General features: G+C 39.6%; 2 protein-coding genes across 2 annotated transcripts; one reads left to right on the forward strand and one right to left on the reverse strand.

The window, feature by feature from the left end:
• Positions 1-1,723: 1,723 nt before the first annotated feature.
• NPY1R (neuropeptide Y receptor Y1) lies at positions 1,724-2,996 on the reverse strand. The gene is made up of 2 exons (XM_060097883.1): positions 2,298-2,996; positions 1,724-2,188 (listed from the first exon to the last, which is right to left on the reverse strand). The coding sequence occupies exons 1-2, from the start codon at positions 2,994-2,996 to the stop codon at positions 1,724-1,726; spliced, it is 1,164 nt and encodes a 387-aa protein (XP_059953866.1).
• Positions 2,997-34,965: 31,969 nt separating this feature from the next.
• On the forward strand, positions 34,966-36,339 carry NPY5R (neuropeptide Y receptor Y5). Its single transcript, XM_060093852.1, has one exon. The coding sequence runs from the start codon at positions 34,966-34,968 to the stop codon at positions 36,337-36,339; it is 1,374 nt and encodes a 457-aa protein (XP_059949835.1).
• Positions 36,340-72,089: the final 35,750 nt, after the last annotated feature.

The following is a 72,089-nucleotide window of genomic DNA, read 5'->3' on the forward strand; positions in this document are numbered from 1 at the left end:
ATCTAAAATGTCATTTTTCTTAGTTTAGAAAGGAAAGTGACATAATAGAAAACACCTCCTTGTTAAAGATGAACCTAGGAGGAGGAGTCCAAGAAAATTTCAGAATGTAAAGTCAGTACGATCAATAATGAGAGGGAAGGATTTGTGTCATTATTTATTCATTCAGTTGTTTAAAAAAATTTTTTTTAACCTTCTAGGCACATGGCACTTTGCTAAATGCACTGGGACACAGAATCATGTAAAACAGTCTCTGCCTTCATGAAGCTTCAGGAAGCCAAGGAGAGAGGCTGGACAATCAAGGGTTATACCACAGGGTAGAAAATGCTTCATCAGCAAGCAGAGGATGCTGCAGAACTTCATGGGAGGGAAGACAAGGGGCTAAAAAAGGAAAAAAAAAAAAAAGAGGCTAAAGAAAGTCACAAAAGAGACTATTCAGAAAAAGCAGAAACAATTTTAATAAAGAAAATGTCTGCCCTTCTAAAATCAAACACATTTAATACTATGTCTGTATAATACATCAAAGATATGTCTTGTTCTTTAAAACATCTTCCCTTCCAATGATTCTGAGGCTTCATCATGATTACAGGGTACATGAAATGAAGTATATTAACATGTCACAACCCCTCAGTACATAGTGCATGATTGGTAAGATTCCACATGCACGCAGTTCACACAAGTTAACATGAGCTACGTGAGGTGTCCTCAATTTTCCTGTATTTACCCCTGCTACCCAGGGTGAACATTCTTTCAACACTGTACCTTGGTGTCCTTTGAAAGATGGACATTGAAAGTTAAAAATGAGTTAGTATATAGGCACTGATGTATAGAAAATACACTTTGTGGTTATATATATCGTAAGCTGGAAATAAATGCCTTTGAATTACGTGTATATTTATGCTAGGAAGCTTGACAAACACTGAACAGTCTGTGAAGAATGGAAAGCCTCTTGATCATCAATTCAAATAAATATAATCCAACCATATGCAGCAACACTAATTTACTTGTTAAACGAACTACTCTGAAATCATTTGGTTGTCAGGTACCAAGATAGTTTTAAAGTTAGGGAACTTCTGTCCCACTTAATCCTTGTGGGTGGCCCAATTCCCCAAGATATTCACAGCTGAGAAGTATTTTTAAATGTATTTTTTATCTTACGTGATAATCAATTAGGAGCAAATGAAATCCTGTCTTAAAATTTCAAAAAAATGCAAATCACTTTTGAATGACTTCAGACTAGGCATACAGGACACAGACTCTCTTTTAGCTCACACCCTGAATGCTGCTTTTGCATGCCATCACCTCTGTAACAGGCTGAAGCTTGATGCCTAACCTTACACAGGACTGCCCAATCTACTGACGATCTCATCGAACAAGGATGGCCCAATCAAGCGAGAGCATCAGGTGTAGTGCTTCTAAAGTCAGTGAACAGTAATACTTTAAAGAAGTTTCCTTCTAATAAATACAATATAAAAGCCTTTCTATTCTATGCATAAGTTTACAAAAAAGCACTTCAAAGATGTCTGGTCAAAACTATCGCCAGAAGATTCCAAAGCCCACACGTTTTGTTCCAAATATAACAGCTACTACAAAAGCAGTAAAAAGCAAGACAAGAAAATCTTGATCTTTCTTCAATGATTTCAACCTTATTCCTTGGGAGAACAGGGAATTAAAGTCTGTTGCGGGCTGTGCTTGGTTTTAAGCAGATGTCACCTGGGACCAAATGCTACAGCAGGTTCAGATTTTTTTCATTATCATCACTGTGGATCTTTTTAAGCGTGACTGGGCTTGGTTGCTTCAGAGACGTCTTAGAAACATCCGTGTGAATGGTGGACATGGCGATGGTCTCGTAGTCGTCATCCTGAGACCGGAAATCACAAAAGTTAAAGAAGAACTGCAGGTCTCTCTGGAAGTTTTTGTTCAGGAAGCCATAAAATATGGGGTTGACACAGGTGGAGATCATGGCTGTGAGGTGGCAGAGCAGGAATAACAGATTATGGTTGCACGTAGCAATGATCTGATGATTCCAGTCGAACACGGTGTTGAAGATGGTGAGTGGCAGCCAGCAGACCGCAAACGCTACCACGATGGACAGCAGCATGATGTTGATTCTTTTGGTTTCACTGGACCTGTACTTACTGTCTCTCATCTTGTCCATCATGTTGTTTCTTCTTTTTAAGCGTATATATATCTACAGGAGGAAAAAAATAAAGAGTTCAAATAGAATCACTCATTGAATGAGGACTCTTGGAGAAAGAAGGTAAAAATGGAAATGGTGGCGGGGGGGGATGTTTTCTTACCTTGAAGTAGCAAATAAATATAAAACAGAGTGGGCCAAAATACTGCAGCACCAAGAGAAGAGTGGTGTAAGACAACCGGTGAGAGTCTGATGGAAATTTATCAAAGCAGACGTACTTGTCCTTGAACGCATCAAGGGTCACATTTTGGAACGGTTCATCCGTCAATACTTGGTAGATCAGGAAGGGCAGAGAAGAAGCCACAGCAAGGACCCAGATGACAGCAATGCCTACGTAAGCATGTCTATTACTTGGTCTCCAGCCCCGTGGATTGATGATCAGCTGATGCCGTTCCACGGCAATGAGGACCAGAGAGAAGATAGACACAGTGATGGAAACACACTGCACAAAAGGGTTCAACTTGCACATTGCCTCACCAAAAACCCAGTGGTCCATCAACGTGTAGACAAACGTGAAGGGGAGACACATGATAGCAACAAGCAAGTCTGAGAAGGAAAGGTTCACAATCAAGATGTTGGTGACATTTCTCAACTCCTTTTGTTTCAAGATGATGATGATCAAGGCCAGGTTTCCAGAGACCCCAAGAATGATCACAGCTCCATAAGCAAGAGCTAACGTGAATATCATGGCCAAGGGCAGATGACAATCGTCATTTTCGAAAGCCAAAAACTGGGAATTCTTCTCTGAAAAATTATAATAGATTGAACGATTTTCTACCTGGGAAAATAACGTTGAATTCATTTTGACTGGTTTGGCTATTACAGATGACTTTAGACAAATGGACAATATGTTTCCTCAAAGCAGGTCAAAGACTCAACTTATTTTTATTCTCCATATTGGAATCCATTTCTCAAAATTATTCTGAATTCTTCATTCCCTTGAACTGAACAACCTGTAAAGAGAAAACGACCAATTGCATTACTAATTTTATTGACGGCAGTCAAAACGAATTCTGATTCATGGTACCGTTTAAAGTGAAGATACTGAAATAAACAAAATGTATTCTATATATACATCTTTTTAAATAGTAGAAACAGTGCAAACAATTTGAAAAAAAACTTTAGTAATACTTTTAACTTGATGTGCTTTCACATTGTTTCAGCAAAATGCAGTGGTCTGTACATTAGTAAGGTGTTTTTGAATCTCATGCCCAAAGTCTTACATAAATGACCATCAGCACATTCCTAAACATTGTAGGAATATGAAGGTATAAAAAAAAAGGACAGATTAAAACATATGAAAAAGATATGACACCAACAAAGAAAAAAAATTTACCTAATTCTTCCTCTTACTATAAAAAAGAAAGAATTTATCAAGTTGTAGTAATAGTCCCACCAACACTGAACTGCTCTTTAAGGAGATGAACGATACAGTGAAACATCAAGAAACTTTGTCCTGTGAAGGACTGCTGAAGGAAAAGAAGATGTTTAATCCAGAAAAGACTCACTAGGAAGGGTACAAACATCTTCTCACATTGGAATGGGTAGCATGTGGTCCCTGGCTTGTGGCTCAGAATCTTATGTCCTCTCAAGTTAGAAGTCGGACCAAGGGAAGTGGATTACCTTAAAAATATTTCACGTCATTATGAGGAACAAAAGTTTAATCACATGGAATGAACTACCTGTAAACCAGCAAGTTCTCCACATGCAACAGTTTGTAAGTACTACTCGAAAGGCTTGGGGAAGTTCTCACATTGTGTAGGAGATTCAACTGGGTAACTCTGAAGCTCTTTCTGACTTTAAGATTCTATAATATTATTAACATGTCAGAAGCTTTCAAAGGATTTCTAAGGTTTTCTTCATGGAAATATCCTCCCTCCCCACTAGACTGTATACAGATACAATCCAGGGATCTAAATTTTAGTCGTACTTTTGATCTTTCACAGCATTTTGTGATAGGAATACTCTTTTCTTACCAACAAAACAAATCACAGACAAGAGTCCTTGTAGAGCTTAAAAGCTCCTTTAAAAAAAAAATCTCTGATTTCCCTTGTTATTAAGTAAATATATGAGATGGGGTTTCTAATGTTAATTAACAGGCCATTGTGCCTGCGTTAAGAAACAGAATTGCATTTCTTTCTTCTGTGAGAATGATAAAGGAAATTATGCAGAATTACTTCCATTGAAAAGGAGACAAGAACTTTAATGAACAAAATATGCTTTTGCCTTTTAAGTGATGCCACTATTGAACCTGTCCTTGGGTACTTTTGCTTTCTAGAATATGGGGTGTTTTTTATTATAAAACTACAACTTATAAAACTGAAGAATAAAAAGAAAGGTTGTTACCACTTAGTGAGAATGAAAGCATCGGGACTAGGAAAGGTATCAAGTGTGAACATTATAGAAACGTTCTCCCCTCTTCTTGTCAACAGCCTGGAAAGACTCCTGAACTTCCCTGGCAACACACTTTTCTCTCAAGAATACCAAAGAGAGAGAATATCTGTGTCTCTCAGTGTCTGAGAACAAACCTGGAGCAAGCAAGTGCTAATCTAAAAATTCTTTGGAAATTTCGCACTAAAGAATTCAAGAAAATTTCGCATCGTACATCCTAGTCAGGTTGCTGGCAAGATATTTAACGTCACTGCGCAGGTATCTGAGTTTTTCTTCATTAGTAGAACTAGCATGACAGGAAAATGCATCCTCTAACTCCCTACCCACGGCTCCCCGTCTTCACACAGTGTCAGGTGAGACACACAAGGTAGGGACCACTGAGCCTCCTGGACCTGACACTTGAAGACCGCTACTCTGCCTTACACTCCCGGTCTAACAACCCCACGGGGCATGTTCTGTGCCAGGCGGGCAGGTCCCTTCACAGTCACCAAGCGTCCTGGCCCGTTTTAGCTTCTGCATCTTCGCCTCTGCAACGTCTCATCACGCATCCAAATTCTACCCATCTTTCAAAGCACCATTTAGTCCCTTGGATCCTGAACTGGCTCTTCACAACTGTAATATTGCCTCTTGAAGGTAGGTACTATGTATATTTCACACTACTTTGCGAATATTAGATTTAGAATAAAAGTGTGTTGATGACACAGTAGGTGCACAGATAGAATAATAGGTTCTTGTGTGATTGATATTAACATCAATAGGTGAATTCTATTGTCGACTGAAAAAAATCCACAGTCTAAAAGTTGAGAGTTATGTTTTATTCGGCGGACTCGCTAAGGACTCAAGCCCGGGAGGCAGCCTGTCAGATGCTCTGAGGGACGGCTCGGAAGAGGTCAGGGAGCAGCCGGGATATACAGGAGTTTTTGCAAGAAAAGGCAGGTAGCTGGAATGTCAAAAGATTGCTGTACATTAAAGAAAACCAGACATCTCAAGTTAATGAATTTAGCACTTTTCTATATATGGGAAGATACAAGAGTCTGGGCTCATTGAAATATTATCTGGAGCCAGTATCCTGTTCTTTCACATCCAGAATCCCCTCAGGTGCACCGTCCAGGGTGACTGCAGGGGCTGATGGCTTGATGCCCGCAACATCCTTTGTTTACTGATACGGCAGGCGGCAGGGGACATTCTTGTCCACACTATCATAGTCCTTTGACATGCCAAATGGATGTTAATTATAAGAGCCATTTTACTAGGTCAGGTACATGGTGTGTGGGGAGGGGAATGTTCCACTTTGTGCAAAAAAAAAAAAAAAAAAGGAATTGTTTCTGAAAGAGAATTCATTCATCCAATAAATATTTATTGAACACTATTTTGTGTCAGGCAGGGTTTTAGTGGAGACAGTAGTGAGGTTCCCATTGAGTTTCTAGTCTCGTGTGCAGAAGCAGACAAGAAAAAATAAATCAGTGAAAGAGACAGGACACAAGACAGTAGTAAGTGCCATGGAGAAAAATAAAGCAAGGAAGGGGACCTGGGATTGTCGGGGGGTGGGGGGGTGGAGGGGGGAAGGCCTCTGACTGCCAGAGAAGATGGCGTGTGAGTTAAGACCCGACAGGGAGGAAGGAAGCCAGACAGATGCCTCAGGGATGCATCCCCTGTGGAAATAGCAAACATGAAATCTTTACGACTGGAGTGTGCTTGGTGTGCTGAACAGATGAGAAGTGAAATAAATGAGGGAGAGACTATAGGGAAGTAGCGGGGTGGGTAAGCAGGGGAGCAACAGACTCTGCAGGGCCTTACTCCGTGGGACAGTCTTCGACTTTTTCTCTGAGAAAGATGAGGACTCCCTGGAGAGTCTTTGGTAAAGGCATGAAGTTCTATGGCTTGTTTTAAAATTATTGCTCTAGCTGTTGTTTGCAAGGACTTAAGACAGGAGAGAGAAGTAGGGAGATTCATTTAGAGGCTAGTGGAATAATCCAGGTGAGAGATAATGGAGGCACAGACCAAGGTGTTTGCAGTAAAAAGGAAGAAAGTTTATATCTACCAACTGACTTTGACAAAATTCACTGCATATGGGACTTAACGCAAACACTTATTAAATTATTACAATTTATGGGCTACAAAGTTTTCTTGCAGATGAATTTAGGTTAAATATACTGAAACTCTACTCTGATCCCTTTGAAATTATATTTGCTGGACATATCCTGTGAGAAATAGCAGTTTTCTTACTAAGTAGAAGTTAACTTAGCTTATACAGAAAATGCAAACTTTACATTTTTTTAATGTATTTGAAATCAGACTCCTTTGCTAAGTGCATGTCATTCCAGTTGGGTAAAACAGTTCTGCATTGGATAAAATGTGTATTTCCAGCCTACTGTAGTATAATCTCAAGCATGAATAATTGTCAGAAAATAATACTGAGAAAGAATTTACACACGTCATCTTTGACAAGGAAAATGATTTGATATTTACTATTCCAATATATATTTCTAAAGTAAGGTATGCAACTACAGGCACTGCAAAAATGAAGGGTTGTTGCAACTCACTATAGCTGCCATGTGCCTTTAGAGACAAAGCAGAGACACTACATATATCCAGCTGGCAAATTAGCCCCCTTCCAAAGGGAAATTTGCTTCTCCATTCCAATTTGAATGCTGGCCTTTACTGCTTGCTGTTCTTAGAGCCGTTACTGCCTGAGAATACAGCTTTCTGGTCATAACCTGCTGCAGATAAATTTTGTCATATACTCTGAACTGGCTGCTTAACTCCCTTGTTTTTGGAAAAGAAATGTCAGCCTTGCTACATGCATCCTCCCAAAGTTACTGCTAGTTTATTCACATGAGTTACATAATTCTCTGTTCCTTTCCCTTCCAGGAGGGCTTGCTCAACTGACAGCTGCCTTGAAACAATAAGGAAAGACTAATAAAGCAGGAGTCACCCACCGAAAAGCGCTCAGTCTTTGGTCATGGGTGAGGAACCCGGCCGACAGCTTTCTGCTCTCACCGGGGAAGCAGCCTGCAGTCCAGGGACTGACAGCCGCTGTTGCTGGGACTCCCCTTCAGGCAGAGACAGGCAAGCTCCGTGCTCTCCGGCCCCCGCCTGTGTGCCACCCGACAAGTTATGCTTTCCCATAGGGTCCTGGTGGGCACGGCAAATCTGAGAACTCTTTAAAAAAAAAAAAAAAAGGAATGTCAAGACACACTTCCTCACTCTCCCCTCTCCTCCCCTAGGTTTTTCCTGAGTTACCAAACTCAGGAAATGGGATGTGTTAAATCAGAATTCCTGTCGGCACGCTTACGCGCCCACCTTTTCATATCGCGTAACTAGGTCTATTGCCCCACACTGTCCTCATTCCTAATACTCCCTCCCTCCCCGCCCCCCCCCCCCCATACACACACACTTGCCACCCATTTGTCAGACGTCTCTACCCATAATGATGAGACTGGCAAAGCAGAAAACATCCACAACAACCAGAACCAAACAAGCATAGCCCAAACTTGGTTGACGCTGGCCCAACATCAGTCCTTAGAACATTCGCCTCTCTCCAATCTACCTGGAGACCAGCGGGCCACTCTTAGGCCACTTCCCTCTCCAGTCCATCCGCAATCTCCTACCCAGCCGCGCTCCACCACCACCGGTGGAAAGGAGCTGAAGAGTTGGACGATGGAAACTCGGAAGTAGGGGACAGTACGATGTCTCCTGGGGACGCAGCGCCAGGCTGGAGGGGCCAGCACCGGGGGGCAGGGCTCGACGCAGCCCGCGCGCGGGGCGCCCACCGGGGCCCCGGGCCGCTCCCCGCGCACAAGTGCGGCACGCAGGGCGAAGGCCGACCCGCGAGCCCTCCTCCCCCGGCCGTCCCAGCAGCGCGTTCCTCCGCAAAAGCTCAGCGCGGCCGCGCCGCGGAGGCTCGGGAAAGATGCCAAAGGCGGCGAAGGAGGGAGGACGACGTCTCACCAGAGGCCGAGTAGGGGGACTCGGACCCCGCAGGGAACCCCCGTAGAGAGACGTCGGCCCCGCACCGCAGGCGGTCCCGGGTGGCCGGTGGTTTGGAGCACCTCGCAACCCGCCCGCGCGGGGACCGAACCGAAGGCTGCCTGCGCCCCCGCCGCTCCCCAGAGCTCGTTTCGGGACTCGCGTGCCCTTTCTTCCTCTCTCATCCTTCACCCCATCGGTGACAGATCCCTCTAAAGTCAGTCCTTTCCAAGGTGTACTCTTGGAACTTACCCTCTCTGCCGGATCCGTCTTTTAGCCCGATGATTATAAAGCGGGAAGGGCGATCGTGGAAGGGAGCGGAGCGGGAAGGAAAGCTCGCGGGTGTTTCTCCGGCTCAAAGCCTAAAGGTTGGTGGGGAGGGGAAGAGCCGCCCTTGCAGCGGAGCTCCACCTCGTCCTGGCCACGTGACAGCCCCCGGGCGGCGCCGCAGCCCCCCGCACCCCTCCCTGGGAATTCGGGGGACAGCGCGGGAGCCGCGCGCGCTGTCGGACCGCGCGCCCGGGGCGGGGGTGCGCGCTCGGCGCTCGGCGGGGCCGGGAAGGGAGGCCCTGCGCTGGGCTGAGGTCGCGCCCGCGCGCCGTCGCTGGCGGTCGGTGCCACCTCGCGGCGGAGGCTGAGCCGGCGGTGCGGGCAGCGGCGCGAAACCCAGCTCCGGGGAAGGGGACGCGAAGCCCACCGCGACTGCGCCGCTGGTGCGTGCCTAGCCTCTCCTGTGACGTCCGGAGGTTTCTCACGCTGGAGCAAGAAGTTTTTCCTTTTTAGCAGTGAACAAAGAGAAGACCTTAAAGAAGCAAAAGTAGTGAATCTCCGATAAGATGGAAGGGTGGGTTTTTTTTTTTTTTTTTTTTTAAGTCCTTCTTTCTCTCCGCTAGAAAAATGCGTTGAGGCAGATTTGTTCCCGGCACCGAGCTGCTCCTTTCAGGGAAGCACGAGGAGAGGAGCATTTTCTTGCGGGTCAGAAAGAGTCAGTGCCATTTCCACGGTACTTAATCTACTACCGTGCAGAACAATATGAAGGAATAAAAGAACAGAAGGTACACAGAGCACGTTGACGGTGCAAAGCCATCCTGGTGCCTGATGGTTCAAGCTAATTGCTGATACACTGACCTCAGGTGTTTTACATACTTCTACTCTACTTCGAAAAGCCAAAGTTGTGTAACCACACACACACACACACACACACACACACACAGAGTGATTACTGATGTAGATGAATACAACCTCTTCCAAATCAAACTTTCAAGTAATAAAGAGTCTTCCTAATAAAGATACAGGACACTGCCTACGAGATGCATACAAGTTTCATTACATAACAACCATGATCGCAATCTGTCTTCAAACTAAAAGCAGAACAAAATTCTGAGACAAATGGAATTACTTGAACTTCGTTGAAAAATGTTTTATTTCTCTAGTTATTAGACTGAATAAATACTATTTAAAGCTCAGTAGAAACTCTCATTCATTTATATAAATTATGATGTACACAATCTCTGTTGTCCTCCTCCCCGCCGGGAAAGGTTTCTAAAATATTTGTCATTAGGTATAGTTTTATAAAGTTGGAAAGGGATTATGACCAAGAATCGATATATCACAATCAGGTAATAAATGCACTCTAACAACATATATGAGCATATATTTTTTAAAAGCCCACGAGTGATTAAGGAATAGTAAAATGGCACATATATTTTCTTTCTTTTTCTTTTTCTTTTTTTAACCAAGGATGAAAATATAAAACATAATTTAGGAATTTCAGTTATTTAAAGAGCAATAAATCATTTAGGTTTCTATTCACTCTCTGTTTATCCCTTAAGTCACATTCTGTTCATAGAAGCAAATTTACCCGAAGGTCTTCATCATCTAATTGGCTCTTTTTAGTCTGCTGCAAGAATTACAAATGAAATAATTTAATTCTCTGAAAAGAATACATTTTTAGGTAAACGTTTTTGCTATATCAGGAAATATTTTGGATTTAAGCATATAATTTGGACTCATTAAAAGACACTTTCCTTTCTGTTTTCCAAAAATACTAATAAAAGCATGTCTGCAAGAATACCTGAATTACTATGGCCATTGTATTTTGTCATCTTATTAATTTTTATAAAGTGCTCCCCAAGTCCAATTTATAAAGCTGTATTCTTTTTTTTTTAATTTACTTATTTATTTTTGGCTGCGTTGGGTCTTCGTTGCTGTGCGTGGGCTTTCTCTAGTTGCAGCGAGCGGGGGCTACTTTTCCTTGTGGTGCGCGGGCTTCTCATTGTGGTGGCTTCTCTTGTTGCAGAGCACAGGCTCTAAACACATGGGCTTCAGTAGCTGTGGCACACAGGGTCAGTAGTTGTGGCTTGCAGACTCTAGAGTGCAGGCTCAGTAGTTGTGGTGCACGAGCTTAGTTGCTCCGCGGCATGTGGGATCTTCCCGGACCAGGGATCAAACCCCTGTCCCCTGCATTGGCAGATGGATTCTTAACCACTGTACCACCAGGGAAGTCCCTAAAGCTGTATTCTTGAGACATTAATAACAAATACCAATCTTTGAAAGATCATTGCTCTCAAAGACTTTTTTTCTATGTCAAATTTTGCGATGTAAAGGGAAGTTTTGAATGCTGAACAAAAACATCAAATTTATACAATTCTCTAGGAATATCATTTACTAAAGACTCTTTCCAATGTGTAAACTAGAAAACTTAAGCATAGTATAATAACCAAATACAACATAAGATCCTCGTATAATGTAATCTAATGGAAGATTTGAAATAAACAAAGTAACATGAGTTGCTCAGAAAATATGTGTTAAAGAATAATCTGAATTCCTCAGAAGATGTGCTTAAAAGAATATGTGTGTTAAAGATCTTTTTTTTTTTTTCTACTCTTAAGTGAACAGTCAGTTGCATACGTTCCTATTTGGGATTCAAGCTAGATAAAACCTCACCTTTGCTAGAGAGAGATAATTTTTTTGCATCTTGTGTATTTCCTTCTGAAATTTCACAGCAGCCAGAGAATTAAACTAAAGACTTATTCTCATGTTCTGATGGGCAATAGGTTTGTTCTGTCATTTAAACAAAGGAATAGGATCTACTCCTTAAATCTCTGTAGATCTTAGTTTTATCATATAAAAAAATGGAACAACTTTATGGTCTGGCCCTTTAAATTCCATGATTCAATAATTGGCTAGATAAAATCATTTATCCCTATATTTACTGCTGGAATTTATCCACTGTAGTTACTTTACTGGTCTCCTGATCAATTTCTGCTGCAAGGGTTAAAATTCCTGAAATGCTGTTAGGCCTTGATTCATGAAAATTATCATAAATTATCATTCAGAAAAACCCTGATAGTCATTAACACATGTGAAAACTAAAATGTAGCTGATATTGATTAGGAGGAAATTCCATCAAGGTAGAACTTACTATGTATGTTATTCTAGGAATTAATGAAGTGCCCATTTTTCCTTCTTTCAGTGACTTACCTACGGCATTTCTTTGAATCTATGATGCCATAGCATGTAAGTTGCAATGTTATTTTATGGACCACCAACAAAGAAAAAATCCTTCCAGTAAAGCAATGACATAGTCAATTGTAAATGAATCTTAAAGTTAGAGAATTAAAATGTTTTTAAAAGTCCTTATCTTAGGACCAATAAAATACAGTAGGTAAAGAGCTTTGACTAAATTGGTTAGTACAATCAAATAGTCAATATGATCACTTTATTCAACTGTCTTTTTGAGAGAATTAAATTAGCAGAAAAAAGTGATAATTAATTTAGTTAAAATATTATTATACAAGTATATAGACAATTCAGTTATCTTCCTTGTGTAGAAGACACCAAATACTATTTATGGATTCGCTCTTGATTTAAAATGGGAATGCACTTCAAGAAAGTTCTCATTTGGTTACATAGGCTACAAATTTAGAGCTTTTGTTATACAACTCTGCCAGAATAGATTCCATACGACCAGGATCTTAAAATTACTTAGTAAATATTCTAACATTTTCCTGCAGATTTCATCCTGTTTAACACCCTTTAGACATTCAACAAATGTGTAATGTTATGTATTTATTGCATGGTATAATGGAAAGACCTTGACTATTATTATTTTTGATTATAATTATTATTGCTCCCTTCTTAGGTGTAGGCATAGCTAGCTGGTGAGAAGGGCAAGTATGAATGCCACCACTGACCTTCCTTCATCCATAACAAACATCCTGCCCACCTCCACCCACCTCCACCCCAGCCCTGAAATTTCAGGCTTGACATTAGACCCCATCCCAACATCAGAAGATCAGACTTGGCCCCATGATGTAAAGCTATTTCCCATCCTGAGATGGGATAATATTTCCCAAAGACAGGAGAAAGATTCCTTATGTGCACCTAAATAATATGATGGATGGGCACAGAGGTGGTAAGAAGTGTTGCCGGGTATCACTTTGTTTAGGTAACTATCCCTTATTCATCCCTTTAATTAAGGTCTAGCTGTTGCTTTTCTTTCCCCAGATACATATAAATCTAGAAAGAGGTTATATAGCCAGATATGGTCTGTGGTATAACCCGATCCTTCTCATCCTAAGAGACTGCTTAGCTGCCACTCTTGGCTAGTATAGTATGTTGGTGGAAATTACTCAACTGTGAAGGTTATTGCAACTACATATTCAAAACCTCAGTTGAGCCTTCAATGTCACTCAGAAATTCTCAGGCTTGGGTGACTCCCAATTCCTTTCCTCTTAGAAGATATTTCAGATAGCCACCCCTCTCCCCAGCCTCCCATCTCATACCCTCAGCCTCAGTGGACTCCTCCTTCCTTCTGAAGGGAGTAAAAGCCATAGGGTATTTTTTTTTTACTGAAGTATAGTTGATTTACAGTGTTATGTTAGTTTCAGGTATACAGCAAAGTGATTCAGAGATATATATATACATTTTCAGAATATTTTCCCTTACAGGTTATTACAAAATATTGAGCATCATTCCCTGTGCTATATAGTCGGTCCGTGTTGATTATCTGTTTTATCTATTTTATATACAGTAGTATGCATGTGTTAACCCCAAACTCCTAATTTAACCCTAACCCCCTTTCCCCTTTGGGAAATTTGTTTTCTATGTCTGTGGGCCAATTTCTGTTGTGTAAATAAGTTCAGTTGTATCATTTTTTTTTCGATTCCACATATAAGTGATGTCATATGATATTTGTCTTTCTCTGTGTGGCTTACTTCACTTAGTCTGATAATCTCTAGGTCCATCTGCATTGTAAAAATAGAGCTACCATATGATCCTGCAATCCCACTCCTGGGCATATATCCAGAGAAAACCATAATTTCAAAAGATACATGCACCCCAATGTCATAGCAGCACTATTTACAATAACCAAGACATGGAAGCAACCTAAATGTTCACAGACAGATATAAGGATAAAGAAGATGTGGTACATATATGCAATGGAATACTACTCAGCCATAAAAAAGAATGAAATAGTGCCATTAGCCATAGGGTATTTATTCCCTTTCATGTCCCTCATTTTGGCAATGGATCCTCCAGCCCAGCTGGCCCAGTCTCCAGGCACTGAGTCGCACCAGCCCACTGAGTTTTCCCAGCTGATGCCCCAAATGCCATGTGACAGAGACAAGCCATCGTCGTTGTGCTCTCCTGAGGTGCTGACCCACTCAATCCATGAGCATAGAGTCCGTGAGTTTTTGGTTTTCCATTAAGTTCTGGGAAGTTTTTCACACAACGATAACATAACAAAAATACCTGTTTATTTGACAATTCATTTTTCTTGGCTCAACACTGAAAACAAAAACAACAAGACAAAATTGCTCGCTCTTCCTCACTGTAACTCCCTCACCCTTGTCATAGCTTCTCTAGCTGCCTTCTCTGTCCTGGTCGCTCCTCCAAGAATAAGGCACATTTCCTGTCCTCTCATTGCTTCTCATATGGCCCACTGGAACCTGCTTCTGCCAGGGAAAACAATGACTAAACCGGTGGATACAATTCAGACTTTAATTCTTCATGTTGCATTTGACTCTCTTGACCGTCCTATCCTGGAAACTTCTTTTCCTTTGACTTCACTAACTACATTTCAGCTGGTTTTCTTTCCTTACTGGCTGTTTCTCAGTCTTCTTCCCAAGGATCTGCTGTCTCCATCTCCTCCTTAGGTGATTTGCTCCCCAGGATACTGTTATAATCAATCGGCCAGAGACAGCCCCTGTGTATTAGCCTAAAATGGTCCCCATATCGTTTACTTCTTCACAGCTGGCAGGACACAAATGCCAGACTGCATCAACCTCAAATTCTCACAAATCTAATTGCTTTATATGCAGTCCCAATAAATATATTTTTAGTTATTTAGAGCCTACCTACTTTATACACTCTGAGAAACTGCACCAAACATCTGCTAACCATGGATAAGACAAATCCTGTAGCCATAAAAGACACCTACCTGATGCTGTCCTTCAGAGCTCTCTGACCCAAGTGTCCCCACCTTGCCACTGAGTGGTGTCACCTAGACACTAAGACTCCCTCTGCTTTCTCCTCCCCGGGTATTCCCTTGTCCCATCCCCCTTCTGAATGGTAGCTTATACTACTGCCCCTGGAAGGTCTCTTTCTGGGAGAAACTTCCCTGTCATGCAAGTCTGTGCAGGACCACCCAAATAAAACTTGTGTGCCCTGCCTTTCATGATCCTGTCTCTTCCCTGATCAGCTCAGAAATTCCCAAGTTTACCAGAGACCTCATTCTTAATCTTCTCCCTTTTTTCACTTTCAAACATAATCATACCCTCTGCCATCACTGACACGCTTGTACAGTTGTAACCTTAAATCTCCATGTACAGTGCGGACCTCTCCCAGGTTTCTTTTTTTTTTGTTTTTTTTTTTTTTGCAGTACGCGGGCCTCTCAATCCTGTGGCCTCTCCCGTTGCAGAGCACAGGCTCTGGACGCGCAGACCCAGCGGCCATGGCTCACGGGCCTAGCCACTCCACGGCATGTGGGATCTTCCCAGACTGGGGCACGAACCCGCGTCCCCTGCATCGGCAGGCGGACTCCCAACCACTGCGCCACTAGGGAAGCCCCGCTCTCCCAGGTTTCCTTGGCAAATGTGCTTCACAGCTGGTGTACCCGATACAAACCAGTGTCATCATCTCTACCCCTCAAGCCGGAACCTGAGGATCATCCCGGTATTTCCCTTTCTCACACCCTCAAATTCGACTGGTCTCAAATTCATTGGGTCAGTTGGGAATCGGTCACACATTCCCACTGAATTCACAGCATAATATCTCTCAAATGTGTTCTTTTATATCCATCAAGCTCTAGCTAATTCTCTACTCAATGGTCTCTCTGCCACCAGCTGCTGTCACGGTCAGCCAGTGATGTCACCGCCCAGCTTAAATCATCTAGTTGCTCTCCAGATCCTTCAGGAAAAGTGCAAACAATGTCCTTGTGAACCAACCTTTTCAGTAGCATCCTCTACCCATTTCCACACAGACTTCAATCAAACTGAACTACCTGCAGGTCTCTGAATATTACTATCACCTTCATGTTCCCCCCCACTTCTTACTTGCCCATCCCCTCCGTCTGCTGGTTTAACTTTCACCAGTTCTTCAAGCTTCAGTTCAAGTATCTTCTCAACTACAAAGCCCTCTCTAATGTCTATCTCTCCATCTCCCCAGATCACTCCACAGGCTGAGTTTGTATTTATATTCCTATTTTTATTCCTACTGGTCTCTGAGTTTATTTCTAACACGTAATTTATCACACTATATTGCAGTCAGTTATGTATTTGCATAGCTACAGTGGGATCTCTGGAAGGCAGTGATTATTTTTTTTCACCTCTTAAAGCTTAGAGCCTAGAATAATATGTGGCATATCATAAGATACTGAAAACAGTTTTGTTGAGGGATTGAAGAACAAGAAATAGGATAGGACTATATAAATTATAAACATCATAAATCAAGCCCGTTTGTTCATCTCAAACATTAAAAAATATCTTTAGCATTTGTAGCTATGATGGATTATTGTTATTTTTATACATATGCATATCACATGTATATATTTATACATATTACTATTATACTCCTCTTGATTCTTATATTTTTGGATTTTCTTATGTGTTGAATTCTGCTTTCCCCATTCAGTGTAAGCTTGAGTAATGGACCTCACTGCCTTTGAAAATGCATGTAATGTCTAGTAGAGAATATGTCTCATATATTTTTCTACCTGCTGAATAACATACTTTTAAAAGCTGAATTACCTATGAGCATAAGAGTAAGAATATGGTAACAGATGCAGTTTTAAAGAGCATATTATGCAACCATATCCGCTTTTGATTCTGAACTTATGCTTTGAACAGTTCTCTAAACATCCTTTTTTAAAGACTATTAAAAACAAACTGACATACCAAAAATAAATAAACTGTTTCCCTTTCATTTCCACTTAAATATAACAAAGCTATATTTAGCCTTATAACTAGATTTAATTTTTTAACCTTGAAAAATTAACAAAGAAATGGAAATTTATCTTAAGATGATATTGAGGTGATATTTATCAACAACACTTTTTGTGTGAAGTTTTAACCTACAGAAGGGAAGAATATATGACCTATGTATGAATTTGTATGATAGAATATTGTGTATCCAAAGGAATCCATGTTCTCTTCCTTTATATATTTTGTAATAAAAATTTAAAATAATGTAATTAGATATAGAATGATTTGCTTTAAGACACCCACAACTTTTAAAAAGAATTAATTAAATATCATTATATAGGGCTTCCCTGGTGGCGCAGTGGTTGAGAGTCCACCTGCCGATGCAGGGGACACAGGTTCGTGCCCCGGTCTGGGAAGATCCCACATGCCACGGAGCGGCTGGGCCCGTGAGCCATGGCCGCTGGGCCTGCGCGTCCGGAGCCTGTGCTCTGCAACAGGAGAGGCCACAACAGTGAGAGGCCCGCATACTGCCAAAAAAAAAAAAACAAACTCATTATATAGTTACTACTAGCTGCAGGGAAAAGAATGTACACTAATAGTGGGAAACTTTATCAACTATATTTCTTTCTTCTTTTTTTTCCCCCTAATATGGAGGGGAAACAAACAATGTTTATCACCATCAAATTTTTCTGAAGATCCAAAAAAGTTATTTTTCTACCCATATATCTGTAATATTTGCTTGTTAATGGCATAAAGTCATAGGATTTCAGAGCTAAAAGGGGGCTCCAGATCTGCTAGTCAAAATATTTTGTTTTACAGACAAAGAAAGTAAGGACTAAAAAGATCAAGTGCTTTGTCTAAAGCCACACCATTAATTTGGGATAAAACCTGGCTGCAATCCAGGTGTTTTGACAAACGACCATTATACAAATACATATGTTATATGTGATTATATAACTATATACGTGGGTATTACACATAAGTGTGTATATATTTTTAATGTGAAAAAAATTACTTTAGAAAAGGAACTGGAATCAGTCACTGCTTTATAGTGAATGCTTCAATCATCACGGCATCAAATAGAAAGATAAAGTTTTGTTTAAGTACCACAGTGTTGGTCAGAAGAAGGCAATGAAATGTTTATAGTTCTCCCTTAGCACTTCAAAATTATGATTGAATTCCCTGGAAAAAATGACTCTATGCATGCAAATACTTTAGGTTAACTTATTTTTAAAATATATCTTCTGTTACTTAAAAAATTGCTTGTATTTCAAAATTATAAGTTAGTTCCTTGTTTTAAGTCCTGAATATTGATTATATAACAAATTATTATGATTCCAAAGAAATCAATGCAGCAATGAGCATCATAAAAATATTTGTAACACACAGAGATGGCCCTTTCCATATCTTTTAAGAATTAAAGATTTAAATTTATCATGGTAGAAACAGTGGACAAATAAATGTTTACTCTTTGTGAATATAACAAAAATCTTCAGAGGAAAAGAATGCAACATCTAAAATAATATTTTATTTAGTTTATTCACTCCCACTATAACTAATATTCGAGATCACATATCATTTGAGATTACATCAAAGCACTTTAGTAACTGGCCTCCACAAATGGTAGCTGTTATTAAAATGCAGCAATAACTTTGATAAAAACAACAGACATTCCTCAGAGAAATGTTACCCCAGGCATTGTCTGGAGAGTGTTTTATTATTCAATACTTTGTCTTAGGAGTTACCTAGCAATTTCAAGTTTTACCTTTATAGATATGCTTCCTTCCATAACTGATAAAGAACTACGAGAACTGGAAAATAGCCAGTTTAATTTTGTAACACACATAAAACCCAACTTAATTTCCCAAATGAGCATTTTGCAAATAGTGAGAGGGAAAATTACATAGAACAGAGGTGGACTATTTTTGTTCCCGTGGTGGTACTTCCTCTGTTTGAATGTCACTCCATCAAATAGAAATGAAGTTATTATGTTCCATAAAGAGTGATGATGAGTCTTGAATCCCTCCTGGGAAATTTGAGGATAAAAGCACAGTTATCAGGCTTCCTTGGTGGCGCAGTGGTTGAGAGTCCGCCTGCCGATGCAGGGGACACGCGTTCGTGCCCCAGTCCGGGAAGATCCCACATGCCGCGGAGGCTGTGCTCCGCAACGGGAGACGCCACAGCAGTGAGAGGCCCGCACAAAAAAAAAAAAAAAAAGCACAATTATCTTCATATTTTCTTCTTTATGTAGCATGTTGTTGGAATTTTTCAACTTGACAATTTTTTCAAAAAAAAATCCTAACAATGTGTTCACTCCATGTATAGCAAGCGTGTATTTAAAGAAGAAATTCTGACTCCCCTTTTGAGGCTTGCATGGTTGTGTGTGTGGTGAGAAGAGAAATGGTGGGTTAACCAAAATCTTCATCTCAAAAACATGGTGGCCATTTATTTTTACTCTAATAATGATAGTTACTTCAAACCTAAATGCATATCATCGAAAGAAAAAACCCAAATTGGCGGAAAAGAATAAAATACAATTCATCTTGTATTTTTAATATACAAAAGCTTGTAGCATAGCCTAGTTGTATTTGTTTTTGGAAGCTAGTGTTAGGGCTCAGGGTGGGCCACACCAAAATATACCATGATGGCATATTGGTTACCTCGAATTAGTTACTTAAGAAATGACCAGTGCAATAGGGACACTTTGACCCTCCGTTCTGTCTCTCTGAAAGCAGCAAAGAAATCTCCCATGTGAAAGGGGCTGTCCGTGCATCTGGAGGTGGAAGGACACCCTCACTACCAGAGATCTGGAATTTGGCCAAGAAGCCTGTATAAACAAAGCGTGTTACTTCTTTACTTTACTACTCTAAGCCCAAACTCTGCTGAGCTTCCTTACTAATTAAGCACCCAAAGCCTAAATTCCCTTGTCCTGTCAATTCCTCACAAATTTATTGTTTCTTTGTCTAAAAACTGTAAAAGCTGCTTGCTTTGGCCACTTCTTAGGTCTCATTTCTATGAGACCCCCGTGCATATGAATTAAAATTTGTTTATTTTTCTCCTGTTAATCTGTCTTGTGTCCATTTTATTATTAGTTCAGCCACAAGAACTCTGGGAGGGAACAGGGGGAAATTTCCCCCTCCCAAACAATAGTCACAATGGGGTTCATTTAGAAGTTGTTTTAAAGCCAATATGTCCTAGAAGTAAGCATGTATTGTAACTGTACAGGGTATGGGAGGGTAGAAATTTATGTGGTAGGTGTGGTGCTTTACTGTACAGTTGCTGGAGTTAAGAAAGTCTAAGAACCAAGCTTCCTTTTCTCCCCAGGCTCTGCTTCTTGACACTTCCATCTTTCCCTTCACCCACTGCAGAATCCCATGGGCCTTCTCAGAATGCCTATTTGTGCTAAAACAGCGATGAATGAAATAGGAAGTTTATATACTTGGGTATTTAAAGCTCTTGGATGACTCTGGCTGATACAGCACCAATCTATACAGGTCCCCTGAGTATCACATACTAAAATTCAGCAGAAAAGGGCCACAGGAATTTTTTCTCTGGCTTCTGGGGTAACAGCTAGCATTTACTGCCCCCAGAAATTAGATTTACAAGTAGTATCACTCCCAAGGGATACAGTCCTCTGTAGTTTAGAGTGGGCTAGTCCCACAGGATTGCACTCATCACCACACACATGATGCTGTGACTGTCACATAGCCATCTTTAGTTTTAAAGTGTACAATAAACACACCCCTTCTCAGTCTCGGCTATAGTCAAAGACATATAGACCTCTCCCTGTTACACAAACAAACTTGGGTTCACTTGCCCCCGGGAAGTAAAGCCAATCTACTGACACTGGGTTGTGGTGAAGGAAATTGCAGCGTTTACTGCAGGCGCCAAGCAAGGGGAACAGGCAGCTCATGCTCAGAAGATCCCAACTCCCCGATGGCTTTCGGGGAAGGGGTTTCAACGGCGGTGTGAAGGAGGGGGAGGCAGGGTGTATGATCAGCTCATGCACAGTTCTTGGATTGGTCGGCATCAAGGTGAAGTTTCAAGCATCATCAACCTTCTGGTTTCAACCGGTCTAGGGTCTAAGGGCTTGTGCTCAGCAGTTTTCATCTGGGATCTGCTTCCTGTAAAACCAACTGAGGAATGTGTCCGGGGCCTTTATCTGTATCTTTCAGGAAACTGGGAGTTCGGTGATTTTGCTGTGGCAGGTTTATGGTCTAAATTGTCACCAGTTTCTCCACCCATCAGCTGTTCTTTGTTTCTGCATGTTCACGTTCCCAATCATTAACTCTGGAGCAGCCTTTAGAGATTCAAGGGAGGCTCCAGAGACTAAAGCAAAAGCCTTTTACTTCAAAAGACAGGGACCCAGGGGCTTGTACACGGTTTCATCCCAATCTCTCTTGCTTCTTCGCTCTTCTTTTTTTTCTCTCCCTGCCTTCCTCTCTCAAGCGCGCGCGCGCAAACACACACACACACACACACACAGAGAGAGAGAGAGAGAGAGAGAGAGAGAGAGAGAGAGAGAGAGAGAGAGAGAAGCATTAAGCACCTGACAACTGATAACTAAAAATAAGGCAAACCTGCGCGATACAGATTTGGACGCCCTGGGGATGGAAATCGCTTTGAGCAGAAAAGGAGGACAAGTTCTCTTTGCTTGGGACTTTTTAACCTATGACAACTCTTTTCATCCCAGCCTTCTTGAGCTGCCACGCGCTGCCTGGGAAGCGTGGGTGCGCTCCAGCCTCCCGGGCCCCGCGCCCACGCCTGGTTCCCGCGGCGCCCGCAGGAACCCAGTGCCTACTGCGCCCGAGCGCCTCCGCCACCCCGCGACCCGCGTCCCCGCAGGTCAGGCCGACCCCCGCCCAGACGCCTCCCCGCCGCCCTCCGGAAGGTGCGAGAAAGACCAGCGCGCTGCTTTGGTTTGGTTTTTATTATTATTTTTCGAACAAAGAGAAAACCTGGGCCTTGCGGCGTTCCCCGGGCGCCCACGCCGGCCGCGGACCCCGACTTCCCTGCGCGGCCTCGGCGGGCCCGGCCCGGGAGACGGGGTGCCGGGGGCTGCCGCCTCTCCCCGGCCCACGCGAAGGTAGGGGGCGCCCTGTGCGGGCTCGGGGAGCAGTCGTGTGCCCGGGCGCCCCCTGCCCCCGTCCCCGCCGCCACCGGGCGCAGGAGCGGCCGCGATGCCGGGAGCCGGGGCGCCCCGAGGTACGGGAAGGGCCGGGGCTGAAAGCAGGGGTCTGGGCGACTTCGGGGCGCGGGGAGAGAGCGGAGGGACCCGGCGGAGCTGAGCCGGAGGAGAGTGTCGGGGGTCCCGCCGGAGCCGGGGCGGGGAGAACGCAGCCTCCGGGGAGGGCGAGCCCGCGGCGGCCCGGCGGCGTCCGGGGCTGGGGTCCCGGGGCGTCGAGCACCTGCCACGCCTCCCCCTGATGCCCGGGGCAGCGCGCCCCGGTCTGCGCTCCGGGGACACATCCCTGCGCCTCGACTTCCGACCCCGGGGATTCATCCCCGAGCTTGCGGATCTTTCGGTTACCTTTTAAAGGGACCGAACGACCGCGTTGGATCGAAGCCCAGAGACTTTATGACAGACTGTGGAAATTGCCTAAGGCGCTCTCAGCGGAATTTGCAGCCCGAATGAAATTTTAAATTTCAGATTTCTCAAGGGAAGAGAAACTACTGTTAGAAATGGGAAGAGAGGGTGGCTGTGCCTGCGTGTTTATCAGCTGAGCGGAGCAGTATTTCTTTCCGATTTAAATTTGGCCAGATTCTGGCTTTAAAAATAAATCGTGGGAATATTTTAGAACGTGGAATCTCGCCATTGTTCCAGGATCACAGCAAAGTAGGCAAGAGTTGATATGTTATCATTGCCGGAGGGAAAAAAAATTACATGGATTTTATTCTTTTGTGTGATTGGCATCTTTTTTGAGGTGAAAGACGTGCATTTCCATAAGGCAGGTAAAGAGCCTAACAAAGGGACCTTACTTAAATGTGTACGCTCAGTCCTTCATTGTCCTCTGAGTTCATGCAGTTCTGTTTTAAGAACTATCTATTCAACATACTTAAAGTCTATTCACGAGATTTCATTTCTCTTGGTGTCACATATAGATCAATTTTTATAAACAATTACAATATTAAAAAATTACAATGTCTTTACAAGACATTGCTTTTTAAAAATCAGTCACCACAGTTTAACCAGGAAATTTTGTTTTTCACTTTTACTCTGAGGATTAAAGTTTGGTGTTTCAGCCTAGGAATTCTGAGGGTAGAGGGGTTAAAACTAGATATAAAAGAGAAAAACGAAATCTCGTAATTAGGCACCACAAAGGTTTCACACAGTCAATATCAGATTTCTTCTAAAGTAATATTTCATTTTAAAAACATTCCCTATTTCATAATTTCTCTAGTGAGCTGAGATGAAGTTCACATTTAACATTATTTTTATTATGTATAAAATATTTATGTTGCATAAATTTGTACAATGTTCATTATGACACTTGTTGCAAAACAGATCATTATTAAAGAGATTTTACATTTCCATTATAGGCTTCCTTATGGTACTTTTCAGGAAAAAAGGACGTGAAGGCCTAAGTTGAAGGAAAGAAATCCTGTGTGCTTTTTTCCTTTCCTTAAACTTCTGTTGTCATTTCAGCAATCTTCACAGCATTTCTACCATCTCAAGATGGATCTTCTTGAGACGATTCCATCTCAAGAAACCACTTTCTAAGTTCATCCATAAGAAGCAACTCCTCACCTGTTAAAGTTTTACCATGAGATTGCAGCAATTCAGTCCCATCTTCAGGCTCCATGTCTAATTCTAGTTCTCTTGCTGTTTCCACCACATCTGCAGTTCCTTCCTCCACTGAAGTCTTGAGCCCTCATAGTCATCCATGAGGGTTGAAATTGACTTCTTCCAAACCCGTGGTCATGTTGATATGTTGACCTGTTCTCATGAATCACAAATATTCTTAATGGCATCTACAATGGTGAATCCTTTCCAGAAGTTTTTCAATTGACTTTGCCCAAATCCATCAGAGGAATCACTGTCTATGGCAGCTCAAGCCTTAACAAAAATGTGTTTCTTAAATAATAAGACTTGAAAGTCAAACTTACTCCTTGATCTACAGGCTGCAGAATGGATGTTGTGTTAGTGGGCAAGAAAACAACATTAATCTCTTACATCATTGTTAGAGCTCTTGGTTGACCAGTTGCACTGTCAATGAGCAGTACTATTTTGAAAGGAATCCTTTTTTCTGAGCAGTAGGTCTCAACAGTGGGCTTAAAACATTCAGTAAACCCTATTGTCAATAGATGTGCTATTATCCAGGCTTTGTTGTTCTATATATAGTGCACAGGTAGAGTAGATTGAGCATAGTTCTTAAAGGCCCTAGGATTTTCAGAATAGTAAATGAGCTTTGGCTCAACATAAAGTCACTGGCTGCATTAGCCCCTAACAAGAGGGTCAGCCTGTCCTTTGAAACTTTGAAGCCAGGTATCAACTTCTCCTCTCTAGCTATGAAAGTCCTAGATGGCATCTTCCAATATAAGACTGTTTAGTCTACATTGAAAATCTGTTCTTTTGTGTATCCACCTTCAGAAATACCTTAGCTAGAGTTTCTGGGTAACTTAATGTAGCTTGTATATCAGCACTTGCTGCTTCATCTTGCACTTTTCTGTAATGGAAACGGCTTCCTTCCTTAAATCTCATGAACCTCTGCTACCTTCAGACTTTTCTTCTACAGCTTCCTCACCTCTCAGCCTTCACAGAATTGAAGAGAGTTGGGGTCTGGCTCTGGATGAGGCTTTGGCTGAAGGGAATGTTGTCACTGGTTTGATCTTTTATCCAAACTAAAAACTTCCTCCGTATCAACAATAAGGCTGTTGCTCTTTCTTATCACTCATGTGTTCACTGGAGTAGTACTTTTAATTTCCTTCAAGAACTGTTCCTTGGGCTTCCCCGGTGGCGCAGTGGTTGAGAGTCTGCCTACCGATGCAGGGGACACAGGTTCGTACCCCGGTCCGGGAAGATCCCACATGTCGCGGAGCGGCTGGGCCTGTGAGCCTTGGCCGCTGAGCCTGCATGTCCGGAGCCTGTGCTCCGCAACGGGAGAGGCCACAGCAGTGAGAGGCCCGCGTACCGCAAAAAAAAAAAAAAGAATTGTTCCTTTGCATTCACAACTTGGCTAACTGTTTGGTGCAAGAGGCTTAGCTTTCAGCCTGTCTCGGCTTCTGACGTACCTTGCTTACTGAGCTAAATCATTTCTAGCTTTTGATTTAAAGTGAGAGACGTGAAACTCTTCCTTTATTTTGGGCACTTAGAGGCCATTGTAGGATTAACAAGTGGCCTGACTGCAATATTGCTGTGTCTTGTCGGGGGGGCGGGACAGGGAGGCTCAGGGAGAGGGAGAGAGATAGGGGCATGGCCAGTAAGTGGAGCAGTCAGAACACACACGACGTTTACGGGTTAAGTTGTCATCTTACGTGGGGAAGTTTGTGGTGCCCCAAACTATTACAATAGTACATCAGAGATCATTGATCACATATCAACCTAACAAATAAAATAATAATGAAAAACTTGAAATATCGAGAGAATTACTGAAGTGTGACACAGAGACACGAAGTGAGCAAATGCTGTTAGAAAAATGGTGCTGATATACTTATCTACACAGGATTGCCCCAAACCTTCAATTGGTAAAAAACACAATAAGTGAAATAAAGTGAAGAACTATAAAATGAGGCCTGCTTGTAATTTAAAATTGTAAAGTGGTAAATCATCACAATTGTTTATGTAGGTACTCTTCATTTTATTTTGGGACCATCTGAAACCTTGTCTACTTTCAGTGGTTCTAATATATGTATATATGTACAGACATACACACACACACACATATATATACATGTATACACATATAGTTATATTTTACCCTGAATTTGCCCATATTCCCAGGATAATTCATTTCTGTTATTTTAAAGCTGGAAAAATTAAACTACTTTTCTAAAATTATTAAGTAACAGATGTTTACTTAGCATCCACTATGTGCAACATACTCTATTAAGCATCATTAAAATTATGAACACAATTAAAACATTTTTCCTTCTCTCCATTAGAGTCTAGCAGAGAGAACTGACCATGCATTGGAGGCACTCTGAGTTTTAGACTCAAAACCACATTCTTTCTATTACCACCAACTGTGCTGCATGTCCTCTTACTTCAAATTTGGAACAGTAATATTTTACTCTCAGAAATGTCATCCTATAGTTACATGTCCCAAGAAAGGACAAAACCATTATAGAATCGACTGTCCAGTTTCTATCTTGTCCTTGCCTTGGTCATAGGGGAGGCAATCAGTAACTACTGATGTATAACAAAAAAGGATTGTTTCCAAAAAGTGAGTCCAGAGAAGAATAAGATATATATATGTGTGTGTGTGTGTGTGTGTATACAAGGATCATGGTAACAAACAGCTTGTACAGATTATGAGTGTAAGGAAGATTATGAACAAGCGAGATGGAGCCAGGCAGTCATCGGATCTCAGGAAATGAGATAAGAAAGCCAGTCTGAGCTTCCCTGATTAGGAGCTCACTGAGCTGGACAGCAGGAAGGCCATTGACTGGGCATTTGATGAGTGGGATGAATCAGTAACCCTGGTGAGTCAGTTTGGTACCAGTTATCTTTTTTAACTTGAGGCAACATCAATGTAAATTGTTGATTAGAGCCTAAGAAGAAATGAATAAGATCCTGAGCTTTTGAATTCATTTATCTTTAAAGGGATGTATTGATAATTAGCTTTCAGAAATTCAATCAATATAAAATCAGTTATAGAAGTTGTGAAAACTTACACTTTTAAATTTTCTTATAGCACAAAAATGCTTATATCATCCTATTTGAAAATTGCTATATATAAACTTAAAGTTATTTATGATGAATGTGTGTACACAGTAACATGTTCTACTTGGAAATTTATTGGACCAGGACCTATACTTCCCTTATAAATTGAAGATAATAAGGTTTACTATTAATTTAAATATATATGTATTTTTATAGGTTTAAGTATAATTACCCAACTATAGATCTAGAAACAGGTTGATAAACCTACACTGATATGTAGTGAAAATGCCTTTTTAAGCTATATATATATCAGGATCTCTATAACAAGGTATACTCATCAGAATTAACAAACTGTTGCTGTCCTGAGTATGCTGTAGGATATTCTTGTTTAAAAAAATGGAAGTGCTTGCTTTTTTAAAGGGGAGAAAGCATTCCTTTTGCCTCTTCTTGATATATTATAGGCAGTTGTGTACTTTATTAGGCAATACTGCCAAATCTCTAATTTGTACCAGTAAATAAGTAATATCAGGAGAGTCAAGAGGGTGGACTGAGAGAATGCGGAGTTCATGTCTCCGCACAACTAGGGCACCTACCAGGCCCTGGTGGTGGACCACTGACACCTAAGGGGACGGGAGGAACCCCCGAGCAACTGGGTAGGATGAGGTGGGGAGGGAGGGCGGAGGAGAACTTGAGGCAGGATGGGACTGGCACCCTTGAGGGGCAGCTGGGGGAGGGGAGGGATTCCCACACTCAGAGGGGGAATTGGGGAGACCCTTGGGAGGGCAGAAGATCAGAAGGGCATGCAGCCAGTTCCCCCTGCCCACTTGGGCCCCAGGGAGCTTGCTGAGGTCCCGAGCCTGATCTGCCCACTGGGACCCCTGGAGACGCGTGGGTCCTGTGGCAGTGGGAGGAAGGGGGGAGGAAAAATAAAGGCCGGATGGACAGGACTGGTGCCCCTGAGGGGAGGCTGGGGGTGGGACGGGGTTCCCACGCCCAGAAGGGCCCACCCACAGTCATGGGATGAACGGGGATGGGGGAGACCCTCGGAAGAGTGGAGGAACAGAAGGTAGTGCGGCCAGTGCTTTCCCTGCCCATCTGCGCCCCAGAAAGCCTGCTGAGGTCCTGGGACTAAACCTCTGCCCTTGGAGGCTCCCTCCCACCACGCTGAGCCTAAGCCCCGGCCCCACACCCCCGCCCAGGGCCTTACCTCGGAACTCCGCACTCCAAGGCACACCTTTCCCAGCAGCGCAGGTCCTGAGACTGGGCCCTGACCACTGCCCTAAACCTCACCCCTGCCTAAGCTCCACCCCGAACTTAAGCTCCACCCAACACAGCCCAAGCTTTTTCTGGCTTTTTTTTTTTTTAGGTTGTGGTTCTGTTTTACCTTGTTGTTAATCCGTTTATATTTTTATTTTTTCTGATAAGTTTTTTATTTTTCTAATTTTATTTTACTCTTTATAATTTGTTACTGTTCTGCTTCTTTGGACTTGTTCCCCCCACCTTTTTTTTTTTTTTTCTGTTGTGGTTTTGTTTTACCTTGGTGTAGTTGTTTCACTTATATTTTTATTTTTATAATTTTATTTTATTTTTTATTCTTTGTTATTGTACTGCTTCTTTTTTTTCTTTTCTTTTCTTTTCTTTTCTTTTGCTGTGCTGCACAGCTTGTGGTAGCTTGGTTCCCAGGCCGAGGACCGGGCCTGAATTCCTGTGATGGGAGCACTGAATTCAAACTGCTGGACTAACAGAGAACCTCAGATCCCAGGGAATATTAATCAGACTGAGGTCTCCCAGAGGTCCTCATATTGGCACCAACCCGGCTCTGCCCAACTGCTTGCAAATTCTAGTGCTGCATACTTCAGGCCAAACACCAGTAAGACAGGTATACAGCCCTACCCATCAAAAAAAAAAAAAAAATGAAAGGACAAAAATTTATGTTACAGACAAAGTAGCAAGGTAAAAACCTACAAGAAAAAATAAATGAAGAGGAAATAGGCAAGCTACCTGAAAAAGAGTTCCAAGTAATGATAGTAAAAATGATACAAAATCTTGGAAATAGAATGGAGGCACGCATTGAGAAAATACAAGAAATGTTTTACAAGGACCTAGAAGAACTAAAGAACAAAAAAACAGTGATGAACAACACAATAACTGAAGTGAAAAATACACTAGAAGGAATCAATAGTAGAATAACTGAGGGAGAAGAGTGAATAAGTGAGCTAGAATGTAGAATAGTGGAAATAACTGCCCAGGAGCAGAATAAAGAAAAAAGAATGGAAAGAATTGAAGACAATCTCAGAGACCTCTGAGATAACATTAAATGCACCAACATTCAAATTATAAGGGTCCCAGAAGAAGAAGAGAAAGAGAAAGGGTCTGAGAAAATATTTGAAGAGATTATAGTCGAAACTTCCCTAACATGGGAAAGGAAATCGCCACCCAAGTCCAGGAAGTGCAGAGAGTCCCATACAGGATAAACCCTAGAAGACACATATTAATCAAACTAACAAAATTTAAATTCAAAGAAAATATATAAAAAACACCAAGGGAAAAGCAACAAATAATGTACAAGGGAATCCCCATAAGGTTATCAGCTGATTTTTCAGCAAAAACTCTTCAGGCCAGAAGGGAGTGGCAGGATATATTTAAATTGATGAAAGGGGAAAATCTACAACCAAGATTACCAGCATGCATCTCATTCAGATTTGATGGAGAAATCAAAAGCTTTACAGACAAGCAAAAGCTAAGAGAATTCAGCACCACCAAACCAGCTTTATAACAAATGCTAAAGGAATTTATCTAGGCGGGAAACACAAGAGAAGAAAAAGACCCACAAAAACAAACACAAATCAATTAAGAAAATGGTAATAGGGACATACATATCAATAATCATCTTTAATGTAGAGCATTTAATGCTCCAACCAAAAGACATAGCCTGGCTGAAAGGGTACAAAAATAAGACCCATATATATGCTGCCTACAAGAGACCCACTTCAGACCTAGGGACACATACAGACTGAAAGTGAGGGGATGGTAAAAGATATTCCATGCAAATGGAAATCACAAGAAAGCTGGAGTAGTAATACTCATATGAGATAAAATAGACTTTAAGATAAAGACTGTTACAAGAAATAAGGAAAAACCCAAACTTAGAAGAAGGAAAGAAATCATAAAGATCAGAGCAGAAATAAATAAAATAATAGAGATGAAGAGACAATAACAAAGATCAATAAAACTAAAAGTTGGTTCTTTGAGAAGATAACCATAATTGATAAACTCTTAGCCAGACTCATCAAGAAAAAAAGAGAGAGGGGGCCTCCCTGGTGGCGCAGTGGTTGAGAATCCGCCTGCCGATCCAGGGGATACGGGTTCGTGCCGCGGTCTGGGAGGATCCCATATGCCGCGGAGCGGCTGGGCCCGTGAGCCATGGCCGCTGAGCCTGCGCGTCCGGAGCCTGCGCGTCCGGAGCCTGTGCTCCGCAACGGGAGAGGCCACAACAGTGAGAGGCCCGCATACCGAAAAAAAAAAAAAAAAAAGAAAAAAAGAGAGAGGAGTCAAATCAATAAAATTAGAAATGAAAAAAGAGAAATTACAAACTGACACCACAGAAATACAAAGGGTCATAAGAGCTACTACAAGCAACTGTATGCCAATAAAATGGACAGTCTGGAAGAAATGAACAAATTCTTGGAAGGTACAACTTTCCAAGACTGAACCAGGAAGAATTAGAAAATACAAACAGACTGATCAGAAGTAATGAAAATGAAACTGTAATTAAAAATCAACAAACAAAAGTCCAGGACCAGATGGCTTCACAGGCAAATTCTATCAAACATTTAGAGAAGAGATAACACCTAACCTACTCAAACTCTTCCAAAAAATTGCAGGGAGAGGAATACTCTCAAACTCATTCTATGAGGCCATCATCACCCTGATAACAAAACCAAACAAAGATATCAAAAAAAAAAAGAAAATTACAGGCCAATATCACTGATGAACATAGACACAAACTTCCTCAACAAGATACTAGCAAACAGAATCCAACAACACATTAAAAGGATCATACATCATGATCAAGTGGGATTTATCCCAGGGATGCAAGGATTCTTCAATATATAGAAATCAATCAATGTGATACACCATATAAACAAAGAATAAAAATCATATGATCATCTCAATAGATGCAGAAAAAGCTTTTGACAAAATTCAACAAACATTCATGATAAAAACTCTCCAGAGGGCCTCCCTGGTGGCGCAAGTGGTTGAGAGTCTGCCTGCCGATGCAGGGGATACGGGTTCGTGCCCCGGTCTGGGAGGATCCCATGTGCCGCGGAGCGGCTGGGCCCGTGAGCCATGGCCGCTGGGCCTGCGCGTCCGGAGCCTGCGCGTCCGGAGCCTGTGCTCCGCAGCGGGGGAGGCCACAACAGTGAGAGGCCCGCATAACGCAAAAAAAAAACTCTCCAGAAAGTGGGCATAGAGGGAACCTACCTCAACATAATAAAAGCCATAAATGACAAACCCACAACAAACATCATTCTCAAGGATGAAAAACTGAAAGTATTTCCTCTAAGATCAGGAACAAGTCAAGGATTTCCACTCTTGCCACTATTATTCAACATACTTTTGGAAGTCTTAGCCACAGCAATCAGAGAAGAAAAAGAAATAAAAGGAATACAAATTGGAAAAGAAGAAGTAAAACTGTCACTATTTGCCGATGACATGATACTATACATAGAAGATCCTAAAGATGTCACCAGAAAACTACTAGAACTAATCAATGAACTTGGTAATGTTGCAGGAATACAAATTAATGCACAGAAATCTCTTGCATTCCTATACACTAACAGTGAAAGATCAAAAAGAGAAATTAGGGCTTCCCTGGTGGTGCAGTGGTTGAGAGTCCACCTGCCAATGCAGGGGACACGGGTTCGTGACCTGGTCCGGGAAGATCCCACATGCCACGGAGCAGCTAAGCCCGTGAGCCATGGCCGCTGAGCCTGTGTGTTCAGAGCCTGTGCTCTGCAACAGGAGAGGCCACAACAGTGAGAGGCCCGCGTACCAAAAAAAAAAAAAAAAAAAAAAAGAGAGAGAAATTAAGGAAACACTCCCATTTGCCACTGCAACAAAAAGAAAAAAATACCTGGGAATAAACCTACTTAAGGAAGCAAAAGACCTGTACTCAGAAAACTATAAAACACTGATGACACAAATCAAAGATGACACAAACAGATGGAGACATATACCATGCTCCTGAATTGGAAGAATCAACATTGTGAAAACGACTATACTACCCAAAGCAATCTACAGGTTCAGTGCAATCCCTATCAAATTACCAGTGGCATTTTTCACAGAATTAAAACAAAAAAATTTTACAATCTGTATGGAAACACAAAAGACCCCGAATAGGCAAAACAGTGTTGAGAAAGAAAAATGGAGCTGGAGGAATCAGGCTCCCCGTCTTCAGACTGTACTACAAAGCTACAGTAATCAAGACAGTATGGTACTGGCACAAAAACAGAAATATAGATCAATGGTACAGTATAGAAAGCCCAGAGATAAACCCACACACCTATGGTCACCTACTCTATGACAAAGAAGGCAAGAATATACAACGGAGAAAAGACAGCCTCTTCAATAAATGGTGCTGGAAAAACTGGACAGCTACATGTAAAAGAATGAAATTAGAGCACTACCTAACACCATACACAAAAATAAGCTGAAAATGGATTAAAGACTTAAATGTAAGACTGGACACTATAAAATTCTTAGAGGAAAACATAAGAAAAACACTTTGACATAAACCACAGCAAGATCTTTTATGACCCACCTCCTAGAGTAATGAAAATAAAAACAAAAATAAGCAAATAGGACCTAATTAAACTTAAAAACTTTTGCACAGCAAAGGAAACCATAAACAAGATGAAAAGACAACCCACAGAATGGGAGAAAATATTTGCAAATGAAACAACAGACAGAGGATGAATCTCCAAAATATGCAAACAGCTCATGCAGCTCAAAATCAAAAAAACAAACAACCCAATCAAAAAATGGGCAGAAGACCTAAATAGACATTTCACCAAAGAAGACATATAGATGGCCAAGGGGCACATGAAAAGATGCTCAACATCACTAATTATTAGAGAAATGCAAATCAAAACTACAATGAGGTATGATCTCACACTGGTTAGAATAGCCATCATCAAAAAATCTACAAAGGGTGTAGTGGGTGTGGGAAAAAGTGAACCCTCTTGCACTGTTGGTGGGAATGTAAATTGATGCAGCCACTGTAGAGAACAGCATGGAGGTTCCTTAAAATATTAAAAATAGAAATACCATATGACCCAGCAATACCACTACTGGGCATATACCCTGAGAAAAACCATAATTCAAAAAGACACATGTACCCCAATGTTCATTGCACCACTATTTACAATAGCCAGGACATGGAAACAACCTAAGTGTCCATGAGTGGATAAAGAAGGTGTGGTACATATATACAATAGACTATTGCTCAGCCATAAAAAGAAATGAAATTGGATCATTTGTAGAGATGTGGATGGACCTAGCATCTGTCATACAGAGTGAAGTAAGTCAGAAAGAGAAAAACAGATATTGTGTCTTAACACATAAATGTGGAATCTTGAAAAATAGTACAGATGAACCTATTTGCAGGGCAGGAATCGAAACACAGAGGTAGAGAAAGGACATGTGGACACAGAGGGGGAAGGGGAGAGTGGGATGAATTGGGAGATTAGGTTTGACATAAATACACTTCCATGTGTAAATTAGATAGCTAGTGGGAACCTGCTGTATAGCACAGGGAGTTCAGCTCGGTGCTCTGTGATGACCTGGTTGGGTTGGATGGGGTGGGGGAGAGAGGTCCAAGAGGGACGGGATATATGTATACATATAGCTGATTCACTTCACTGTACAGCAGAAACTAACACAACATTGTAAAGCAATTATACTCCAATTTAAAAAAGTAAAAATAAAAGTAATATCATTGTGGTATTAATATTACATTATTAATTTCCTTGAGGTGAAAAAACTTATTATGGGATGTTATATTAGTATCACTTCTACATTTAACTTTATGCCATTTTATCTTCCTTTAAAAATATGAATTTATTTAATCTTTTTAATGCTGAAATCTACTTTCAATTTTTAAATTAAAAAATAAACAGGTAAATTTTGTTTTTAAAAACACCAGTAGCCGGCTGGTTAGTGGTTTAATTCATGATAATCTGCACCTCTCAGAGGACTGAGAATTAGTCATGAAATGATTTTGCCATCCAGAATTGTGTTCACATAGTCAACAGTACCATGTGATAAACATTTATTGAGTGCCTACTCTATACAGGTAGGTCATGGAATAGTGTTTCTACACTTGAGAAGCTCAAATCTGAAGATTATATGAACTGGATATATTTAAGATATTAGCTTTTTGTTTGAATTTCTTATTTCCCCATAAATATTTATTTTTGTTTGAATTTTTCATTTTCCCACATATACTTATTTAACACTTTCCATGGTGAAGTTACTGTGCCATGTTTTATGGTAGATACCACGGTGAGTAAAACACAGTTTCGCTTTTCCATTACTTATACATAAATAAGGTATACTGGTTTTTATTATAATTGCAGTGCAAAGCAAATTGTGTCATGTAACATCAGACAGCTATAAACAGAAATACATGGGGGTTCCAAAAGGAGATCATATCCAGTTGAATAGATTAAGGAACACTTTAGGGCAGGTGACTTTTAAGTTTGACCTCGATTGATGTAAGAGAGGAAGGAATGTTTAAGGTAAGACTATATGACTACAACATGTATCAGGTACCTTGACTGGAGAACAATATTAATTAGCTATTATAATCTTGAAGTTCTTATCCACATTTGTCTTTTCTGTCCCTTACATTATTTATACATAAATTTTTTTAAAAGTTCTGTTATTTTAACACGAGTCAACTCACCATAGAAGTGATGATAGATTTAAACTTACTGTAATTGTTATTGGTTGACATTTACACTGTACTTGTTGCCAGTTAAAGACTTCCCTAAAATTTTTAGTTAATGAATAAGGTAATGGGAACAAATGGTAAAATGTTTCCTTCTCAATGGATTAATTTATAGTAGTCATGGAATTTTTTTTCAAGGTGCTAACTAATGTCTTTTTTTTATTCCAAGCAGGAAAATAATATGGATTCAGAGCTCAAGGATTATTATAACAAGACACTTGCTGCAGAGAACAATACTGCTGCCACTCGGAATTCTGATTTCCCAGTCTGGGATGACTATAAAAGCAGTGTCGATGACTTGCAGTATTTTCTGATTGGGCTCTATACATTTGTAAGTCTTCTTGGTTTTATGGGGAATCTACTTATTTTAATGGCTCTCATGAGGAAGCGAAATCAGAAGACAACAGTCAACTTCCTCATTGGCAATCTGGCCTTCTCCGATATCTTGGTTGTGCTGTTTTGCTCACCTTTCACACTGACCTCTGTCTTGCTGGATCAGTGGATGTTTGGCAGAGTCATGTGTCATATTATGCCTTTCCTTCAATGTGTGACGGTTCTTGTTTCCACTTTAATTTTAATATCAATCGCCATCGTCAGGTATCATATGATAAAACATCCTGTATCTAATCATTTAACAGCAAACCATGGCTATTTCCTGATCGCTACTGTCTGGACACTAGGCTTTGCAATGTGTTCTCCCCTCCCAGTGTTTCACAGCCTTGTGGAACTTCAGGAGACGTTTGGTTCAGCGTTGCTCAGCAGCAGGTATTTATGTGTCGAGTCATGGCCATCCGATGCATACCGAATTGCTTTCACTATCTCTTTATTGCTCGTTCAGTATATTCTGCCCTTAGTTTGTCTAACTGTAAGTCATACCAGTGTCTGCAGGAGTATAAGCTGTGGATTGTCCAACCAAGAAAACCAATTAGAAGAAAATGAGATGATCAACTTAACTCTCCATCCTTCCAAAAAGAGTGGGCCTCAGGTGAGGATCTCCAGCAGCCGGAAATGGAGCTATTCATTCATCAGAAAGCACAGAAGGAGGTACAGCAAGAAGACGGCATGCGTGCTGCCTGCTCCGGTGAGACCTCCTCCAGAGAACCGCTCAAGAAGGCTTCCAGAACACTCGGGCTCTGGGAAAAGTCAGCCCCCTTCATCCCGTAAGTTTATACCAGGGGTCCCCACTTGCTTTGAGGTGAAACCGGAAGAAAACTCAGATGTTCATGAGATGAGAGTAAACTGTTCTATCATGAGATTAAAAAAAAGATCTCGAAGTGTGTTCTACAGACTGACCATCTTGATACTAGTGTTTGCAGTGAGCTGGATGCCTCTGCACCTTTTCCATGTGGTGACCGATTTTAACGATAGCCTGATTTCAAACAGGCATTTCAAGTTAGTGTATTGCATCTGTCACTTGCTAGGCATGATGTCCTGCTGTCTTAATCCAATTCTATATGGATTTCTTAATAATGGGATCAAAGCCGACTTAAGGTCCCTTATACGCTGTCTTCATATGTCATAATTCTCAATGTTTTCCAAGGAAAGTATAAGTATGGGGATCATCTAAATACATTCACAGTGACTATATATGTATAATCAACAAATTTTGTTAACTTACGGAATTTAATTTATGTGTAAGAGCTCTGGATTTGGATATCAGTTCCTAATATATGGAAGATAATTTTAACATGTTATAATATGATAAATTCATTTAGTTGTATAAAGTCATTGTCAATCCAATCTGTAATTTCATTTTAAAGAGTAGTTATATTACCTTCCATTTCAGCTTGTCCTGTAAACCAATGAATTGTAAGTTCTTGTTTAAAATAAAAGTTATATTTAACCATCTCAGTATTTTTTGTTCAAAATTATAAGCAAAAACATTTCTCCTAAGACATTTAATTTCAGGTATGAGGAACATCTAATAATCTTCATTTTTACTTCACAGATTTCTTAATAGTTAGTTTCTGACAATATAGAAAACTTTAATATGACCAGCAAACCATAACTAAGTGACAGATATATGCCTAAGTCATAAATTAAATGTCAACACTGGGTACAGTTTTAGAACCTCTAAAGGAAAATTTTTATTTCTTATTATTGATGATTGGTCAAATTGTCAATTTATTCCCCACTATCCTAGTAATACACAGTTAATTTATCAAATAAAAATAGATTTTAGGGCTTCCCTGGTGGCACAGTGGTTGAGAGTCCGCCTGCCGATGCAGGGGACGTGGGTTCGTGCGCTGGTCCGGGAAGATCTCACATGCCGCGCGGAGCGGCTAGACCCGTGAGCCATGGCCGCTGAGCCTGCGCGTCTGGAGCCTGTGCTCCGCAACGGGAGAGGCCACAACAGTGAGAGGCCCGCGTACCGCAAAAAAAAAAAAAAAAAAAAAAAGATTTTAAATCTTTTCTAGACTTATACATGACATTAAACTATCAAATAAAGATTGTTTTCATATACATCTTTTATATTCTAAAATGTGAAATATAAATTGTATCTATATTTCCAAGTATTAAATAATTGTAAAGAATACTTGAAGTGTCTACAGGGGAAAAAAAAGGTTAGTTAATTTTTTTGGCCAAGATGTAGAATGATTAATATACTTTATGCCATTTCAGTACTGAGGTCTCATACGCTATCTTACTAGATTGAGGTCAGTCTTTTCAACTGGAGCTTTTTGTTTGTTTTAGCCAGTTTTTTATAGAACTAAGTCCCTGAAAATAATGAATGTTTTCACATGAGGCTCAGATGTGCAAAATAATAATGCTGTCTTCAGTTCCTTTCTCTGATTTAACCGTCCCCTGTATGGATTCCTGTTCATAAGGGAAAACAACTGAGCAAAACAAGAAACGGTTTAAGTTTTCAAATAGTAGGTAACTCTGGTCGTTGTTTAGTCAATTGAAAGTCCAGCCTCTCTACGGGGGCTTTTTTTCGGGCCTCTCCTGCTTCCCTAGGCAAGGCCTACACATAGGGGAAGCAGAAGATGGCGCTGGCCCCCACGTGTCCTCTGCTGACTCCTGCCCAGCTCCAGGTGAGAGGTAACTGTCTTGCCTGGTCTCTCTGTTCCCTCAGCTTCTGCGTGTGTTGTAGAATGTATGGTCTGTTCGCAGCAGGGTCCAGGCCTGCGGGTCCAGCCCCGGCATTCTCCACCCCTGCTGATGTAAACTCACTGGCTGTGAGGTCCCTCTGAATCTCCACCACGTTTTCCAGTTTGTCCTGAGCCTGGGCTGTCTGCTCTGCAGGATCTTGTCCCTGCCAAGGCCAGGGACACTTCAGGAACTTTATCACCAAGAACTCTTCAGAAAGGTATTGTCGACTATAAAGATATTCACAACCTGAGAGTTGAGAGTTCTGTTTCATTCAGCGGGAAGTTTTAGGACTTCAAGCCCGGGAGGCAGCCTCTCAAGTAACCCTGAGAGAACCGCTCTCAGGAGGCGGTGGGCAAAGAGCGAAGATATAGGGAAGGTTTGCAGCTAAGGACAAAGGGAGCATAAAAATATTACTGTTAATTAAAGAAAACCAGAAACCTCAAGTTAAGGAATTTAGCACTTTTCTATATATGGGAACGTGCAAGAGTCTGGGCTCACTGAAATCATTCCTTTGAGATGCACAAAGTACCACTAGTGTTAATGGAAGTGCTCCCAAGAGGCAGAGAAAAGTCATGACACTCTAAGAAAAAGTTGAATTACTTGATATGTACCATAGATTGAGGTCTGCAGCTGTGGTTGCCCACCATTTCAAGATAAGTGAATCCAGTTTAAGGACCTTTTTAAAAAAAGAAAAGGAAATTCATGAGGCTGTTGCTACAGCTATGTCAATAGACACACAAAACTTGCACTTTTTGTGAATTATCTTTTTATCTCATGTTAAAAATACAGCTTTTTTGTGGGTGTAAGATTGCTATAAGAAAGACATACCTGCGCTTCCCTGGTGGCGCAGTGGTTGGGAGTCCGCCTGCCAATGCAGGGGACACGGGTTTGAGCCGTGGTCCGGGAAGATCTCACATGCCATGGAACAACCAAGCCCGTGTGCCACAACTACTGAGCCTGTGCTCTGGAGCCTGCGAGCCACAACTATTGAGCCCACATGCCACAACTGTTGAGGCTCACACACCTGGAGCCCGTGCTCCACGGCAGGAGAGGCCACTGCAGTGAGAGGCCCATGCACCACAGCAAAGAGTAGACCCCGCTAGCCACAACTAGAGAAAGCACTCAGGCAGCAATGAAGACCCAACACAGCCAAAAATAAATAATAACAATAAATAAATAAATAAAAAGAAAGGCACAGCTATAGACTAACATGAAGTCATTATATGAGAAGTTAAAGCCAAAGGAAGGTGAAGCATCTAAAACTGGAGAAGTTAATGCCAGGAAAGGATGGCTTGATAATTTTAGAAAGAGGTTTGGCTTTAAAACTGTCAGGATAACAGGAGAAGAAACTTCTGCTGACCAAGAGGCAGCAGATGAGTTCCAAGACATCATTAAGAAAATCACTGAGGAGAAAGGGTATCTGCCTAAACAGGTTTTTAATGCAGATAACAGTGTCCTAATCTGGAAAAACAAAATGTCATAAAGGATATTCATTACTAAGAAAGAGAAGTGAGCACAAGGATTTGAGGCAGAAAGGGATAGGCTAAGTCTACTGTTTTGTGCAAATGCATTCAGGTTTATGATCAAGACGCCCCTTATCTATAAAGCTGCTAACTCCCGAGCCTTGAAGGGAAAAGAGAAACACCAGTTACCCGTCTTTAGTTTGGACGACAAGAAGGCCTGGACAATGAGAACACTGGATTGGTTCCATTGATTCCATTGATGCTCTGAAGTCTGGGAGTACTTTGTGAGTAAGAGACTGCCTTTTAAAGTTCTTTTTGATATCGGACAATGTCCCTGTCCACCCAGAGTTCCATGAGTTCAACACTGAAGTGGCCTACTTGCCCTCAAACACAGAATCTTTAGTTCAGGCCCTAGATCAGGGGGTGATAAGGACCTTTAAGCCTCATTACACATGATCCTCTATGGAAAGGATTTTCAATGCTATAGAAGAGAACCGTGATAGAGAAAACATTGTGGAAGTCTGGGAGGATCACACCATGGAAGATGCCGATGTTGTTACAGTAAAAACTGTGAAAGTCCTTGAGCCTGAAACAATGAATTCCTGCTGGAGAAAACTATATCCAGATGTTGTGCATGACTTCACAGGATTTACAACAGAGCCAAGCAAGGAAATCATGAGAGAGACTGTGGATATGGCAAAAAAAAAAAAAAAAAAAAAAAAGATAAGGGGGAGGGGTTTCAAGATACGGATCTTGGAGAAATTCATGAGCTAATAGCCACCACACGAGGGGAATTAACAGAGATGACTGGACAGAGATGAGAGCTTGCAAACCAGTGCCAGACAATGAGGAGGAAGATTTGGAAGAAGCGGTGCCAGGAAGCAAGTCGACGTCAGACAATCTGTCAGAAGAGTTCTGATTATTCTAGACTGCTTTGGACTTCTTTTATGACATGGACCCTTCTATGAAACTAAGGCAAACAGTGGAAGAAGGATTGGAATTTGTATGGAAATGTATTTAGAGAAATGAAAAAGAAAAATGTCAGATGTAAATTATGATGTATTTCTGTAAAGTTCAGCAAGTGTGGCTGCCTTTCCTCCTACCTCCTCTGCCATCCCTGAGACAGCAAAACACTCCCTCCTCCTCCTCCTCTTTAGCCTGCTCATCGTGATGATGACGAGGATGAAGACTTTTATGATGATCCACTTTTTTTTTTTTTTGCAGCACGCGGGCCTCTCACTGCTGTGGCCTCTCCCGTTGCGGAGCACAGGCTCCGGACGCGCAGGCTCAGCGGCCATAGCTCACGGGCCCAGCCGCTCCACGGCATGTGGGATCTTCCTGGACCGGGACACGAACCTGTGTCCCCTGCATTGGCAGGCAGATTCTTAACCACTGTGCCACCAGGGAAGCCCCTTATTGGTCTTTTTAAAAGAAGTACTCTTAATGCTGTGTTTCTCTAGAATTATAAACTTTTCTCTCCAATTAATTTCCAAGTACAGATGGCCATGTGGAAATTTTTGACTGAAAATCTGCATTTTCATGTTTGGACATTGTCATATTTTGGGGTTTTTTAAATTACTTTTTATTGGAGTATAGCTGCTTTACAATGTTGTATTAGTTTCTACTGTACAGCAAAGTGAATCAGCTATACATATACATATATCCCCTCTTTTTTAGACTTCATTCCCATTCATGTCACCACAGTGCATTAAGTAGAGTTCCCTGTGCTATACAGTATGTTTGCATTGTTTTTAATAGACTAAACAAAGCCATTTTAATAGATGGTTCTTTCTTTAAGAAAAGTCAAAGTACAGATATATTGAATTTTTTTATTCATTTTTTATTCTTTTCTTTTTTTAAAATAAAAACTCAGAGAGTATGCAGTTTTCATTAAAAATAAAAATAAATTTCTCAGTTCCTTTACTATTGTTATCAGTTGATTTTCTCGGCAGTGAACTTCATTTTAATGTTTCAGAATAAATATCATATCACCCTTACTACATTATTTTATTATTTTTCTTTTGAGGCAAATGCATAGGGTTTTAAAAGTGCATACACACAAATGAGTAATATGTCTAACATTTCAATTAAATATATAATGGCTGAAAATTAAGAATATATTCAAAAGTTCAAGAGGACATAGATCACTTGCTTATCACAAGACCTCTTATTCACTGTAGATGTTTTTATCTATTTGGGAAAAGAGAGCATCAGCTGTACTCCATTAGAGTTTTCTTGTTTCTCTTGCAATTTCATTTCAAATTCTTCTTGTGCTTTTACTCTTCTAAAAACAGTCTTGCTGGCTTTAGTTCAATTTTTAAAGAAAGAGGTCACATATCACACTAGCAACCTGGTTTGAGGGAAGGGATGTATCTTAAAACATAATAAAGCAAAGCCAGCACCTGGAAGATTTATTATTGCTAGCCACTTCTTAACTAGAAGAATGCCAGCTCCTGAAGAAAGGTGCTAGAAGTGTTTCCTAAAAGTACTACATGCAACAGCAAGATCAGCTAATTATTCTCAGAAGAGTACAAGTAGCTACTAGATTCGCATAAACTATCATTTTATTTTAAAAATTGAGTAACTGTCAAATGACATCAGGATGAATATAAGTAGGCACAGCCTGAGAACTTATAAAACTATGGATGTGACCTAGAAAGAAGTTACAAATTGAATGATGCTAGTGCAGTCTCAGTGTACACACATTGTCTCTTTATTAAAGAAAACAAGAACTCACATAAGGTGGCTACATACAGACATACTTACAAATAACACAGATATCCGTTCTCCTCTCTCCTGTGCTTCATTTTGTGGTGCTGTGTCCCAGACATGTGTGAGTTTTCCCATCAGCCAAGGGTTTCCAATCATGGATTAATACTTTTGTTTTTCTTTTTTTTTCTTTACCTTTCTTCTGCAATTTCCAGCTCAAGGCTAGAGCCAAAAATGTTTACACACTTCTGCACCAAACATGGAACAAAAAATTAGAAAGACTAAAAAGAGCTATTGATTAAAAAGTAGAAACATTCCTCAGCATTGTATATTATTCCCATTAATATTTTCTTTTTCTCTTTAGCATACAATTTCAGCATGGTCCAAGAGAAAGAAAAAGAAAAACAAAGAAAATTCCAGGTAGATGAAAGAGGCACTTTGGGCTTTTGACAGCCATATTATTGCAAAGCTGGTAGGCACCAGCTCTCTGACAGCTCTCTGTATAAATCATCCCAAAGTGATAATTGTCCAATTTTCCCCACACTAAGGAAAAGACTATGTTATAGCAGAATCTCCACTGAATTCCAACAGCAAATTACTTTTGGCCAAAAGCTAAATGGACTCTTAACCACCATCTTATCTGAATAGTTTCACTAGTGATGGAGTAGATTAGAAAAGAGGACTCTCATAGTTTGGTTTATTAAGAGTAAAATTATAGAGTGAGTGCTCATGTCCTTTGCTTCCAGGATGATGTCAGTGTGATTTTCATGATGTTACAGGGTAGGAATGTTAGGAGAAAAAGATTTTCACAAGAATCCAAGAACACAAGAAATTCATTAAAATATGCATGGCCTGTGTTCTCTGCAATCTGAAGACCAGTTACATGTCCTAAGGTTTAGATTCACTGCCCACCTTCCTTCCAACCCAACTGGTTTATCTACCATATCGTGGCGCCTTTCCTGTGTCTAATCCTAGGAATCCCTAAAAGGTAGTAAGTGATGGTTTAAATATTGTCTGCTAACTCTTGTGCATTTCTCAAAAGTCTATAAATCCATGCAGGATTTCAGGAGTATAATTTGGAAATACATTTCAAAAACTTTAGAAATGTTTATATTTTTTAATCCAGAAAATTTATTCCAGGAAATTCTAGTAAAGAAATAAACAGGAATGTACACAAAACTAATAATAAGATATTCATGGAAAGTTGTATGTAATTTAAAAATGCAAATGATCAAAATGCCCATTAATAGAAGATTGTTAAAATTAATTTTGGGGAGGAGATGATATCAGCAAAATGGCAAAATAGAAAGCCCTGAACTTTCCTTCCCCCCGACTGACACACGGATTCAAAAACAATATAAGTTCCCCCCGACCGACACATGGATTCAAAAACAATGTAAGTACCTGTTCCCTTTATGAGGAATCCAGATATGAGTTGAGAGGCTTCTGTAGCCCAGGTGAGTATGAAACCAGCCCCAATCAGAGTTGGTAGGAAATTCCGAGACACTCTCTCACCATAGTCCCTCCCCTTGGCCTGGAGTCATAGGATTGGGAGGAAATCCCCCAATTCCCAGCTTCTCTCTGGGGAAGGAAGGAAAGGACTAGACAACATCCAACATATGGATTTTTCCGGGGGCTGCCCAAGGAACTGGCTTCTGTCTTGCCTGAATCTGAGCACTGACTGGAACTCTTGGAGCTCTCAGGTTGGGAGAACAAAGATGGTGAGAACAAAGATGGTGATTTGGACCACTGTGCAAGCAGTCACCTTAGCTCCTCCCCACAGCTCAGGGTAGAGTGAGCAGGTGATCAACTCCAAATCCCAGCTTCACCCTTGGAAAGGAAAGAGACCACACATCAAAATTCCCTTTTCAAGGGCTGCCCAGGGGACTGGCTTCTGTCGTGCCTGTCTCAGAGCATTGCCAGGACTTGGTATACTCTAGTCACCTGAGAACTGCTGAAAACAAAGGTGGCAGTTTGGACCAGCAGGGAAGCACTTGCCATAGCCCCTCTTCCTGGCTCAGCACGGTGAAAGTTGCTGAAAAACCTCAGATCCTAGCTTCTCCCTGGAGAGGAAAGATTTGGACCATGTGCTCACTATTCTATCTTTTCCAGTGGCTGCCCAAGAGAATGGATTCTGTCTCACCTGTCTTGCAATGCTGAGGGGACATGGCATACTCCAGATGCCTGGGGATCACTGAGAATAATGGTGCTTTGGACCAGTATGCAATCATCTACCAGAGATCCACCTCCAGTAAGACTCCAAGCTCCTGGCTTTTCTCTGGGGAGGAAAAGAGAAGACTGAAATATACATCCAATATTTAGACTTTTCAGGTGACCATCCAAGGCACTGGCTTCAGTCTCTGCTATCTCAGAACACGAATAGGACCCAGCATACTCTAGATGCCTGGGGGCCACTGAGAACAGAAAAAGAGTTTGGAGCATGTTGCTGCACTAGAGGATCCACAGTACCACAGATAAACACAAGAGGAAGAAAGAGAGTACAAACTCTTGGAAATAAGAAATAAATAAACAAGCAAATTCCTCTAATTGGGAACTTACACACACAAGTCCAGAGAATATACCTACACAGAGAAGGTTTGAGAGGCATCCTGAATCTCTTGCCAGACTGATTGGTGATGGTCCTCTCCTGTATGGGACCAGTCTGTGAAGACTGGTAGAGGTGTCTGCTTTTTCTAATGCATAGAGGCCAACACAGAGTCAAGGAAAATGAAGAAACAGGGAAATATGGTCCCCAAAATGGAACATGATAAAGCTCCAGTAACCAACCCTAATGAAACAGTGATATATGAGTTACCTGACAGAGAATTAAAAATAACCACTGTAAATATGCCCAGTGAACTCAGGAGAAAAATGTGAACAATGTGAGCATTTCAACAAAGAGATAGAAAATATAAGAAGAACCAAATAGAAATCTTGGAACTGAAGAGTTCAATAACTGAACTGAAAAATTCACTAGAGGGGTTCAATATAGACTAAATCAAACAGAAGGAAGAATTAGAGACAGGTCACTTGAAATAATCCAGTCCAAGGAGCAAAAACAACAACAAAAAGAATAAAAAAGAGAGAAGATATCTTAAGGGTCTTAAGAGATACCATCAGCAGAACAATGTACACACTATGGGAGTCTCAGAAATTGAGGAGAGAAAGGGAGGGGGGACTAAAAGATTATTCAAATAAATAATGACCAAAAAACTCCCAAATTTGGGAAAGGAAATAGACATCCAGATTCAGGAAGCCTAATAGTTCCTATGGACAGAAAATTTCTTTCCATTTATTTGTGTCTTCTTCAATTTTTTTCATCAGTGTTTTACAGTGTTCTGTGTTCAGATCTTTCACCACCCTGGTTAAATTTATTCCTAAGCATTTTATGTTTTTGATGCTTTTGTAAATAAGATTATTTTCTTAATTTCTCTTTCCAATAGTTTGTTGTTAGTGTACAGAAACACAAATGATTTTTGTATATTGATTTTGTATCTGCACCATTAATACATTGGTTTATTAGTTCTACCAGTTTCTTTTTGGTGAAGTCTTTAGGATTTTCCATATATAATATTATGTCCTCTGCAACCAGAGACAATTTTACTTCTTTTCTGATTTTGATGCCTTCATTTCTTCTTCTTGTCTAATTGCTCTGAGTAGGAGTTCCAATACAATGTTGAACAAGAAATGGCAAAAGCTGTTATCCTTATCTTGTTTCTGAACTTAAAGGAAAAGCTTTCATCTTTTCACCGTGAGTATGACATTAGCTGTAGGCTTGTCATATATAGCCTTCATTATGTTGAGTTATGTTCCATCTATACCCAATTTGTTGAGAGCTTTTATCTTGAAAGGGAGTTAAATTTTGTCAAATGCTTTTTTTCTGTAACTGTTAAGATAATTATGTTTGTCCTTTGTTGTTACCATAGGGTGTCATAATTATTTTTTTGCATATGATGAAATGTCCTTGCTGATGATAAATCCTACTTGATCATGCTGTTAATCCTTTTAATACGCTGTTGAATTCAATTTGCTAGTGTTTCATTGAGAATTTTTTCATCTGTGTTCATCAGATGCTTCAGTCTGTAATTTTCTATTCTTGTACTGTCTCTGGTTTTGCTATCAAGGTAATGCTCACCTCATAAAGTAAGCTTGGAAGTATTCCCTCTTCTACAAATTTTTGAGGAGTTTGAGGAGAATTGGCATTAATTCTACTTTGAATGTTTGGTAGAAGTCACCAGTGAAGCCATCTGGTGCTGAGCTTTTCTATGTTGGGATGCTTTTGATTACTGATTCAATCTCCTTACTAGGAATTGGTCTATTTCAGATTTTCAATTACTTCATGATTCAGTCTTGGTAGGATGTATATTTCTATTAGAAATTTTTTAAATTTCTTCTTGGTTATCCAATTTATTGGTGTATACTTGTTCATAGTATTTATGATTCTTAGTATTTCTGTGTTATCAAGTTGTAATGTCTCTTCTTTCATTACTGATTTTATTTATTTGAATCTTCTCTCTTTTTTTCTTAGTCTGGTTAAAGGTTTGTTAATTTTGTTAACTTTTCAAAAAAAACAATTCTTCTAGTGATATTTTCTATTGTTTTTCTGGTCTTCATTTCATTTATTTCTTCTCTGATAATTTATTTCTTGTGATCATTTGTTTTCTGATTCATTTATTTCTTTTTTATGTCCTCTTTCTGCTAGATTTGGGCTTAGTTTGTTATTTTTCTAGTTCCTTGAGGTATAAAGTTAGGTTGGTTACTTGAAACCTTTCTTTTTTCTTCATGTAGGCGTTTATTGCTAGCAAGTTTGTTCTTAGAACTGCTTTTGCTACATCCCATAAGTTTTGGGGGGGTTTTTTTGGCTGCATTGGGTCTTTGTTGCTGTGCACAGGCTTTCTCTAGTTGCGGCGAGTGAGAACTACTCTTCATTGTGGTGCGCGGGCTTCTCATTGTGGTGGCTCCTCTTGCTGCAGAGCACAGGCTCTAGAGTGCAGGCTCAGTAGCTGTGGCACACAGGCTTAATTGCCCCGTGGCATGTGGGATCTTCCTGGACCAGGGCCCAAACCCATGTCCCCTGCATTGGCAGGCAGATTCTTAACCACTGAACCACCAGGGAAGTCCATATCCCATAAGTTTTGGTATGTTGTGTTTCCATTTTCATTTGTCTCATGATATTTTTTATTTCTCTTTTGCTTTCTTCGTTGACCCATTGGTTGTCAGTAGCATATTTTTTAATCTCTACATATGTATGAATTTTCCAGTTTTCCTCTTGTTATTGATTTCTAGTTTCATACCATTGTGGTCAGAAAAGATGGTTAATATGATCTTAGTCTTCTTAAATTTGTTAAGATTTGTTTTGTCTTAACAAAGATGGAGAATGTTCCATATGCCCTTTAGAAGAAGGTATATTCTGTTGCCATTGGGTGGAATGTTCTGTATGTGTATGTTTGGTCCATCTGGTCTAACATGCACTTTAAATCTAATGTTTTCTTATTGATTTTCTGCCTGGATGATTTATCCATTGTTGAAAGTGTAGTACTGAATTCCCCTATTATTAGTGTTTTGCCAATTATTTCTCTCTTCAGAACTGGTATTATTTGCTTAAAATGTTTAGGTGGCCTAATGTTGGATGCATAAATATTTGCAATTGTTATATCCTCTTGATGAATTGACACTTTGTCATTAAATAATGACCTTTAATGTCTCCTTTTACAGTTTTTGGCTTGAGGTCTATTTTGTCTGATGTAAGTATATGTAGTCTTGCTCTCTTTTGGTTTGTATAGCATATCTTCTTCCATCTTTTAATTTTCAGTTTATGTGTGTCCTTACAGTTGAAGTGAGTCTCTTGTAGGCAGAATATAGTTGGATCTTGTTTTTTTAATTCATTCATCCAATCTATGTCTTTTGTTTGGAAAATATTGTCCATGAAAATTTAAAGTAATTATTGAAAATTATGTACTTACTATTGCCATTTTGTTCATTGTTTTCTGGAACTTTTGTAGTTCTTTTATTGCTTTTTTCTCACAAGAGACTCACTTTAGATGTACAGAAACACATAGGCTGAAAGTCAAGAGATGGGAAAAGACATTCTATGAAAATAGTAATCAAAATCAGAGCAGTGGTAGCTATACTTATATCAAACAAAATAGACTCTAAGTCAAATACTGTCACAAGAGGCAAAAAAGACATTATAAAGTGATAAAAGAGTTAATTCACTGTGAAGATATGACCATTATAAATATATATACACCCAACATCAGAGAACCTAAATACATCACCAAATATTGAAAGAACTAAAGGAAGAAACGGACAGCAACATAATAATAGACCTTAATACCCCACATTCAATAGTAGATAGAACATCCACACAGAATATCAATAAGGAAACAGCAGACTTGAACAACACTATAGATCAATGGACCTAACAGACATATTCAGAACATTCCATGCAACAGCAGCAGATTATACATTCTTCTCAAATGTATATGTAATATTTCCCAAAAATGATCATAGGTTAGGCCACAAAACAAGTCTTAACAAATTTAAGGAACACTGAAATCATACAAACTATCTTTTCGGAGCACAATGGAATGAAACCAGAAAACAAAAGCAGAATGGATATTGGAAAATTCATGAATATTTGGATATTAAATAATACATTCTTGAACAATAAATGAGTCAAAGAAGACAAAAAAGAGAAATTAAGAAATGTTTTGAGGCAAGCAAAAACACAGCATACTAAAATTTATGAGATGAAACAAAAGTAGTACTAAGATGGAATTTTATAGTAATAAACATCTTTATTATAAAAGAATAAAGATCTCAAACATCCTAACTCATACCTCAATTAATTAAAAAGAAAGAACAAGCTAAATTCAAAGTTAGCAGAAAGAAATAATATGGATTAGAGTAGAAATAATTAAAATAGAAAATGGAAAAACAATAGGAAAAAATCAACAAAAGTAAGAGTTAATTTCTTGAAAAGATTAACAAAATTTACAAGTCTTTATAAGACTAAGAAAAGAGAGTAGACTCAAGTAAATAAAATCAGAAACAAAAGAGGAGATATTACAACTGATGACACAGAAATAAAAAGGTCTGTAAGAGACTACTATTAACAACTATACATCAACAAATTGGATCCTTAGAAATTAGATAAATTCCCAGAAACATACAACCTACATGGTGAAGAAATAGAAAATATAAACAAACTAGTAAGGAGATTGAATCAGTAATCAAAAATGCCCCAACAAAGAAAAACCTATGAATGGATGGCTTTACTGCTGAATTCTATCAAACAGGTAAAGAAGAATTAATACTAATTCTCAAGATTTTCAAAAAAAATTGGAATTTCTCCCAAATTTATTTCGTGAAGCCAGCATTACCCTGACAAAGACACTACAAGAAAAGAAAACTACAGCCTAATTTCCCTGATGAATAAATATGCAGAAGTCCTCAACAAGATACTAGGAAACTGAATTCAACAACACATTAAAAAGATCACTCATCATGACTAGGTGAGATTTATCCCTGAGATGCAAGAATGCTTCAACATATGAAAATCTGTTAATGTGATACTCCACATTAACAAAACATAAGACAAAAATCGTATGATTATCTCAATAGAGGCAGAAAAAGCATTTGAAAAAATTCAATACCCTTTCATGCTAAACTCTCGACAAGCTAAGAATGGAAGGATATTACCTTAATGGTTTTCATATTTTAATATGAAGGACGATTTATGAAAAGCTCACAATCTATGAAAAGCTCACAATCAGTATCGTACTCAATGGTGAAAAACTGAAAGCCTTTTCTTTAAGAACAAAACAAGTATTTCTCCTCTTGCCACTTCTATTTAACATAGTACTGGAAGTCCTATCTAAAGCCATTAGGAAATATATATAGATAATTGATATCTAAGGAAGAAATAATATTATTGCTGTTTTAGATGACATGTTCATACCCTAAAGACTTCACACCCAGCAAAACTGTTAGAATTAATATATTTATTCAGTAAAGTTGCAGGATACAAAATAACATACAAGAATCAGTTGCTTTTCTATACACTAACAATGAACTATCAGAAAAAGAAATTAAGAAAAGTCCCATTTATAATAGCATCAAAAATAGTAAAATGCTTAGGAATAAACTTAAATAAGGAGCAGAAAGACTTATACCCTGAAAACTACAAAATATTGATGAAAGACATTAAAGAAGACACAAATAAATGAAAAGATATCCCATGTTCATGAATTAGAAGACTTAATATTGCTAAAATGCCATGCTACCCAATGTGTTCTACAGATTCAATGCAATTCCTATCAAAATCCCCATGGTATTTTTTTATAGAAATTGAAAAACCAATCCTAAAATTTATGTGGAACCACAAAGGACCCCAAATAGCCAAAACAGTCTTTGGAAAATAGAACAAAGCTGGAGACACCACACTTCTTGATTTTAAGATATATTACAAATCTAAGCAATTATAACCGTGTGATACTGGCATAAAGATAGACACATATAGACCTATGGAACAGAATGAAGGGCCCAGAAATAAAACTGTGCACATGCAGTCAACTGATCTTTGACAAGAGTGCCAAGAATAAACAATGGAGAAACGATAGTATCTTCAACAAATGATGTTGGAAAAACTGGATATCTGCATGCAAAAGAATCAAATTGGACTTTTATACCATACACAGAAAGCAACCCAAAATGGAAGAAAGTCTTACATGTAAGACCTGAAGCTGTAACAGCCTTAGAAGAAAACACAGGAGAAAGCTTCATGACATTGGTCTTGGCAATGATTTCTTGTATATAACACCAAAAGCACAGGCAACAAAAGGAAAAAAAGACAAGTGGGACAACATCAAACTAAAAAGCTTTTGCTCAGGAAAGAAAATGATCAAGAGAGTAAAGACTGGGAAGAAATATGGGCACACAGTATGAAATATGAAGCTACTTCACAGAGGTTGCCAAATCTAATAAGAGAACATGTGGATGAGATCTGTGGCATCCTTGGCTGGGGATGATATATGTTACATCCTGGTCAATATACTTGTCAGAGTAGGTTTGTATATATGTATGTATGGTGCTGAGAGTTATATTTGGAGGAATAAAAGGCCCAAATAGAGAAGGAAAAAAGCATAAGGGAGAAATCAAACCAGAGCAATTAAAGTCTTTCTATTCCAAAGAGGTAATTGCCTAATACCAGTGAATTAAATTATAAAACTATAAAGAGTGAATTACATGCACTTATTAGGATGGCTAAAACCTGAAGGAGTAACACCAAATGCTGGCAGCCATGTAGAGAAAGAGTAACTCTCATTTATTGCTGGTGGGAATGCAAAATGGTACAGCCACTTTGGAAGACAGTGTGGCAAGTTCTCACAAAAGTAAACATATGCTTATCATATGATCCAAAAATCACACTCCTTGATATTTACCCAAATGAGTTGAAAACTTATACCCACACAAAAACTTGCACGTAGATAATTATACCAGCTTTATTCATAATTGCCAACATTTGGAAGCAGCCAAGATGCCCTTCAGTCAGCAAAATGGATAAACTTTGCTACAACCGGACAATGAAATATTATTTAGCACTAAAAAATGAGCTATGAAGTCGTGAAAAGATAGGGAGGAGCCTTAAATGCACATCATTAAGTGAACGAAGCCAATCGGGAAAGACTAAATACAGTCTGCTTCCAGCTATAAGAGAGTCTGGAAAAGGTCAGACAGTAAAATGATCAGTGGTTGCCAGGGATGGGGTGGGGGAGACAGCTCAGAGAACATTTAAGGCCATGAAGCTATTCTGCATGATACTATAACAGTAGATATATGTCGCCGTACATTTGCCAAAACCCATAGAATATAAAACACCAAGAGTGAACCCTCATGTAAAGTATGAACTTTGGTTGATAATGAGGTGTCAGTGAAGCGTCATCAATCATAACAAACGTATGTTTCTGGCAGGGGATGCCAATGGTGTGGAGTTTGTGTCTGTGTGGGCCCAGGGGGTACAAGGGAAATCTCTGTACCCGCTACTCAGTTCTGCGGAGAATCTAAAATCTATTTATATAGGTATACGTGAGTGTTATAGAAGGTTGAGAATAAGATGTTAAATCATCAAATTTAAAGGAAAGAACAACATAATCAGAAAGAGGGAACATCTTCAGATACTGCGACATAGAGAAGAAAGAAAGGAGCAGGAATTTTTCCCCAAAGATGATTCATAACTGATTGTTATCAAACATTTACTTGCCCTTTGAGGCCAAGTGTGTATTTGTCTTCAGCAGATTTTACGTTGCTGGATCACTGTTGCTCATTGCCTCATCTCCTTTCATGCACTCCTGCAGTTTTCAAAGTATTCATCCTGCTTTTAGCTCTGCTTGTCTCATTTCTTTGTACTTGCATTGTCTCTATTCTCCAGCAGAAAAGAAATGGCAAGTGTAAACTCTGAAGCCTGAAGATTCGGGGCATGTGGCTCCCAGGAATAAATGCTTCATTATAAAACACCTGTTAATAAGTCTCCAGTCCAAAATCAGTTATAGCTTTAGGTCTCTTAACTCACAAAACAGTATAGAAAACTGACATCCCCTTGAACGACAAAAGTGCAAACATTATTTATTCTGGCAGCTGCTGCTGTAGTCATCTCAAAGAAAAGATAAATTTATTTAAGAGGCTATTCTTTTCAGAAAGCACTAAAATGCCAGCTGAACAGAGATCCACATAGGATGCTATTCATTACAGATGTAGGGACTGACTTACTTCTCCTTCGCCTCATAAAATAAAGAAAATGAAGATTTGATATTCTACACTGCCTTAGAAAAGTTGCCAAATCCTGTTATAAGATATGTAGACGGGGTATGCTATGAGCTTGGCTAGGGATTATATTTGTTGTCGTCCTGTCAATGTGCTCCCTGTGCAGTTGGTATTTGTAGAATATTCTGTGCCATGGAGCACCCTCTGTTCTTACTCACTGCCCCTCACTGCCTTGGGAAAGCACATGCAGAAGGTCAAGAGGCAAGTTGAAACAAGGTGATGGTCATCGGCACTTGTTGCTGTAGGACTTCTCTGATACTTCAGAGGCCAGCAGAGTAACCAACCCTGTACCAGCCAGCTAATTCTAGACTAAGGGAAGGATTGGCACAGCCAGTATAAATGCTTCTATTGAGAAGCTTTGGTCTAAAGGACAGGGAGGAATAAGGTGTGGCTGAAGAAGTATATGAAATCAGAAGAGGAATTTTTCCAAAGGTGAAGGAAATCACAGCAAGCTGGCATGGTGACGGGATGATTCAGGAGGAGGAAAATTACACAGAAGAGCGTGGAAAGTATGTTGAAGCCACATCCTTGAGAAGAGGAGGTCTAGTGCCTAAGCAGAGTGGTGACCCTTAGAGGAAAATTCATCTATAGAAACAAGAAAAAAGGCAGAAAATATAATGGCCAGGTCATGGCTGGCTACATACCTTGTGGCCCAAGTGAAAAATGAAAATTCAGGGCTCTGGCCAAGGACAGAGAAGTCCATCTCCCCTTACCAGAAGCTGACGGCTCCAGCCCATGGTGAGTAAGCATAGTAGACAGGGTTCTCCAGAGAGACAGAACCAGTAGGGTGTTTACATGTATACGTGCACATACATAGAATCATAAAGAGATTTATTTTAAGGGACAGGCTCACATGATTATGGTCTACGGCCATACCACCCCTGAACGCGCCCGATCTCATCTGATCTCGGAAGCTAAGCAGGGTGGGGCCTAGTTAGTACTTGGATGGGAGACATGTAAATTAAACCATCGTATGGGTGACTCCTAAGAGATCAGTCTCCCTGAGCCGTGCTCAGTCTTGGGATCAGGAATGGGAGAGAGGGCTCCTGCTTGCTCACCTGCTGAAGGAGCTGCCAGACCAGCCACTGCCTCACTTTACCCCAAGATGTCACAGGTGTGAGCCCAGCCCTGACCCACATTCACCCAATGCCAGGTGTTCTGCCTGGGGTAGAGGCTGATGGTGGATTGCAGACTGCCAGCTCAACACAACTTGCAGCCCTAGCTTGAGGCTGGCAGCAGTGGTGGCAGGAGGATGATAGGAGAGCAGGAGGGGTAATGAAAGACTGGGGGCAGGACTGAGAGATCAGGAACCATTTGGAGGAGATAGAAAGGCCGTGAGAGTCAGGACCCAGGTTCTGAGCCCCTGAAGTGTGCTCAATGATCCTTTTGAAGTTGACTTACAAAACACAGCTTCAAAGATGAAAATTATTAAGAACTATGTCTTAAGACAGGTACCACAGAGCATGAAAGCCCCAGAGCAGGACCCTTCTGAGTGTGGGTCCCTGTGTGACCCCATGAAGGATGTTCTCGCCCAGATGGAGACAGATGAGCAGATGTCTTAGTGGAGTTTGTGGAATTCTTCTGATTATTTTTATTTTCTCAATAAATTAAGGTTTTTGACTTAGAGGCAGAAGGGGGAAGAGATGGTGGTGGTTTCAGGAGAGAGAAGAAATTTCAAAATCATTTAGGGAGAGTAGAAGGAGAGAATATAAACCAGGAGATGTGAATGGATTGCTGGGCAGCTCCAGGGCCCTACTTGAGTTTAAGTCATGAATTTAGAGAGAGACCAAGTAGTCCTGAGGTGTGATTCTCTCCAGCAACACTCATACGTGTGGGTGCAGCAGGGAAGAGTTGGATTTAACTAGTGCTGGATTTTTTCCAAGAAGCATGATGAAGCAAAAAAGGGTAAGGAAGTTGAGCTTGTAGGTAAAGAAGCTGTTAGAGTGTTGGAACATAGAAATAAATATATATATAAAATTAGATAAATAGATAAATAAATGAATAAATTAGTAAATTATTGCTTAGTAAGTTTCAAACATTTTGTGCCTGATAGATTTCTTTCATTATCACATTTAATTTTCAAAACATTATGTGATATGATATTCACTTATTTTATCCAACAAACTTTTTTTGAGCACTATTCTGTGCCAAACACTTTTCTGTGGCTATGGCTTATTCACAGAGATGAAGTGTGCACCCACGGAGCAGGAAAATGAAAATAATCATAAATGCATGAACAGGATAATTTCAGGTAGTGGACAGTGCTTTGAAGGCAATAGAATTGGGTGAGAAAGTGGAGCTTGGCTGAGGTTGGAGAGGATATTCAATCAAGTAGTGAGAGAAAGTGTTTCTGAGATGATAACTGACTGAAGCAAGGATAAGAAGGTGCACACACCACACACATAAAGCTAATACGAGCAGAGGATCAAGAGGTAAGTCTTGCTGTACAAGAACAGCTGTAAAGCAGTTAAGAAAGTGCATTCACAACTGAGTCTCAGTACAAGTCTGTGTAAATGGAGCCCCCTAGAGACGAGCAGGGCACAGCCTGCACACCAACACTAAAGGGAGACCTTATCTGTTATAGAACCAAACTTACATCCACCTTCCCACATGAAGTATGGTCAAGTTACTGACACCAGGTTGTGGTGAAGGAAAGTGCAGCATTTATTGCAGGTGCCAAGCAAGGAGTCTAGGTAGCTAGTGCTTAAAAGGCCCCAAATCCCTGAAGGTTTTCAGGGAAAGGTTTTAAACACAGGGTAAGGAGTGGGGTTGTGGGGTGCTTGATCAGCTCGTGGAAGTTCTTCTGATTGGTTGGTGGTGAGGTAATCGGGAGTCAACATCATCAACCTTCAGGTTCCAATCAGTCTGGGGTCTACATGCTTGTGGGCAGCACACAGTTAACTTCTTCCTCCCGGGGGTTTCAGTATCGGCAAAACAGTTCCGAGGACATGGCTCAGAATATTATCTACAGCCCTTGAGGAGGAAGTAAAAGTCCTTGACTTTGTTTAATGGCTCAACTATTATTATTTTGTCTTGCTTGACTGTTTTCCTTTCTTTCTGCATTTTCTCACATCTCTGATTAAATTTACTCTTTGGAACTCAGGGACAGCCTAGGAGGCTAAAGTTTTTCTACAGACAAGAGGCAGGCAGAGGACATTGGGGGATGGCAGGGTCTGTCCTGGGAAGGCCCCATAGGGTCCTGCTCAGTTACACATCCTTGGCTGACTTCTTTCTTCCAATTGAGAACACATGATTGGTACACATGTCAAAATCACTACAAAATATATATAATGACCATGAAATGCTGATTTCCAGTTCTCTAGGAATTTGAGAAAACCCTTAATCAAGTGGGGTTATGATAATCGCTTCTGCTTCTATCTAGTACCTATTTTCCTTCTTTTGTTGCTGAGTCCCACTGATTCTTGTGTGTGCTTTCCACATTTCTTCTCTCACACCTGTCTGTGCTTGAGTGTCATTTCCTTTTAGAGAAAGCTTATTTAAGTCTCTGCAGAAAATGACTGGTTTATAATCCTGCAACGACACAAAGTTCATTTAAAGTACAGTCATTACCTATTGTATTGTTGGTGAGGCTTCCATTTTCTCCACTATGCTCTGCAAATACCTCTTGCCAGTCTTACAGGTGAGCTCTCTGCAAGCAACTCTGACTGGCTGGTCTTCTCTCTTCTGGTGCTTTCTACTCTTTGGTCAGATGCCCCAGTGTTCTCTGTTCGTTCTGTGCTGCTGCCATGAGAAGACATTTTATCCTCCCTTCCATAATGTCGAAGTTTGGCATAAGAGTAATTTTCTGATTGGGTTTGAATTGAAAAGGAAACTCTACTGGGAAAAACATAATAGTTACAATGTAATACAGTTTATATCCTAAATTATATCTTCTCATGGATTTTTCTGGCTAACCATTGAATGGCCATTTTATCACAAAATGTAAAGCAGAATGAACTAAGAATCAAAAGGTCTGGACTCCAGTTCTATTGCTGACACTTATTAGCAAGCTACTAAACACTGTTGACTCTTATATCTTCTCTCTAAATAAGTATGGGTCTAGCTTAGAGTGTTACTCTGAACTCCAAAGAGAATGTAGGTGAAAATGATTTGTGCATGAGAAAAATGTTTTATAGCCCTAAAGCATTATTGTGCAGATAATTTTTCTGTTTGCTTCCCTATTCTACTTTTCTTTTAAGATTATAATTAAGATAGGTCATAAAAGGGTACAAGTGCAATGATATTTCTACATGAAGATAACATTATGGGTTGTTTAAATATAACAGTATTCCAGGAAAAAGATTTTGTCCTGGGAAACTTACTGTCTAGGAGACAGGGTTAAAGATATTCACAGTAATTGTGAACATGAATCATGAGAAATTGAACTGCCTTAATGTACTAATGGCTTAAAAGCCTATTAAGTGACCAACACACAGACTTGCACCTGGGAAGAACATTATGGCCTTATAAAGTACTGAGACCACATCCTTGAAAAACACAAAACTGGAAGAGATCCTACTGTCCTTTTTCCCCCTATTTATTGGAGGTTCTCTGAACAAATTAATTCTAAAATTAAAAACTAAAATGAAAAATGGATATGAAGGAAGATATTTAAAGGGTCACGGATATGACAAGACTTCAAGAAAAATAAAGAAGAGTTGATTTTAGAAGTGAAATGAACCCTTTAAGTAAAATGAAACTCAGAACTTCCAACAGCTGGCATTGATTGGAGAATCAGCAGATTCTGAACCAAGGGGCACCAATTATGTCCTCTTGATTTTTTCCTTCTCTCTTTGATTCTCTTTGATTCCACTGCCATGAATATGCTGGTTCCCAGAGCTTCCACTTAGCATACAAACACCTTTGCCATGATTCTCAGCCTAAATTTAATCTGTGGAGCTTTTGTTTAAACTGACATCTGAGTTAAATTTGGAGTCTCAGAAGTAGCTACTCCCACCATGTTTCACATTCTTGACATCACTGTTACAACCCAAGTACAGACTCCTAATATCTTCCCCAACTCATCTATTATTTCTACTCTGCCTGACAAATCATTTGTTTACATCCTGAGGCTCTTCATGGAATACTTATTTTGCTGTCTAGAAAATTTTCCTTTTCAAGAATACCACTTGCCCTATAATCATCTCAAGTGGTGGCTGTTCCTCCTCTTAGAGTCAATATACCAAATATACCCAAATACCAAAGAATGAATTTTTAGCCTGAGTGATATTAGAAGCCAGAGAGTTTTGGACAGAGAGGTGATATGACCTGTTGAATATTTGGGAAACACTCTGGATGTTGTAAGGGGGCAAGAGTGAAAGCACATGGAAGTTATTCCAATAATCTAATTGGTTGATAATGGTGTCTTGGACTAGAACGTTAATGATAGAGGCGATGAAAAGTGGTGAAACACTGAATATTTTTCAAAGTAAAGCTGTCAGTATTTGGTGTTGAATTGGATGAAGATGTGAGAGGAGTCAAGTATGTCTCCAAGTTTGTGCATGTGTGTGTGCACATGTCTCTGTGAGTTCACGTTTAGCTGGGTGAAAAAAAGGAAATAACTTCTTTCCTCAAATAAATATATATATATATATATATATATATATATATATATATATAGATTATTTTAGCCAGGGAATACGTGCAGTCAAACACATCTCAATAAAAGTTACTGCTAGTCACAAGGAACAGGTATTTCTGTTAATGATGTTAGTGCTTTTCTGGGTATGGGAAGGTACAAGAATCTGGGTTCATTAATTTTTTTTCCCCAAGGTATCTTTAACTTTCTAAAAGGCTGGGTTTTTTTTCCAAAGCACAGAGTGCCTTATCCTGGTTTTCGTCCTGAATTTTTTTCAGGGTGCACTGTTGGTAAGTGACTGCAATACTAATGACTTTATCCTTGTAGAACTGGATGGTGAGCAACATTCTTTGTTTTACAATTTCCCCTTTGGTCACAAATTTGACAGAGGTTTGGGAGGCATTTCATTTCATTTCATTTCCTGAGTGTGGTGCTCCAAGGACAATGGTGCTTCAAGGACAAAGGATGACCCTGCCTGAAAAAGTTTCAGCATTACACTCCCTACCAGACTCTTACTCGCCCTCCCTGCCATGTTGCGATAGTTGCGAAATTCCTGAGCCCACCTGGGCCACGCCTACCTGGGGATGGGACCTGTCCCAAATAAGGAAAGGCATCTGCCCTGTCCCACTCCCACCCTATAGAAGGAAGGTATACGTGCCTTGACCAATCAGTAAACGAAATTTTCACCTCGGACCATTCCTTTGTTTTCTGGCTATAAAAACTGATCAATAGCACATGTTCGGGCTCAGACTCTCCCAGACTACTAGGAAGTCACCCCACTGTTCTGGTAGCCACCCTTCTCTCTAATAAATTCTATCTTCTTTACATTCTGCCTTATGTCTGGAAATTCTTTTCCAACTGGTGTTCGGACCACTGATCACATAAAAAATTCTTTCCTCAGGGTTTCATTTCCACAAATATTCTATAACTTCCTTTTTTACCTTCGGATTTTGTTCTATGCTTTCTCTCTCTCTTTTAAACTCTCTTTAGGATAAATTTATTTTCTTTTCCCTTAACAAAATGCATTTCCATTCCTTACACCTTCTTTTTTCTTGCATAAAAGATATTTTCCTTATTAATTTCTGTAGTTTTAATTTTAATTACATATATTACTTAGAATTCTCAACCGTCAAAAAATCTTAATTTCTAGTGAAAACTAAGAAGTAAGCAGTTACAAACTGTCTTTTACTTTAGCATTCTGTAGATTGGCAAACTTATAAATACTATTTATAATTCCTAAAAATGTGTGCTTTCTTATAGAAAGTGTCTCATTGTGGCACCAAACATATTTATTAATAGTCTTGAATATCTTTAACTTCTCTGTACAAGAAAATCTATGTTCAGTAATTAATGTTTTGGTATATTATTTTATTTGGGAATGATCTAGATAGTCAATAAACTTCCATCATTTAACTTAACTTAGTAAAACTCTGAAGTTTCAAGTTAAAAAAATATGGAGAAACTATTTTTAAGTAGACATACCATAAAACATAATTATCCTAGAGTTCACCTAAAAACTCTTATTTCATTTACATTTAATTTACTTATGAAAATTTTGTCATATCAAGCTACGTTTTTGCTGACAAATTTTGTAACAGGGATAACATGAACTTATTTGACTTTTATTAAACCTAAGTACAATGAAAGTATTATACTTAATGTTGATGACCCTAAAAACATGTCTGTACTAATTAAACCAAACTTCATCTTTAACACTGAATATTAATTTAATACTATTTCCCAGATCATGTGAACCTGAAATCATTAGGGTTATTTTCTTTTATATTTTCTGAGAATTTATATAAGTGCTTAATTTCCTTTAAGCCAAAATTAAATATATTTATTCATTGTAAATAATTTACAAATTAATTTTGGCAATATCACCTGAAGGTAGCAACATGTATGTACAATGTTCATACACAAACACACATATATCCAGATAGACTCAGACAGAGATCTCATAGTTTCAGTTTAAAACTTAATCATGAATCAGGTATTAAAATATAAAACTCACTGGTTTATAAATACCAGTTAGAATAAGTTAAGTTTATGCTGGAGCTTTAAAAGGTCTCTTTCTCTTTTTTTTTTTTTTTTTTTGTTAGTCTCAGGTATTGGTCTAGATTAGAGTTCTCTGACCTAGTAGAACATTTACATCTCAAAGGCACAGGCAGAGAAATGCAAACTGCTCCTAGAGGGACTTTTGTTTCCTTAGGATCAGAATTTTGAAAAGATGTTTTGTCAGGCTGGCTTTCTCTAACTGCAAATGCAAAAATCAGTTTTAGAATGTCAAAAGATCCCTATCTTGGCCATTTCAGGGCGAGATTTCCTTAGTCCCCAGTTAAATAAGTACTTGCAAGTATAAGTTTGTATGTACATAAATCCAGCAGGGGTATTAGCTGGCGGTTATTTGGTGCCTCTTCTTCTGTTTTAATGGCTTTGTTTCCCATTTCAGGGTCAGTTTTTTGCCATAAAATTAATATTGAAAACTGTGTGGTGGGCTGGTGTGCTGTTTGTGAGCTTACTTCCTCTAGGTGTCACCCTAGAGTTGTTTCAGCTCTTTTAGGTGTCTCAGTTTCTCCGTCTGGCGGTTTAAAACTGCTGTGGGTGCTGGGAGGGCTGGATGGCCAATCCTTATGTGTGCATCCTCAGATGAGCGAATTTTTTAATTAATGAGTGGGTTTCCCTATGAGGCTGCTGCACAGTATGAGGACTCACTTCCACTATTCCTGTAAGTTTTTCAGTTGCCCGAGAAAGTTGTAGCTGGCTGGAAGGAGTTGTATCCCTTACTTTCAGAGCTGAAAGCTCTCATATGGCATCTTCACTTTTATTCTGACAAAACCCTGTTACAATAGCCAATTCGAGGAAAGACGTCAGGTCAGCCTTTTACGTAATGACCCAGTCCAAACGTCCTCAGTGTCTTTTAACTGAGCAAAGTCTTTCCAGTGCTTGTCATCTGGGGAATCCAGGTGCCTCTTCTTAAACTTAAGTCCAAGGAAAACCTACTCCTCATAGCGAGAAGTTTAACAACCATTGAATGAAACTAAGGATCGTCAACGAAGACGGGAGATCCAAGACCAGGAGAGACTCACCCAACTTCGTTTGGATTCACCAAGGTGATGGACGGGCACAAGGGCCCTTGCTGGTACCAAGGCTCCAGATCTTTGTAGAGTTCAGGCAAAAGAGAAGAGGTTGCTCTTCATGTCACTAGAACTGTCAGCTGAAGGAAATGCACAACTTAAGAGCTGTGAGTTGAGTTTCCTTTAGGGTCTTACTGAGGACTCTAGCCAGGGAGACAGCCTCCCAGATGGCCCTGAGGATCTGCTCCCAAGAGGTAGGGAAGCAACCAGCCTGTATATGGTTTTTCTTAGGGAATACATGCAAACACACCTCAGTAGAAGTTACTGCTAGTCAAAGGATCAGATATCTCAATTAATTATGTTAGTGCTTTTCTATGTATAGGAAAATGCAAGAATCTGGGTTCATTAATTTTTTTTCCTGAGATATTTCTAACTATCTAAAGGGTTGTTTTTTTCCAAGGCACAGAGTGCCTTATCCCGGTTTACATCCTGAATTCATTTCAGGGTGCATTGTTTGTCAGTGACTGCAGTGGCTAATGATTTAATCCTTGTAGAACCAGATGGTGAACAACATTCTTTGTTTGACACATACTTTGCTGTTGTAGGCCCATGTTTTCCTCTGGTTACCTCACTTTGGTTCCATATCAAATTATATAGGATGGTGCAAGACTTCAGTTTTATTTGAGGACATTAAAAATTTATAACAATTCATCAACCCGTATTCTCTAATCACCATTTCTTTAAAAATTCCAAAGACTAACAATAGTTCTAATAAACACACATAATTTTAGCATTTTACCCTTACACATTAACCTTTTATTCTGAACAAAAAAGTTTCATGATAAAAAAAAAGTTTCATGATATTTTATAAAACTGACCTAAAAGACTAGACACATTTATTTTTAAATATGGAGAATTCACTCAAATCAAAAGTACTGTCTGCTTCGCTACCCTTTCACAGAATTTAAATATAAGAAATACGTTTTTTGGAAACATGATGTATTTATCACAACAAAAGAATATCTTTTTTTTTCCTATTGACATTAATCTTTATATTTCCAAAAGTTTTCATTTAAAGATAGGAATTTTAAAAGCTATGAAATAGCATTTAAGTGTTGTTAGATAATAATAGAATTTAGGAATGCAAATCAGAAGATAAATATTGCATAAAGATAGTGTTCTGGGTCCTTAAAAGAATGCATTTTCTTCTCTTTCTACAGTGTTATTCCAAAAGGAAATACATAATTAAATTGGTGCTATGCTCACTTGGCAAGGGTTTTTCCATAATATTCATTTTTCTTTATGAATTTGAGTTTTCAAAAATTTTCAAAAAAAAGCCCTTAGTTCTTTGCCTGTAATTGATGTGCTGCCACCAGGAGGACTGAAGCTGTGCCTTCACTATAATCCACTGACAGCACTACCATAAGAATTTTACATGCTTCCCACTCAAGAATATTAATAAGCAAAAACATAAAGCATATAACAATACCCAAATATATCATTTTTTCATAAAATAATACTAAAATATGGAAGTTTCTAAACACACATGATTTCTAATTTAGTATTTTTCTCAATATTACCAATCTTTGCTAATATAATATTATACTTTTACAGGCAGAAATAAATCTTACTAATGCAGTATTCTGCAAAGGGTGATATAGTCTTGTTCTGCCCACTTTAAACAAACATGATTGACTGCAACAGCCATTGACATGTGTCCCTGTCTCTGTATTTATGAGATGAGAACCCTATGCTGTGTAGAGTATAATTCACAAGCATAATTGAATATCAAACAATACAGAGTGGGGCTGACATTGTCTAGAGTTCTCTACACTAAGCAAATGATAAAAACTCTAAGATATAATGACTTCCATTCTGGCCTACCCTTATTTTCTGTTTTGTTCTCATTTTGTCTGATTCCTAGTTTCTGGGTATAATCTGCTCTTTTGACGGTTCTCAGAAGAGATTGGGAAACTCCAATTTAAATAGAGAGCAGGTGTTACAGTGACCTAGGCACATTCAATAAGCTTTCTGGGACTGAGAGTTCTGTCCTTCACTGTGAAAAGGAGAGAAAAAAAGTCTTGCCACAAAGCTCCAAATATGTGACCTTGAATGAAGCATAACCATTTCCTTTCTTCAATCAGAAAGACACACTGAAGCTACCTTTTTTTTTTAAGAAAGAAAATGGAAAATTTTATTCAAGCCAAATTTGAGGATTTTATAAAACCCGGGAAGAGCATCTCAGAAAGCTCTGAGAACAATTCTGCCCATTAGAAGTCAAGGCACAAGTATATGAGTTGAGACAAGAGAGCTGTACATTTAATGACGTATTGTTGACAGTTTACACAATCCAGATCTGAGCGTCATCATGGCAGTAGGTCATGTGGCCTCTTACAAGATAAAGATGGAATGTTATCTTTTAAGGAATTGCCTTGTTGATGCTAGGAGAATGCTGCTTTTTTTCATTGAGCAGTTATTTCTGCTGCTGGGGGAGGTTTGCTTGATGCCTAATGCAGATACACAATGAACAATAGTGGTGAGAGAGGAGGCCCAAGGGCAGAGGAAATTTTTTATGTTTAAATTTTTCTTGTCTTGCCATAAAATATGAATTTTATTTCACAGTTGCATTTCCTTGATGATATATGATGTGGAACATCTTTTTATGTACTTATTTGCCAACTGTATACCTTCATTGGTGAGGTGTCTGTTAAATTCCTTGTTCTTTTTATATTTTGGATAACAGCCCTTTATCAGATGGCATTGAAGCTACTTGACATTTATTTAAACTTTAGATCTTTGTCTTGACTTTTAGTAAAATGTTGTTTCCAATCTATATCATTTTATTAAATGCAAAATTTTGTTATGCCTCAGTCTTTTTATAAAAAAATTTAGCCATATTGATATTTATTAATGAATTCATTTATGCATTCTATCAACAAACATTTAATGTCTACTACACGAAAGTATTGTGCTAGACACTAGGGATATAGAGGATAAGGCTGACCTGGTTCCTTTTCTCATAGAGCTTTTTATTCTAGTTATTTATAGACATGAAACAACTCTGCTTTGCCAGCCTCAGTGATTCTCTCTGCTAGAGATTGCCTTCAGCACTTGAGATGCCAAATCTTAACAACCAGGGGGGAAAAGAAATCCCCTTTTTTCTCTTAGCATTACTCTTTGTTAAAAGGCTCCCAAAGTAGTGTTGCTTGGGCCCCCAAGTGTCATACAGATACTTCAGTAGAGGTAGTTTTCTCTTTGCATGGCTCTGTTACATGCAAATTTCAGTTATCATAATTTAATTAAATAATAGTAGTTCCCCAAAAGCACAGTCCAAATATCAGTTACCAGGGTATATGAACTTTGAGTAATTGCATAAAATACAAACTTCACTGCCAGCTCATCAGTCCACAAATTGCTATGTAAATAGCAGATGTGCATCATGATTAGCAATTGTGATGGATCAATCACATCACTTCTTTCAAAGTCTGTTGGTGTTGGGTCACTGCACATCTGTTATTCACTTGCTGCTCAGACAGCAAAGCATGTAATTGTGTTGCCTCCTTGTCTCATAGTGATAAACCTACCTGACAGTTTACAAAAGTGGATAATTAAAAGAGGAAATTAGCCAATGTAAGAAGAAACAGCTAATTATGCGAATGTTAACACTCCTGCTGTTTGAGGAGCTCTAGGTATGTAGCCAGTGGGACTGATGAGGGTGAACTTCCCAACAAAAAACAGGAAAATGGTTGTGAGGAAAAGTACCAGTGAAAGTGATGCTAACAACAAAATCCACAGAAAAGAAACTCTCAGAGCTATCTCATGACATTGAAAGCACTAAGGATAAAACATTGAAGTGGCTCCATATGTAGAAAGAAGTATGAAAACTAGCAAATCACAGAAAAGTAAATGCTTACTTTGTGTCATTATACAATAAGAAGGTATAAAACAAGTAGGAGGCATCACTTTTCAAGCTACTCTGGATAAGATTTTCCAAAGAAATGAAACATGTTCGTTCTCAATGTTTCTAATGTTTTACATTTCAGTGTATCAAATATATAAATAAATAAATAATCATTGGCTTTACTATTTTTTATTTTTTTACATTTTTATAACCAATGGTAAAAAAAATCTTTGATATTTTAACAAAAATGTTTAAAGATCACAGAGCAATTGTTATTTTTACCATTAATTTAAAAGAATTCTTTGCATGATTTCAGCTTGAAGTTTTTTATGGGCCTGCACTACAGAGAAGTGCAAAGCAGCACCTATCTGTATATATTACATCCCACTCTCTTCATAGGACCCATAATGCATGTGGGGATTTATCCAAGAGTGGTTTAAGTACTGACTGTCAAACTCAGAATTCATATTCCTCTCCAATGACTAAACACCAACAATGCTTCTCAGCTCTTCTGCAAAGATACTTTCATTGGACAATCTCACACGTTGGTAGGCAAGACAAAATATGCCTGAAATGTGGAAGGACATACAGTTTAATTTATTTTTCCAGGCAATGCCTCAGCTCCTGTACAGACATAGCAAACGATTCTGATAGGCTTATCTCAGCAGGGTCTACACATTTCCAGTCATGACTAAATCCACAGTGGTGGACACTGCCCATCTGAGACTGTGCCTGTTCCATAAGAAAAATGAACATAAAAGAAAAAAAATATTGAAATAACATAAAAGTATGTTGGAATCCCAGTGATCATTGCAGAAGTGTTCCAATAGTATTTATTTTGAGAAGAGTAGAAATATATATTTATTTTAGGACTTAAGGGAAAACGATCTTGTTTTTTTTTTTTTTTTTTTTTGGCAGTACATGGGCCTCTCACTGGTGTGGCCTCTCCCTTTGTGGAGCACAGGCTCCGGACGCGCAGGCTCAGTGGCCATGGCTTACGGGCCCAGCCACTCCATGGCGTGTGGGATCCTCCTGGACCCGCGTCCAGGGGAACAAACCCGGGTCCCCTGCATCGGCAGATGGACTCTCAACCACTGCGCCACCAGGGAGGCCCTGATCTTGATTTTTTTAATGTAGTATAATTAAATAGAACATATTGTCTCTTAGAAAGAGATAGTCTTTTCATATTTTCTCATGACTCGAATACAAATTTGTATCACACTCTGAATATTTTTTATCTTCTCAGTCACCACTTGAATAAAGTTTATTTCTCATTTCCCAATGCCAAACCACTGTAAAAAAGAGAAAGTGTAATATCTTTTTATTTACATTTTTGGGGGTTTACCCTTCATAAAATGGAGGAAAATCGATGTCTTTCTCTTCTCTAGATAAAATATATTCACATAATTCAACTTTTGACATTTCCAGAGATATAGCATTAGTCACTGCTTTACTGAGTCACATTTGCTTGATTTTGAATATGTATCTGGATATGCAGCCTTGGAAAAGATTACATACAAAACAATTTCCAATTGCGATTTGATAATAGAGGTCACATATTTTAAATTATGAGTTTTGTGGCTCATTGCTATAGTTTGAGAGGCTTGGAAATGAGTTGTGCCAGTTGATGGTTGTGTAAGTGGATAAACAAGGCTGGATCAGTTCGGCAGAGCCCCAAATCACCAGGGAAATGATAACAAAAACAGCTTCAACCATCCAGCTCCTATTTAGCAGCTGGAAAGACCATAAGACCTCAGGTTCACTCTCATTTAATATGGGCTAAGTCTTTGTTATAGCAAATATTCTTTACCTTTCATCATAGGTAATAAAACATGAATCCAAATATATGAGCTGTCCTTTAGATCATCTTTTTAATGCTAATACTCTTCCAGAACTGAAGAGTAAAAAGTATTTTGGATTAAACTGTTAAACATCAGCTGAAGCACATCAGCTGAAAATAATATGTTGAAAATTCGGAGGCAATATGCAGAGTAAATAAGTTTGCTATTTTTAACCAAAATTAAGATAAATTAAAATAAAAATCTTTGATTAGCCAAATTCATAAAATTCTGCAACTCCCTTTATCAACAACAGTATATAACTTAAATTAGAGGAAGGACTTTGGGACTAGGGAACAAGGAGAACATGCAAAATCTAGTCTCACTTTTGCCACTAATTAGAATTCTTGAAAATGAAACCAAGTCCCCGCCAAACCAAGTTCCCCTGCCAAGTTTATAGTTAACCTCTCTATTCAAAACTTTATTCCCGGGCTTCCCTGGTGGCGCAGTGGTTGAGAGTCCGCCTGCCGATGCAGGGGACACGGGTTCGTGCCCCGGTCCGGGAAGGTCCCACATGGCGCGGAGCTGCTGGACCCGTGAGCCATGGCCGCTGAGCCTGCGCGTCCGGAGCCTGTGCTCTGCAACAGGAGAGGCCCCAACAGTGAGAGGCCCGCGTACCGCAAAAAAAAAAAAAAAAAATTGCTGCTGGAGATATCACCATTAATGTACAAACTCAGGCTGTTTCTCCAGGACAAGATGAACACAGGTCGCTGGGTCATGGACCAACAGACCAGAGACTCATAAAACGTAGGCATCCTGATGCCTGAAACTACAATTAAGAAATGTCACAGACATGTCACAAGATGATGATTAATCCCAGCTTCTTCATTCTTCCCCTTTAAAACATCCTCAAGTCAAAGACCAAGTGGGAGTGGATCTGAGGCTTGTCTCCCACACCCTTGCTTGGTGTCCTGCAATGAACCCTTACTTTGCTGAAAAATCCAACTGCCAGCATTTGGCTTTCTGCACTGCAGGCACACGAGGCCCTGTACTCAGTTACAAAAGGAAAAAAGAAAAAGGAATTATCTTTCAGTGAGGATTTACTCCGAGTCAGGAAGTCAGCTTTGGTTCATGCATCTCATTTAGTTCTCTCAATAATCCTGTGAGAAGGGAGTCTTTATCTTCATGTTACAATGATCAAGCAAAAACGCAGGACTTCCCATAGCAAGCAGGCAGCTAGTAAGGGGCAAACCCAAAATTAAAACTCAGATTCGTTACACTCTAAAATCTGTGCCCTTCCCAATAGGCTAAATCTCATTTCCTCTCAAATAATCTAAAATACAATGGATTCCTTTTTGCCAAGAAATCGGTTTCAAATATAAATCAAATTTGAAATTTCTTTTGGCTTTGAGAGCTCCCAAATCCCACTCATGCTCTTCTCACCACATTATGCTGTCACCAATATTTTATAATCTTAGTTATATTTAAATCATTGCATGTCATATTTTAATTTTTACCCTAAGTAAAAAAGGGCATCAATATTTGCCTCTGAGTAGTAAAAAGGTCAGTTGAAATATTGAGCATAAAAGTGTTTCAAAGATATAAAGGGAGTAGACAAACTGAGGTCATGATTATACTTCCATTATGCAACAACAAAAAATTTGCTTTCCAAACTTAAAAATACCTTAGAAGCATGTACAGCGATATCCTTTATTCAATGCCAAGAAAAGCCATTAAAAAGACCATATTTATATGGTAAGAAACAGGAAGTCGTCTGCTGAGAGTGTAGGGGAAAATACAGATCAAAAATAAGAGTCTTAAAAAAAAATAGGAGACTTAATTCTCCCTGATGAAAATAAGAAAACAACCCTTCCCTCCCAAAGCATTTACTTTAGAAAACCTGCAACTGTGAGTTCTTTCTCTGTCCCTTTGAAATAAATGTGAATCTTTTTAAAGCTAAATGAGCCTCTCGCCAGATTTATGGCCCAGAAACGTCTTTCTTAAGGACTAGGAAACATCTCTTTGAAATGTAATCACTCAAGAAGAGAGAGCCCCTATCTCCTGTTTCTGAGGGAGGGGAGGAGCCCCAGTTTAGCACTAGCATCTTTTGCTCCCAATTGCAAAACTACACCCTGTCACAAAAATATGAGACTTTTTTGGGATAAAGCCAATTAGATAACATACATGGTCCCCCAACTACCAAGTGAATTTAGGGTGAACTATGAGACAAATCAAATGCCTTTACTTGAAGACTAATTATTGTTTATTTTGAGAACGTGTGTGTAGTGAGTTGTATCTCCTTCACTACACAAAAAATGAGATTTCATTCTATCTTTGTAATCCTTTAGCTGATTGCCTGTGATATTTCTCACATTCTAGCTTATGTGTTTATTCAATAATAAAATTTTTTTCTTTCTTTTGTGGAGAGATTTTCTGAATTGGGAAGAGATTTTGTTATTAATTATATTGCCCAATGAGAGAAAATATATCTTCAGAGAATCAGAAGTCCTTATAAAAACTGAGCCTTGAATGCAGTCAGAAAATGAGAAATACTAGGACAAAAGCAGTGACCATTTATTTCATCAGAGGACATTTGAAAAGATATATGTGACTGGCTGGTAAGAGGAACCCACACTGAATTTTTTTTTTTTTTTTTTTTTTTTTTTTTTGTTATTAGAGAGGTGTGCTTCATGCCCTTTCAGAAGAACACCAGTTAGTCCAATTTTCTATAAAAGATTTGATGAAATAAAATTCATATTTTATGATAAGACTCTTACCAAGGCTGTTGCCCTAGAATCCTACCCCTGCCCCTCCCTCAAATGGAAGTCAATTGTTCTTATCTAAGTTTGAGGAGGAAGATGCAAAGAGAAAAAAAAACAGGAACTGGTTAGAACCAACTAGGCCCAAGATGGCAGAAGATCTGACTTCCAGTGGACCCTGAGCTTCATTACATGCTCACTATAATACATTACCTGCTAAATGACACATCCACCAGTGCCATGACAGTTGACGATTGCCATGATGAAACTGAGCAGGATCCGGTGGGGCTCCTGAGCACAAAAGACTTCCTGGGTCCCCTGTTTCTTGTTTGTAAGGAAATGAGCTTCATTCAGCCTCAGTGACCTTCCCTGAGTTCCACAGGGCAGATCAAACAGTTGCTAATCAGGGAAGGGAGGGGATGCAGAGACAAGGGAGAAGCAGCCAAGAAACAATAGTGCAGTCTTGGGGCAGGGTCCTGGTTCCTGCTCAAGGGGTACACACAACAATATCTTTGAGCTGTTTTGCAGATACTGAAACTCCCACCAGGTGGAAGAAGTTAACTGTATGCTGCCCACAAGCACATAGACCCCAGACCTACTGGAACCAGGTTGATGATACTGACTCCCAATTACCTCACCACCAACCAATCAGAAGGATGTCCACAAGCTGACCACGCCCTGCTCCTTGAACACTATAAGACTCCTCACTACCCCGTCCAGGTCAGGACACACAGTTTTGAGGGCACTAGCCCACTGTGTCCCCCTTTGCCTGGCAAAGCAATTAAGTTATCCTTTTCTACTTCACCCAAAACTCTGTCTCTGAGATTCAATTCAGTACCAGTGTACAGATGCTGAATTTCAGCTACTATGACAACAACCAGAAAAGCCCATAGAAGGACTGAAAAGGAATATTGCATGAGTTCTGGGTCCACACGACAGCCTTGTTCTCAGATAACTCATGAATATTCCTACCACTCTTTCCTATTCCCTCCCTTTTATCTCAGCCCTCCTATATATTTGGTGTCTCCACCTGAACTGGGCTGTGAACTAGGTTCCTGCTTCTCCATTCTTTGGCTGTGGAATAAAGCTTGTACTGTTCTAGTCTCAGCACCAGTTTCATTATTGGCTGTGTGAATCTGAGCAGAAAAAGAACTTCCCTCTCTGAGACAAAGGATCTCTGTCCAGGCTAGGAGCCCAGTAGGTCCAATTCAGTAACAAGACAAGAAATATTTAAACAAAAATTTTTTCTTTGCTCTTTTGTGCCTCCTCCCTCCCCTTTAGTGTGTATTGAGCACCTGCATTAACCAGACCTCCTTAGGAGATAACCTTCCTTCCTAATCTTGTAGGGGCCACTATGACCCATGACCCACTCACTTTGTAGATATGGATGTGTAAACTGTCAATAATATATCATTTAATGTACAGCCCTCTGTCTCAAAAAAACTTATATAACTGTGCTTTAACTTCTAATGGGTGCCACAGTTCTCAGAGCTTTCTTAGAGGCTCTTCCCAGATTATAATCTTTAATTTGGCTGGAATTTAAAATTTTCCATTTTTTTTCTTAGATTGACCGATTGATTTTTTCATTGATAGATTTGAATTGCATTAATAGATGTATTGGGTATGGGAATGTGAAGGGTTACATATTTAAGTACAAAATAGGGAAGAAAAGTGGTGGTTGGCAGATATACTAAACTAAGGCAGTGTTCACCAGTGTTCATTCTCTTGTTGTGAATGAACAACGTCCAGCCCTTAGGATGTTCTGGGGGAAGAAGTTTTGGAGACGGCACACCCTGTTTTAAACTTTCACAACATCCATGAGTTTATTTAAAGATCTGAGATAACTTACAGTTAAGAAATTTGTCTCACTTTATTTGATCTAATTTTCTCTAAATATATTTGACCTTTTGTAATCAGATAGATAAGGGGGTCCCTGGAGGAAGATGACCAGGCATGACTTTCTTGACACAAGAGAAGCCATTTTGACTTAAGCTATTTTGTGAGCTAAGCCTGGTCTCAACACTTGCCCTTGGACAGGTCTCAGTAATTAATGATCTTGAGGGAACAAAAGAATGCAGGAATAAACGACT

This window comes from Mesoplodon densirostris, chromosome 1 (genome assembly GCF_025265405.1).
Source record: "Mesoplodon densirostris isolate mMesDen1 chromosome 1, mMesDen1 primary haplotype, whole genome shotgun sequence".
In the NCBI taxonomy this organism is placed as follows: domain Eukaryota; kingdom Metazoa; phylum Chordata; class Mammalia; order Artiodactyla; family Ziphiidae; genus Mesoplodon; species Mesoplodon densirostris.

What these genes read in the sequence shown, in the direction of transcription:
- NPY1R (XM_060097883.1), bottom strand. Translation starts at nt 2,996, where the DNA reads ATGAATTCAACGTTATTTTCCCAGGTAGAAAATCGTTCAATCTATTAT. An exon ending in TATTTATTTGCTACTTCAAG is followed by an intron (nt 2,189 to 2,297) that starts GTAAGAAAACAT and finishes TTCCTCCTGTAG; the next exon opens with ATATATATACGCTTAAAAAG.
- NPY5R (XM_060093852.1), top strand. Translation starts at nt 34,966, where the DNA reads ATGTCTTTTTTTTATTCCAAGCAGGAAAATAATATGGATTCAGAGCTC.